The 72,089-nt window shown below is 48.9% G+C and overlaps 1 protein-coding gene and 1 pseudogene across 1 annotated transcript; one reads left to right on the forward strand and one right to left on the reverse strand.

Annotated features, from left to right (window-relative positions):
• Positions 1 to 8,763: 8,763 nt before the first annotated feature.
• Positions 8,764 to 19,666, forward strand: LOC147090656 (C-reactive protein-like). Its single transcript, XM_085977430.1, has 3 exons — positions 8,764 to 8,810; positions 9,170 to 9,236; positions 18,943 to 19,666. Exons 2-3 carry the CDS (start codon positions 9,170 to 9,172, stop codon positions 19,569 to 19,571), a joined length of 696 nt encoding a protein of 231 aa, XP_085833556.1. The 5' UTR covers positions 8,764 to 8,810; the 3' UTR covers positions 19,572 to 19,666.
• A 27,653-nt stretch (positions 19,667 to 47,319) lies between these two features.
• The window catches only part of LOC147090657 (histidine N-acetyltransferase-like), a 29,277-nt pseudogene continuing 4,507 nt past the window's right edge, over positions 47,320 to 72,089 (reverse strand).

Below are 72,089 nucleotides of genomic sequence, written 5' to 3' on the forward strand. Positions count from 1 at the left end.
TCTCAATTGTTGGGCTTTATCCGGATATTTGTCACACAATGTTTGTAAGGCACTGCCCTCGTCACTTGTTGTGTCTAGGGAATTACCCATGGTTCTCTTACACTAAGGGCTCCCTTTCAGGATTCGAGTTACGTTTTTAAAAGTGTCTCGTATATTTCACGGATACCGGCACACAAAACTAAACACCACAATACAATAACTACAATACTTAGACCAAACAAAAACACAGTGAGTCGTCTATATTCATCAAATAGTAATTTTAGCCTCTGTCACCGTCTGGTACAGGTATTCTTAGCCTAATTATTCAAATCGTAAATTTAGCCTCTGTCACCGCCTGGTACAGGTATTCTTAAACTCTAATTATTCAACTTATACGACCCTTATCTTGCACTCCCCGAGTACAAGTTGCTCGAGCTCTAGAGTCCCCGACTCTCTCTTTTTACTTTCTTTCAAGTATTCTTTTTCTCTTTCTCTAAAATCACTACTTATCTACTTTTTAGTCCAATCGGAGCCTGAGCGGACCAAGTGAAATACGAGGCCGGCGCGTTACCCGACTTGGATACTTATTTCCTAAGTTTACACAGTATTCGCCAGATTGACCCAGATCTCGTCGGGACACCACGCAAGAATTAGCGAGTGGCAAAACTTTTATCAGACTTACGGATCAGAGGAAAACCGAGGTGGTAAATTTAAACATACTCACTCCGGGGGCCCATTTCCTCCTCTCACGTCCAAAACTAGTTCGGCTCTTAATTTCGCGAATTCTCGGTGATTGTCCGTTGAGATCCCACTTCTGACACCAAATGTTGAAACGGATTCTTTTGGTCCTCAATCTGGTTCAGTACAAACACTGAGTCGAATACTGGTTGAGTTCAACAGTTTTTATTCCGTCATCCCGGGAGACTTACTCTGATACAGCACAGTCCTGACTCCAGAAGAGTCTGACAGGTTAAACCAGAGCAAGCAATCTTTCATACAGTGTGCCACATTATTATACTTGCATTTGAGAAGACATTAACACATCGTACAGTCTGCACCAATCCCGAGCTGTACACGTATACATTTAATTTGATTTCCTGGCCTGGCAGTATGAAACAAAGAAGTCACATTTCACTGAATGGTTTATAGTTAAGTAAATATGCTGGTAATGGTTTCACGATCACCTAACCATTATGGTAATGCGTTTGCAATCATGGTAATGTGTTTTCTGATCGCCTATTGTCTGTATAACCTCTGCACTCCGCCCTACACTGTTTCCACCAGCAAGGTGTGACATCGTGGGTGCCAGCCATATTAGCAGCCACAGATCAGTTTAGCTTCTTTTATTTTACTTCCTGCTGCCTTCACAGTTTCTTGAGTTAACATGATCATTTCTTACAATATGCAAGTGACTCAGCGATGTCGACATTTCACCACCATTTTATGCTGACAGGATCCTCCATTTTAGATTGACAGGGTCCTTGGCTATGTGAAGCGAGTTGTTACTATTTTTTTGCATTCTATATCCTCACTCACACATTCCCCTGAGGGATACGGAGATTGTATTGAAAACATACACGGGGCAAAGAGTATACCCCATCGGAAAGATAAAGGTCAAGGTGGTCTACAATGGTAAAGAAAGTCAGGAAATGGACTTATATGTGTTACCTGAGGGAGGTCCGCCACTACTGGGATGGGAATGGATCCGGAGAATAAATGTGGACTGGCATTCCTTACAAGCACTAACTGTAGATTCCTGTAAAGAGGACGACGTCAAACCTAAACGACTGTCCAAAATATTGGACGATGCTAAGGAGGTGTTCCAACAGGGACTGGGAACACTGAAAGGAATTACGGCAAACATCAAGGTTGAAGAACATGCAAACCCAAAATTTTTCAAAGCCAGACCGGTACCTTATGCGATACGACCTGCTGTGGAAGCAGAGCTGGAAGGGCTAGAACGTTCAGGAGTACTGTCAAAGGTGGACTGGAGCGAATGGGCCACACCCATTGTTCCCATCATGAAGCGTTCGTTGAGCAACAAGCCGGGGGAACCTGGGAAGGTTCGCATCTGTGGCGATTTCAAGATCACTGTTAATCCGGTTCTTCACACGGTGCAATATCCGCTTCCGCGGATTGAGGATATCTTCGCTTCGCTGTCTGGCGGGAAACACTTCACCAAGATAGACCTGGCGCAGGCGTACCTACAGATGGAAGTTGATGAAGCGTCACGCCAGTATCTCACGATCAACACACATAAGGGCTTATATCGGTATAGTAGACTGGTTTTTGGAGTGGCATCGGCTCCAGCGATTTGGCAAAGGGCCATGGAGCAGGTATTGCAGGGAATTCCAGGCACTCAATGCTACCTGGACGACATTCTGATTACAGGAGATGATGATAAGGAACACCTCGCGAATTTGGAGCAGGTGCTCACCAGATTGAAAGAATATGGACTCAGAGTTAATCGCCAGAAATGTGAGTTCTTTCAGAAGCGAATCTCGTACTGCGGCCACGTCATTGACCAGGAGGGGCTTCATAAGTCACCTGACAAGATCGAAGCTGTTGTGAAAGCTCCCGCTCCGGAAAATGTATCCCAGTTGAGGTCGTTCCTTGGGTTGATTAACTATTACCACAAGTTTCTTCCAAATTTATCCACGGTGTTACACCCGCTGAATGCTCTTTTGCAAATGGGAGTGCCATGGAAGTGGAGCGAGGACTGTAAGCGGGCTTTTCAAAAAAGCAAGGCACTGATCACCTCTAAGGAAGTGTTGGCTCACTTTAACCCAACGCTGCCTATTCGCTTAGCTTGTGATGCTTCTCCATATGGTATCGGGGCAGTGCTCTCACATAAGTTGCCAAATGGCTTGGAAAGGCCAGTCGCGTTCGCATCCAGATCATTGACCTCCGCAGAGCGCAACTATGCTCAGATAGATAGGGAGGCTCTCAGCCTCGTGTGGGGAGTTAAGAAATTTAACCATTACCTGCAAGGCCAAATGTTTACGCTGCTGACAGATCACCAGCCATTGGTTTCCATTTTTAACCCTAAGAAGGGTGTTCTGGTTATGACGGCGCAGAGGCTTCAGAGATGGTCCCTTTTCCTAGGGGCACATCAATATGATATCGAATTCAAAGGTACAAAGCAACATGGTAATGCTGATGGGCTGTCGCGCCTGCCACTACCTACAGCAGAAGAGGCACCGGCAGTTGACCCTGTCGAGATATTTCACTCGACCATCATCGAATGCTTACCAGTCACCAATGCGAGTATTGAGAGAGAGACCCGAAACGACCCGACACTGTCTCGGGTCTACAATTTGACAGTGAAGGGATGGCCAGCACATGGCGAACCACTGTTACCTGCATTCTCAGCCAGACGAGAACAGCTGTCCGTCTGTCAAGGAACATTGATGTATGGAACAAGGGTGATTATTCCTCCTAAATTAAGGGAGAGAGTTCTGAAGGAACTGCATGAAGGTCATCTGGGGGGAGTCAAGATGAAAAGCCTTGCTAGGGCTTATGTGTGGTGGCCAGGTATTGACAAACAAATAGAGGATCTGACTAAAAGCTGCTCAGGGTGCCAAAAAGTTCAAAACGCACCTCCAATTGCACCGCTGCATCCGTGGGAATGGCCTTCAACCCCATGGCAACGTGTGCATATCGACTTTGCAGGTCCATTCATGGATTCCATGTTTTTGATAGCAGTAGACGCACATTCTAAATGGCCAGAAGTGATTAAGATGTCGACCACTACCTCTGAAAAGACGATCGCAGTTCTAAGAACCATATTTGCAAGGAATGGGTTGCCGGAACAAATATGTTCAGACAACGGACCACAGTTCGTGTCAGAAGAATTCCAGAAATTCATGAAAAAGAATGGAGTGAAACACTATACATCTGCCCCATATCATCCGCCTACCAATGGGTTGGCCGAGAGATTTGTACAAACGTTCAAAAAGGCGATAAAGGCCATGAGCGAAGACCATATTCCACTACAACACAAGGTGGACAATTTCCTGATGGCATATCAAAACATCACGCATGCAGTGACAAATCAAAGCCCTGCCATAATGTTCTATAACAGGAGGTTGCGGTCCCGGTTGGATTTGTTAAAACCCAATGTGCGTAGGGAAGTCGAAAACAAGCAATTCCAGCACGTAAATAACAAGGCCACTCGGAGTTTCGAAATAGGACAACCAGTGTTGGCCAGGGACTATAGGAATGATAAATGGCAATCCGGAACAATTCGTGCCCGACAAGGACCTTTGATGTACACGGTAGACGCTGGTGAGAACGTAATACGACGTCATGCTGACCAACTTGTGGAATCGAGAACAAGAGTCGACCCCATGTCTACGGCAGAGACACCAGTTGAAGAAGTTATTGAGCCCGTAGCATCTACCTCAGACTCGAACGTACATGATGATGTTCAATCCATAGGAGATCAAATGGATGAGTCACCCCAGCAACGAGAACCAGAGACCCCTGAAAGGCGTTATCCGGCCCGGATCAGGAGGCCTCCTCAGAGACTGAATCTTTGAACAGTTTTGTGTGAAAGTTGTATATATGTTATCCATGTTATGTTTAAATTGGGGTGTACACTGTTAAGCTAAAAGGGGAGGAATTGTAGTGTATGTAACCTGTACCACCTTAAGAGGATACCTTAAGGTGATGGACTACTTTCTGATGGCTCCTGTACATTGTAGTACCGGTGGTGACCACACCGGTATATAAGCCCTGTGGAGCAAAGTGTATTTCAGTTCAGCCCTGACCCTCAGTTACTAAAGACCTGTTTAAGTATTCTGTAGTCTGTGTCCAGTTATTCAGCATAACTGCATTTGAAAGCACAGACTCAACAGTCATTGTCACATTGCTGTTTGTGGGAACTTGCTGTGCGCAAATTGGTTGCCGCGTTTCCCACATTACAACAGTGATTACACTTCAAAATGTACTTCATTGGCTGTAAAGCTCTTTGGGATGTCCGGTGGTCATGAATGGCGCTGTATAAATGCAAGTCCTTCTTTCTGTTGTCGGTTCTGAACTAGCTCAGCCACTTTCTGATATCTGTGTCCCTTTCTGTGACAAGTCACTCCAGCGTTTCCTTAGCTTCCTGTTCCATGTGCCACTGCGTGCAGGGCCATGGAAGACCATCTCGCTGCTTCCATCCTTGAAGCGTTATCTTCATCAATAATCCAAATGCTCTACTCTGCAATCCTTGTCAGTTGGTCTCTGCAAATCCATTTTAGATGTTGCTGTCAGCAAATCTGAGATTGTTTAAAATCTTTCCGTATAAAGAGACACCTCCAGTGTTCCATCTTTTAGAGCAAGATTCATTGCTGCTTCCAGTCCCCACCGTTAATAGCGGGCGCTTTGGTGTCAATGCAATTTGCCCGTTATATGCGGCAGCCAGTGTAGCCAAGGCGTTTTTGAAAAGCACGTCTTGAATCTTCCTCATCCGACTCTTCACTTCCCGCTCTGTCCAAATGCCCCAGTGATGTTACTCCCACCATGGTAATGATGCAAATGGGGGAGGGAGAGATAGCCGTCTGGTCAGTTTCGCCCTCTGGGTACGTTGGAGAGCTGACCGGGGCTGAAGCGCTCAGCGGTCGAGTCTGCTGCACCACTTGATTGCGAGCAGCACTCAAAAGGAGTTCCAGAAGCCACGGGAGCTGACGGGACTGCCTGAAATGGACTTGATGTCGTGTGGACAGCTGCTTGAGCTGCCTGGAATAGTCGGCGTGCTTATTACGGTTTAAGCAGCGCCTTTGTAACTGACGCCAATGGTAATGGAAAATGGTGGGCGCCAGTTGCCCAATATAGGCAGCTGTCCGAGATAAGTGAAGACATAGAAACATAGAAACATAGAAGATAGGTGCAGGAGTAGGCCATTCGGCCCCTCGAGCCTGTTCCACCATTTAATGAGATCATGGCTGATCATCCAAATTCAGTACCATGCCCCTGCTTTCTCCCCATATCCCTTGATCCCTTTAGCCTTAAGAAATATATCCAACTCCTTCTTGAATATATTTAATGAATTGGCCTCAACTGCCTTCTGTGGTAGAGAATTCCACAGGTTGACCACTCTCTGGGTGAAGAAATTCCTCCTCATCTCTGTCCTGAATGGCTTACCCCTTATCCTTAGACTGTGACCCCTGGTTCTGGACTCCCCCGCCATCGGGAACATCCTTCCTGCATCTAGTCTGTCTAGTCCTGTTAGAATTTTATAAGTTTCAATGAGATCCCCTCTCATTCTTCTAAACTCCAGCGAGTATAAGCTCAATTGATCCAATCTCTCCTCATATGTCATTCCTGCCATGCCAGGTATCAGTCTGGTGAATCTTCGCTGCACTCCCTCCATGGCAAGAACATCCTTCCTCAGATAAGGCGACCAAAGCTGCACACAATACTCAAGGTGTGGTCTCACCAAGGCCCTGTACAACTGCAGCAAGACATCCTTGCATAAGAGATTAGCGTGCAAAACTAAGGCACATGGGATTGGGGGCAAGGTATTGACTTGGATAGAGAACTGGTTGGCGGACAGAAAGCAAAGAGTTGGAATAAACGGGTCGTTTTCCGAGTGGCAGGCAGTGACTAGTGGGGTACTGCAAGGATCGGTCCTAGGACCCCAGCTGTTCACAATATATATTAATGATCTGGACGAGGGAATTGGATGTAATATCTCCAAATTTGCAGACGACACAAAGCTGGGTGGGAGGGTATGCTGTGAGGAGGATGTCGTGAAACTCCAGTACGATTTGGACAGGTTGGGTGATTGGGCAGAAACATGGCAAATGCAGTATAATGTGGATAAATGTGAGGTTATCCACTTTGGTGGCAAAAACAGGAAGGCAGATTATTATTTGAATGGCAATAGATTGGGAGAAGGGTAAGTGCAAAGAGACCTGGGTGTTCTTGTGCACCAGTCGCTGAAGGTAAGCATGCAGGTGCAGCAGGCGGTTAAGAAGGCAAATGGTATGTTGGCCTTCATAGCAAGAGGGTTCGAGTACAAGAACAAGGATGTCTTGCTGCAGTTGTACAGGGCCTTGGTGAGACCGCACCTTGAGTATTGTGTGCAGTTTTGGTCGCCTTACCTGAGGAAGGATGTTCTTGCCATGGAAGGAGTGCAGCGAAGATTCACCAGGCTGATACCTGGGATGGCAGGAATGACGTATGAGGAGAGATTGTGTCGATTGGGCTTATACTCACTGGAGTTTAGAAGATTGAGAGGGGATCTCATCGAAACCTATAAAGTTCTGTCAGGCCTGGACAGACTAGATGCAGGAAGGATGTTTCTGATGGCCAGGGAGTCCAGAACCAGGGGTCATAGTCTAAGGATAAGGGGTAAGCCATTTAGGACTGAAATGAGGAGGAATTTCTTCACCCAGAGAGTGGTGAACCTGTGGAATTCTCTGCCAAAGAGGGCGGTGGAGGCCAGTTCATTAAGTATATTGAAGAAAGAGTTGGATATATTTCTTAAGGCTAAAGGGATCAAGGGTTATGGGGAGAAGGCAGGGACAGGGTACTGAATTTGGATGATCAGCCATAATCTCATTGAATGGCGGAGCAGGCTCGAAGGGCCGAATGGCCTACTCCTGCTCCTATCTTCTATGTTTCTATGCACTCAAACCCTCTCACTATGAAGGCCAAGATACCATTTGCCTTCTTAACCGCCTGCTGCACCTGCATGCTTACCTTCAGTGACTGGTGCACAAGGACACCCAGGTCTCGTTGCACTTCCCCTTCTCCCAATCTATTGCCGTTCAGATAATAATCCGCCTTCCTGTTTTTGCCACCAAAGTGGATAACCTCGCATTTATCCACATTATACTGCATCTGCCATACCTCTGCCCAATCGCCCAACCCCACTGACATTGTCAGTGTGCCACACAAGTGCCAGGCAATGACTATCTCCAACAAGAGAGTCTAACCACCGCCCCTTGACATTCAACGGCATTACCATCGCCGAATCCCCCACCATCAACATTGACCAGAAACTTAACTGCACTCGCCACATAAATACTGTGGCTACAAGAGCAGGCCAGAGGCTGGGAATTCTGCAGCGAGTGTCTCACCTCCTGACTCCCCAAAGCCTTTCCACCATCTACAAGGCACAAGTCAGGAGTGTGATGGACTACTCTCCACTTGCCTGGATGAGTGAAGCTCCAACGACACTCAAGAAGCTCAGCACCATCCAGGACAAAGCAGCCCGCTTGATTGGCACTCCATCCACCACCTTCAACATTCACTCCCTCCACCACCAGCGCACTGTGGCTGCAGTGTGTGCCGTCTACAAGATGCACTGCAGCAACTCACCAAGGCTTCTTCAACAGCACCTCCCAAACCCGCGACCTCTTCCACCTTGAAGGACAAGGGCAGCAGGCACATGGGAACACCACCAGCTCCAAGTTGCCCTCCAAGTCACACACCAGCCCGACTTGGAAATATATCGGCCGTTCCTTCATCGTCGCTGGGTCAAAATCCTGGAACTCCCTCCCTAACAGCACTGTGGGAGTACCTTCACCACACGGACTGCAGCGGCTCAAGAAGGCGGCTCACCACCACCTTCTCAAGGGCAGCTAAGGATGGGCAATAACCAAGGAACAAATTTTTAAAAAGTGTAAATGTTGCGTTCTGTACTAGCTTAAATAAACCTGTTGGGAAAGAGCCTTATCGGCAAGCAAGGAGCAAAGTCATTGTTCAAATATTGTGCAAGGCCAGTCAGGAATATCTATTAATTTCAAAGCCAAGGCTGTTTTCGGAAAATCAGCTGACCATGTTATTAAAAACCGGCTCTATCCCTTTGGAAAACGCACAGCGTGCGAGCTAACGAGGTAAGCTGCAACTTCATGAGTACAGTGCGGTCTAATTCGACTGGCCCCTCATATTTTTCCAGTAGGTTCGTTGAGGTCTTCACACTTTCAGCCAACTGTGAATTTGAGCGCTGGGACGGAGCCCGAACAAAATGATTGCAACAGCTCCGGTGCCGGGACTCGGTCTGCTCCCTGTCTCCTGAAAGGAGGCCGAGTTTCATGGAGATTGCAACTGTGCCCACTGAAACACGTCGCAAGGGCGTGCGGTCTGTTGCCGATGCCTTGCGGCCCGAGCACCCTTGTGAGCTGGTGCTAGACAGCTCCAACAGTTTTGATTTAATGCAGGTATCTAAATGTATTTTGTTCTCTTTCGTGCACAGATGACGGACATGAAGGCCATTATCATCCCAATGGTGCTGACACTGGTTTCCCCTGTGGCGACCACTGGTAAGTAATAGTCTGGACAACCCCATTAGACACCAGAAAGAACGCGCCATGCACAGGACGGCTCAGCCTGTGTCTGGGTTAGCAGGGGGCGGCTTTGATGCCACGCTCCAGGACTAGAGCACGCAAGTCAGGCTGGCCCTCCTGCGCAGCGCTGAGGGAGAGCTGCATTGCCGGAGGTGCACTTTGCTCCCTGCTGCTGCACCAGAGACTGGAGTAACTTCAACTGCGACTACAAGAAAATTGGGTGGGGAGCGCGCACCAATATCCATTGTACTCTGATCCCCATTCCCTGTTCCTGTTCTAATCTGGTCCACTTTTCCCTGTTCCCATTTTACTCTGAGTCCCCTTTCCCTGTTCCCATTTTACTCTGAGTCCCCTTTCCCTGTTCCCAATCTACTCTAATCCTCATTCCCTGTTCCCATTCTATGCTGGTCCCCATTCCCTGTTCCGAATGTACGCAGGTCCCCATTCCCTGTTCCCATTCTACACTGGTCCCCATTCCCTGTTGCCAACCTACTCTAATCCCCATTCCCTGTTCCCATTCTACGCTGGTCCCCATTCCCTGTTCCCATTCTACACTGATCCCCATTCCCTGTTCCCAATCTACTCTAATCCCCATTCCCTGTGCCCATTCTACGCTGGTCCCCATTCCCTGTTCCCAATCTACTCTAATCCCCATTCCCTGTTCCCATTCTATGCTGGTCCCCATTCTACGCTGGTCCCCATTCCCTGTTCCCATTCTACGCTGGTCCCCATTCCCTGTTCCTTTTTTACGCTGGTCCCCATTCCCTGTTCCCATTCTACACTGGTCCACAGTCCCTGTTCCTATTCTACACTGGTCCCCATTCCCTGTCCCCAATCTACTCTAATCCCCATTCCGTGTTCCTATTCTACGCTGGTCCCCATTCCCTGTTCCCAATCTACTCTAATCCCCATTCCCTGTTCCCAATCTACACTGGTCCCCATTTCCTGTTCCTAATTTACTCTAATCCCCATCCCCTGTTCCCAATCTACACTGGTCCCCATTTCCTGTTCCTAATCTACTCTAATCCCCATTCCCTGTTCCCAATCTACACTGGTCCCCATTCCCTGTTCCCAATCTACACAAATCCCCATTCCCTGTTCCCAATCTACTCTAATCCCCATTCCCTGTTCCCATTCTACTCTAATCCCCATTCCCAATCTACGCTGGTCCCCATTCACTGTTCCCATTCTACGCTGGTCCCCATTCCCTGTTCCCATTCTACACTGGTCCCCATTCCCTGTTCCCAATCTACTCTAATCCCCATTCCCTGTTCCCATTCTACGCTGGTCCCCATTACCTGTTCCCATTATACGCTGGTCCCTTTCCCTGTTCCCATTCTACGCTGGTCCCCAGTCCTTGTTCCCATTCTACGCTGGTCCACATTCCCTGTTCCCAAGCTACTCTAATCGCCATTCCTTGTTCCTATTCTACGCTGGTCCCCATTCCCTGTTCCTATTCTACACTGGTCCCTTTCCCTGTTACTATTCAATGCTGGTCCCCATTCCCTGTTCCCATTCTACGTTGGTCCCTTTCCCTGTTCCCAATCTACTCTAATCCCCATTCCCTGTTCCCATTCTACACTCGTCCCCATTCCCTGTTCCCAATCTACTCTAATCCCCATTCCCTGTTCTTATTCTACGCAGGTCCCCATTCCCTGTTCCCACTGTGCGCTGGTCCCTTTCCCTGTTCCCATTCTACGCTGGTCCCTTTCCCTGTTCCCATTCTATGCTGGTCCCTTTCCCTGTTCCCAATCTACTCTAATCCCCATTCCCTGTTCCTAATATATGCTGGTCCTCATTCCCTCTTCCCAATTTACTCTAATGCCCTTTCCCTGTTCCCATGCTACGCTGGTCCCTTTCACTGTTCCTATTCTACGCTGGTCCCTTTCCCTGTTCCCAATCTACTCTAATCACCATTCCCCGTTCCAATTCTACGCTGGTCCCCATTCCCTGTTCATTTCTATGCTGGTCCCTTTCCCTGTTCCCAATCTACTCTAATCACCATTCCCTGCTCCTATTCTACACTGGTCCTCATTCCCTGTTCCCAATCTACTTTAATCCCCATTCCCTGTTCCCATTCAACGTTGGTCCCCATTCCCTGTTCCCATTACACGATGGTCCCCAATCCCTGTTCCCAGTCTACACTGGTCCCCATTCCTTGTTCCCACTCTATGTTGGTCCCCAATCCCTGTTGCCATTCTACGCTGGTCCCCATTCCCTGTTCCCAATCTTCTCTAATCCCCATTCCCTGTTTCCAATCTATTCTAAACTGCATTCCCTTTTCCCATTCTATGCTGGTCCCCATTCCCTGTTCCCATTCTATGCTGGTTCCCATTCCCTGTTCCCAATCTACTCTAATCCCCATTCCCTGTTCGCATTCTATGCTGGTCCCCAATCCCCGTTCCCATTCTACACTGGTCCCCATTCCCTGTTCCCATTCTACACAGGTTCACATTCCGTGTTCCTATTCTACACTGGTCCTCATTCCCTGTTCCCAATCTACTCTAATCCCCATTCCCTGTTCCCATTCTACACAGGTCCCCATTCCCTATTCCCAATCTACTATAATCCCCATTCCGTGTTCCTATTCTACACTGGTCCTCATTCCCTGTTCCCAATCTACTCTAATCCCCATTCCCTGTTCCCATTATACACAGGTCCCCATTCCCTATTCCCAAACTACTCTAATCCCCATTCCCTGTTCCTATTCTACGCTGATCCTCATTCGCTGTATCCAATCTACTCTAATCCCCAATCTCTGTTCCCTTTCTACAACGCCCCCATTTCCTGTTCCCAATCTACTCAAATCCCCATTCCCTGTTGCCATTCTACGCTGGTCCCCATTCCCTGTTCCAAATCTACGCTGGTACCCATTCACTGTTCCCAATCTACTCTAATCCCCATTCCCTGTTCCCATTCTACACTGATCCCCATTCATTGTTCCCAATCTACTCTAATCCCCATTCCCTGTTGCCATTCTATGCTGGTCCCCATTCCCTGTTCCAAATCTACTCTAATCCCCATTTCCTGTTCCCATTCTACTCTAATCCCCATTCCCTGTTCCCAATCTACGCTGGTACCCATTCACTGGTTCCATTTTACACTGGTCCCCATTCCCTGTTCCCATTCTACTCTAATCCCCATTCCCTGTTCCCATTCAACTCTAATCCCCATTCCCTCTTCCCAATCTACGCTGGTACCCATTCACTGGTCCCATTTTACGCTGGTCCCCATTCCCTGTTCCAATTCTACTCTAATCCCCATTCCCTGTTCCCATTCTTCTCTGGTCCCCTTTCCCTGTTCCCATTCTACACAGGTCCCTTTCCCTGTTCCCAATCTGCTCTAATCCCCATTCCCTGTTTGCATTCTATTCTAATCCCCATTCCCTGTTCCCATTCTTCTCTGGTCCCCTTTCCCTATTCCCATTCTACACTGGTCCCTTTCCCTGTTCCCAATCTGCTCTAATCCCCATTCCCTGTTTCCATTCTACTCTAATCCCCATTCCCTGTTCCCAATCTTCTCTAATCCCCATTCCCTGTTCCCAGTCTAATCTGGTCCCCTTTCATGATCCTATTCTACACTGGTCCCTTTCCCTGTTCTTATTCTACACTGGTCCCTTTCCCTGTTCCCATTCTATGCTGATCCCCATTCCCTGTTCCCAATCTACTCTAATCCCTATTCCCTGTTTGCATTCGACACTGGTCCCCATTCCCTGTTCCCAATCTACTCTAATCCCCATTCCCTGTTCCCATTCTACACTGATCCCCATTCATTGTTCCCAATCTACTCTAATCCCCATTCCCTGTTGCCATTCTACGCTGGTCCCCATTCCCTGTTCCAAATCTTCTCTAATCCCCATTCCCTGTTCCCATTCTATGCTGGTCCCCATTATACGCTGGTCCCCATTCCCTGTTCCCATTCTACACTGGTCCCCATTCTTTGTTCCCATTCTATGTTGGTCCCCAATCCCTGTTGCCATTCTACGCTGGTCCCGATTCCCTGTTCCCAATCTTCTCTAATCCCCATTCCCTGTTTCCAATCTATTCTAAACTGCATTCCCTGTTCCCATTCTATGCTGGTCCCCATTCCCTGTTCCCATTCTATGCTGGTTCCCATTCCCTGTTCCCAATCTACTCTAATCCCCATTCCCTGTTTGCATTCTATGCTGGTCCCCAATCCCTGTTCCCATTCTACCCTGGTCTCCATTCCCTGTTCCCATTCTACACTGGTCCCCATTCCCTGTTCCCATTCTACACAGGTCCGCATTCCGTGTTCCTATTCTACACTGGTCCTCATTCCCTGTTCCCAATCTACTCTAATCCCCATTCCCTGTTCCCATTCTACACTGGTCCTCATTCCCTGTTCCCAATCTACTCTAATCCCCATTCCCTGTTCCCATTATACACAGGTCCCCATTCCCTATTCCCAAACTACTCTAATCCGCATTCCCTGTTCCTATTCTACGCTGATCCTCATTCGCTGTATCCAATCTACTCTAATCCCCAATCCCTGTTCCCTTTCTACAACGTCCCCATTTCCTGTTCCCAATCTACTCAAATCCCCATTCCCTGTTGCCATTCTACGTTGGTCCCCATTCCCTGTTCCAAATCTACGCTGGTACCCATTCACTGTTCCCAATCTACTCTAATCCCCATTCCCTGTTCCCATTCTACACTGATCCCCATTCATTGTTCCCATTCTACTCTAATCCCCATTCCCTGTTCCCAATCTACGCTGGTACCCATTCACTGGTTCCATTTTACGCTGGTCCCCATTCCCTGTTCCCATTCTACTCTAATCCCCATTCCCTGTTCCCATTCAACTCTAATCCCCATTCCCTCTTCCCAATCTACGCTGGTACCCATTCACTGTTCCCATTCTTCTCTGGTCCCCTTTCCCTGTTCCCATTCTACACAGGTCCCTTTCCCTGTTCCCAATCTGCTCTAATCCCCATTCCCTGTTCCCATCCTATTCTAATCCCCATTCCCTGTTCCCATTCTTCTCTGGTCCCCTTTCCCTATTCCCATTCTACACTGGTCCCTTTCCCTGTTCCTAATCTGCTCTAATCCCCATTCCCTGTTCCCATTCTACTCTAATCCCCATTCCCTGTTCCCAATCTTCTCTAATCCCCATTCCCTGTTCCCATTCTAATCTGGTCCCCTTTCATGATCCTATTCTACACTGGTCCCTTTCCCTGTTCTTAATCTACACTGGTCCCTTTCCCTGTTCCCATTCTATGCTGATCCCCATTCCCTGTTCCCAATCTACTCTAATCCCTATTCCCTGTTTGCATTCGACACTGGTCCCCATTCCCTGTTCCAAATCTACGCTGGTCCCCATTCCCTGTTCCCAATCTACTCTAATCCCCATTCCCTGTTCCCATTCTACATTGATCCCCATTCATTGTTCCCAATCTACTCTAACCCCCATTCCCTGTTGCCATTCTACGCTGGTCCCCATTCCCTGTTCCAAATCTACTCTAATCCCCATTCCCTGTTCCCATTCTACTCTAATCCCCATTCCCTGTTCCCATTCTAAGCTGGTCCCCATTCACTGTTCCCATTATACGCTGGCCCCCAACCACTGTTACCATTCTACACAGGTCCCATTCCCTGTTCCCATTCAACTCTAATCCCCATTCCCTCTTCCCAATCTACGCTGGTACCCATTCACTGGTCCCATTTTACGCTGGTCCCCATTCCCTGTTCCCATTCTACTCTAATTCCCATTCCCTGTTCCCATTCTTCTCTGGTCCCCTTTCCCTGTTCCCATTCTACACTGGTCCCTTTCCCTGTTCCCAATCTGCTCTAATCCCCATTCCCTGTTCCCATTCTATTCTAATCCCCATTTCCTGTTCCCATTCTTCTCTGGTCCCCTTTCCCTGTTCCCATTCTACACTGGTCCCTTTCCCTGTTCCCAATCTGCTCTAATCCCCATTCCCTGTTCCCATTCTACTCTAATCCCCATTCCCTGTTCCCAATCTTCTCTAATCCCCATTCCCTGTTCCCATTCTAATCTGGTCCCCTTTCCATGATCCTATTCTACACTGGTCCCTTTCCCTGTTCTTATTCTACACTGGTCCCTTTCCCTGTTCCCATTCTATGCTGATCCCCATTCCCTGTTCCCAATCTACTCTAATCCCTATTCCCTGTTCGCATTCGACACTGGTCCCCATTCCTGTTCCCATTCTATGCTGGTCCCCATTCCCTGTTCCGATTCTATGTTGGTCCCTTTCCCTGTTCCCATTCTACACTGGTCTCTTTTCCTGTTCCCATTCTACACTGGTCCCCATTCCCTGTTCCCATTCTATGCTGGTCCCCATTCCCTGTTTCTATTCTACGCTAGTCCCTTTCCCTGTTCCCATTCTACTCTGGTCCCCAGTCCCTCTTCCCATTCTTCGCTGGTCCCCATTCCCTGTTCCCATTCTACTCTAGTCCCTTTCCCTGTTCCCATTCTACCCTGGTCCCTTTCCCTGTTCCCATTCTACGCTGGTCCCCATTCCCTGTTCCCACTCTATACTGGTCCAGACTCCCTGTTCCCTTTCTACGCTGGTCCCCATTCCCTGTTCCCATTCTACGCTGGATGTCAACGGATATACCAGAATGGATTAGGGAAAAATGGGAGGCTTTTGGCAGATACAAAGGACAAAAACAGTGGAAGCCCTAGCGTCATATAGAAAGTGCAGGGGGTTACTTAAAAAAGAAATAAGGGCGTGAAGAAACACTGGCGGCCAAAATAAAGGGAAATCCCAAGGTGTTTTATAAGTATATTAAGGACAAGAGGATAACCAGGGAAAGAGTACGGCCCATTAGGGACCAAAGTGGCAATCTGTGTGTAGAGCTCGAAGATGTAGGTGAGGTTTTAAATGAATATGTTGCACCTGTGTTCACTATGGAGAAGGACGATGTAGGCATAGAAATCAGGCAGGGGGATTGTGATATATTTAAACAAATTAGTATTGAGAGGGAGGAGGTACTAGCAGTTTTAGCGTGCTTAAAAGTGGATAAATCCCCAGGCCCAGACGAGATGTATCCCAGGCTGCTGTGTGAGGCAAGGGACGAGATTGCAGGGGCCCTGACACAAATTTTCAGAACCTCTCTGTCCACAGGGGAGGTGCCAGAGGACTGGAGAACAGCTAACATAGTACCATTGCTCAAGAAGGGTAGTAGGGATAAATCAGGGAATTACAGGCCAGTGAGTCTAACATCAGTGGTAGGGAAATTATTGGAAAAAATTCTGAGGGACAGAATTAGTCTCCACTTGGACAGGCAAGGATTAATCAAGGATAGTCAGCATGGCTTTGTCAGGGGGAGATCATGTCTGACCAATTAGATTGAATTTTTCGAGGGGGTGACTAGGTGTGTGGATGAGTGCAGTTGATATAGTCTACATGGACTTCAGTAAGGCTTTTGACAAAGTCCCACATGGGTGACTGGTCAAGAAGGTAAGAGCCCATGGGATCCAGGTCAATTTGGCACATTGAATCCAAAATTGGCTTAGTGGCAGGAGGCAGAGGGTGATGGTCGAAGGTTGTTTTTGTGACTGGAAGCCTGTGTCCAGTGGTATACCGCAGGGATCGGTGCTGGGTCCCTTGCTGTTTGTAGTGTACATTAATGATTTAGATATGAATGTAGGAGGTATGATCAGTAAGTTCGCAGATGACACAAAAATTGGTGGAGTGGTAAATAGCGAGGAGGGAAGCCTCAGGCTACAGGACGATATAGACGGGATGGTTAGATGGGCAGAACAGTGGCAAATGGAATTTAACCCTGAAAAGTGTGAGGTGATGCATTTTGGGAGGACGAACAAGGCAAGGGAATACACAATGAATGGTAGGACCCTAGGAAGGACAGAGGATCAGAGGGACCTTGGTGTGCATGTACATAGATCCCTGAAGGCAGCAGGACATAGAAACATAGAAGATAGGAGCAGGAGTAGGCCATTCGGCCCCTCTAGCCTGCTCCGCCATTCAATGCGATCATGGCTGATCATCCAAATTCAGTACCCCGTCCCTGCTTTCTCCCCATACCCCTTGATCCCTTTAGCCTTAAGAAATATATCCAACTCCTTCTTGAATATACTTAATTAATTGGCCTCTACTGCCTTCTGTGGTAGAGAATTCCACAGGTTCACCACTCTCTGGGTGAAGAAATTCCTCCTCATTTCTGTCCTAAATGGCTTACCCCTTATCCTTAGACTGTGACCCCTGGTTCTGGACTCCCTGACCGTCGGGAACATCCTTCCTGCATCTAGTCTGCCCAGTCCTGTCGGAATTTTACAAGTTTCAATGAGATCCCCTCTCAGGTATCAGCCTGGTAAATCTTCGCTGAACTCCTTCCATGGCAAGAACATCCTTCCTCAGATAAGCTGACCAAAACTGCACACAATACTCAAGATGTGGTCTCACCAAGGCCCTGTACAACTGCAGCAAGACATCCTTGTTCCTGTACTCAAACCCTCTCGCTATGAAGGCCAACATACCATTTGCCTTCTTAACCACCTGCTGCACCTGCATGCTTACCTTCAGCGACTGGTGCACAAGGGCACCCAGGTCTCGTTGCACTTTCCCTTCTCCCAATCTATTGCCATTCAGATAATAAACTGCCTTCCTGTTTTTGCCACCAAAGTGGATAACCTCACATTTATCCACGTTATATTGCATCTGCCATGCTTCTGCCCAATAACCCAACCTGTCCAAATCATCCTGGAGTTTCTCAGCATCCTCCTCACAGCACACACGCCCACCCAGCTTTGTGTCATCTGCAAACTTGGAGATATTACATCTAGTTCCCTTGTCTAGATCATTAATATATATTGTGAATAGCTGTGGTCCAAGGACCGATCCCTGCGGTACCCCACTAGTCACTGCCTGCCACTCAGAAAAAGACAGGTAGATAAGGTGGTTAAAAAGGCATATGGAATACTTGCCTTCATTAGCCGAGGCATAGAATATAAGGGCAGGGAGGTTATGATGGAGCTGTACAAAACGTTATTTAGGCCACAGCTGGAATACTGTGTGCAGTTCTGGTCACCACACTATAGGAGGGATGTGATTGCATTGGAGAGGGTGTGGTAAACCACTGTTATTGTTATTCACTGTTGTTGTTGTTGCTGCACACTGTTGTACCTATGCATGCCTCAACATGTCTCGGCTGGCTCCACCCACAGGCCCAGGTATAAAGGTGATTGACCTGCAGCCCCCTGCCTTCTTGGAACCCAGTCAACCACGAGAGGCATGCTCTGTTCTTTGCTAATAAAAGCCTTTAGTTACTCTCCTAACTCTCCGTCTTTTATGAGTAATTGATAGCGCATCAGAGGGTGCAGAGGAGATTCACCAGGGTGTTACCTGGGCTGGAGTGCTTCAGCTATGAAGAGAGACTGGGCACGCTGGGGTTGTTTTCCTTAGAGCAGAGAAGGCATATTACCCGACTTAACTGGATTGAGTTTCAGAAACAGTCCCAGCGCTCTCAGGGGGTCCCCGATTCATCGGGTGCAGCCGATGTGAGGCCTGCAGTGCCGGCAGCACCAGCGGGACTGTGCCGTTGATAAGAGGCAGCACCAGAGAGGGGGTCCATTCTATGGCACAGAGCCAGTATACTGGCTGAAAATGAAATCCCTGTGATGGTTTCCAATTCCAGCTTAGGTATGGCAGTTGCGATTTGTTCTTTTATTTCCCCCGCAGGGCTTTGGAATAAAACAGCGATTTTCGCGCAAAGATCCAACGTGAATTACCTGAAGCTGGTCCCCTTGCAGTACCGGTCCCTAGATGCCCTGACACTCTGCATGCGCTTGGCTTCTGAAGACATGAAGCGCGAAGTCATCCTCTTCTCCTACGCCACGCCGGCCACCTCGAATGAAATGCATTTGTGGCAGGAATATGACGGGAGATTTTCCTTCTACCTCCAGAGCAAGGTCGCTTACTTCAAGCTTCCTACGCTGGACGCTCTCATGCGCCATCTCTGCGTGACCTGGGATTCAGCAACAGGACAGACCAGATTCTGGGTAAACGGCAGACCGACATTGAAGAAGTTTGTAGGAAAAGATCATACCATCCCTCAACCAGCTGTAGTGATGATAGGTCAGGACCAAGACAGCCTGGAGGGTAGCTTTGTTGCGAAGCAATCCTTTGTTGGAGCACAAACGGATGTCCACCTGTGGGACTATGTTCTATCTGCTAGTGAAATCAGAGCCATTAGTCAGGGATGTGACTGGTTGGGTGGCAATATCCTCAACTGGGATAGCGGGGAGTACATGATTGGGGGAACAGTGCAATTTGAATCAGCAAGTGATTACCACCAATCTTTGCTGTGACCACAGAGTTCACATAAACAGCCTGTAGGACATGTTCATCCTGAAACACATACTGTCCATCTATCTAGAAGTGTAATAAATTAAAATCTCATGTCTATGCTGCTTTGTGTCAACTTTTTACATCATTACTTCCTTTGCTCACATTTATAATGGGAATTGTCTATGTAAACTTGTCATGCTGTAATGACACCCTCCTGCCAGTGGTGGTGCTATAGCCCCTCAATTTTGCATCTCCCAGCTCCTCAGCCTGTACTGTTGACAAACTTCGAGGCTCCAACCAAATCTACTTCCCTGCTTTCCAAATTGCATCAACATTTATAATGGTATAAATATTATATACACACACATGGGGCCTGGGAGTTAATGTACATAGGTCCCTGACGGTGGCAGGACATACTGAGAGAGTGGTTAACAAAGCATTTAGGATCTTGGGCTTCATAAATAGAGGTATTGAGTACAAAAGTAGAGAAGTTATGCTGAACCTTTATAAAATGCTGGTTAGACCACAACTGGAGTATTGCGTCCAGTTCTGGTCACCACACTTTAGGAAGGATGTGAAGGCCCTTGAGAGGGTGCAGAGGAGATTTACCAGAATGGTTCCGGGGATGGGGGATCTTAGCTACAAGGACAGGTTAGAGAAGCTGGATTTGTTTTCATTGGAGCAAAGGAGGTTGAGGGGTGATTTGATCGAGGTGTACAAGATTATGACGGATTTGGATAGGCTAGACGGGGAAAGATTGTTCCCACTAATTGATGGTACAAGGACTGGTGGACACAGATTTAAGGATTTGGACAAAAGATACAGAGGGGGATGTGAGGAAAACTTTTTTACGCAGCGAGTGGTGAGGACCTGGAACTCGCTGCCGACGGAAGTCGTAGAAGTGGAGACACTCAATGTTTTCAAGGGGAGACTGGATAGAAACTTGAGGGAAATAACTTGCAGAGCCACAGGCATAGAGCGGGGGTAATGGGACTGACTGGATTGCTCTACAGAGAGCCAGCATGGATTCGATGGGCTGAATGGCCTCCTCCTGTGTCATTATTGAGTCTATGACATGGCAACATTTTATAACGGCAAAATTGTATATGTCAATATTAGCTATCACGTGATAATTGGTGCTGTTGCAAGAGGCTGGGGCTGTACGTTCTCCGGCCACTAGGTTACACAGTCGCACTAGTCAGCCGGGTCTGCCTACATTTCTGTTTTTCCACCTTATTTTCTGAGCACCTGGGACTTCCCCCATCCACCTGACCCATATGCAGCCACCTGATCCTGGGCCATGGGCGGCGATCTACCTACTCCCCACCCGCTCTCTCTAGTCTGGTCTCAAGCCTGGCACTTGGTCGACCTGCCCAACCTGTTTTCAATCACTGGAGTGGCAATGGGGCCATCTCATTTCCCCCACGACGCTATTTAATAACCTTGGCTGTGGCGTTCAGTCCACAAGCCTAACTTCTCAGCCTTCTGTGTCCTACATCACAAGCCACAATCCCTGCCATTTGTCCTAAATCTCTTAGATGCAACAGTAAATGTATTCCGCTCATTCTAAACCTTTCAATCACTGGAAAAAGTCTGTTTCTATCTATTTTGTCCCATCCCTAGCCTGACACTCCACTGCAGTGCTGAGGGAGCACTGCACTGTCGGAGGGGCAGTACTGAGGGAGCGCCGCACTGTCGGAAGGGCAGTGCTGAGGGAGCGCTGCACTGTCGGAGGGGCAGTGCTGAGGGAGCGCTGCACTGTCGGAGGGGCGGTGCTGAGGGAGCGCTGCACTGTCGGAGGGGCAGTGCTGAGGCAGCGCTGCACTGCCGGAGGGGCAGTGCTGAGGGAGCGCTGCACTGTCAGAAGGGCAGTGCTGAGGGAGCGCTGCACTGTCGGAGGGGCAGTGCTGAGGGAGCGCTGCACTGTTGGAGGGGCAGTGCTGAGGGAGCGCTGCACAGTCGGAGGGGCAGTACTGAGGGAGCGCTGCACTGTCGGAGGGGCAGTGCTGAGGGAGCACTGCACTGTCAGAGGGGCAGTGCTGAGGGAGCGCTGCACTGTCGGAGGGGCAGTGCTGAGGGAGCACTGCACTGTCAGACGGGCAGTGCTGAGGGAGCGCTGCACTGTCAGAAGGGCAGTGCTGAGGGAGCGCTGCACTGTCGGAGGGGCAGTGCTGAGGGAGCGCTGCACTGTCGGAGGGGCAGTGCTGAGGGAGCGCTGCACTGTCGGAGGGGCAGTACTGAGGGAGCGCTGCACTGTCGGAGGGGCAGTGCTGAGGGAGCGCTGCACTGTCGGAGGGGCAGTGCTGAGGGAGCGCTGCACTGTCGGAGGGGCAGTACTGAGCGAGCGCTGCACTGTCGGAGGGGCAGTGCTGAGGGAGCGCTGCACTGTCGGAGGGGCAGTGCTGAGGCAGCGCTGCACTGCCGGAGGGGCAGTGCTGAGGGAACGCTGCACTGTCGGAGGGGCAGTGCTGAGGCAGCGCTGCACTGCCGGAGGGGCAGTGCTGAGGGAGCGCTGCACTGTCAGAAGGGCAGTGCTGAGGGAGCGCTGCACTGTCGGAGGGGCAGTGCTGAGGGAGCATTCCATGTCGGAGGGGCAGTGCTGAGGGAGCGCCGCACTGTCGGAGGAGCAGTGCTGAGGGAGCGCCGCACTGTCGGAGGGGCAGTGCTGAGGGAGCGCTGCACTGTTGGAGGGGCAGTGCTGAGGGAGCGTTCCATGTCGGAGGGGCAGTGCTGAGGGAGCGCCGCACTGTCGGAGGAGCAGTGCTGAGGGAGCGCCGCACTGTCGGAGGGGCAGTGCTGAGGGAGCGCTGCACTGTTGGAGGGGCAGTGCTGAGGGAGCGCTGCACTGTCGGAGGGGCAGTGCTGAGGGAGCGCTGCACTGTCGGAGGGGCAGTGCTGAGGGAGCGCTGCACTGTCGGAGGGGCAGTACTGAGGGAGCGCCGCACTGTCAGAGTGGCAGTGCTGAGGGAGCGCTGCACTGTCGGAGGGGCAGTAATGAGGGAGCACCGCACTGTTGGAGGGGCAGTACTGAGGGAGCGCTGCACTGTCAGAGGGGCAGTACTGAGGGAGTGCTGCACTGTCGGTGGGGCAGTACTGAGGGAGCGCTGCACTGCCAGACGTGCAGTACTGAGGGAGCGCTGCACTGTTGGAGGGGCAGTACTGAGGGAGCGCTGCACTGTCAGAGGGGCAGTGCTGAGGCAGCGCTGCACTGTCAGAGGGGCAGTACTGAGGGAGCGCTGCACTGTCAGAGGGGCAGTACTGAGGGAGCGCTGCACTGTCGGAGGGGCAGTACTGAGGGAGCGCTGCACTGTCAGAGGGGCAGTGCTGAGGGAGCGCTGCACTGTCAGAGGGGCAGTAATGAGGGAGCACCGCACTGTTGGAGGGGCAGTACTGAGGGAGCGCTGCACTGTCAGAGGGGCAGTACTCAGGGAGCGCTGCACTGTTGGAGGGGCAGTACTGAGGGAGCGCTGCACTGTCAGAGGGGCAGTACTGAGGGAGCGCTGCACTGTTGGAGGGGCAGTACTGAGGGAGCGCTGCACTGTCAGAGGGGCAGTACTGAGGGAGCACCGCACTGTTGGAGGGGCAGTACTGAGGGAGCGCTGCACTGTCAGAGGGGCAGTACTGAGGGAGCGCTGCACTGTCGGAGGGGCAGTACCGAGGAAGCGCCGCACTGTCGGAAGGGTAGTGCTGAGGGAGCGCCGCACTGTCGGATTCACCACTGCTGTGCGACTTTTATATTCAGGGGGCTAAAAGTTCGCGGCCACCACAAGAGTTGCCGGTGTCCTCGGATTAGCGGCCGCTGAAAATGGACGAAGCGGTGGAAGAGAAAAATTCGGTGCTGAGGGGCTAAAGATTTTTAGCCCAGCGCTAACTTGCCTGGTGCTGTTAGTGCAGGCATCATTGGCGAAGTTGGCGTCAAGAAGCGGTGTTCCAGCTTCCAACATCTTCTAGGAGAGAGGCAATAGAGTTCGCTAGGCATTGTGGGAAATTAAAAGGTCAATGCATTAAAAGGGCAATGCCCTCCGAACTAATAAAAATGAATGAAAAAAGTGCAGCTTTCAACCCTTACTGCCTTTAAAAAAAGATGAACATTAAAAAAAGTCCCAAATGGGAGTCTTCAGCTCTTAACCTCAAAGAATGGGAAAAGTGCTTCAGTACTAACACAACTGGCTCAGCAAGCCGGGGAAGGGGCACCGAGGGTCTCACACGCAGCACTCCAGCTTTGTGCAGGGGGTCAACACTGCAAAAGATGTCCTCCACCCATAGAAACATAGAAACATAGAAGATAGGAGCAGGAGTCGGCCATTCGGCCCCTCTAGCCTGCTCCGCCATTCAATGCGATCATGGCTGATCATCCAAGTTCAGTACCCGGTCCCTGCTTTCTCCCCATACCCCTTGATCCCTTTAGCCTCAAGAAATATATCCAACTCCTTCTTGAATATATTTAATAAATTGGCCTCTACTGCCTTCTGTGGTAGAGAATTCCAGAGGTTCACCACTCTCTGGGTGAAGAAATTCCTCCTCATTTCTGTCCTAAAAGGCCTACCCCTTATCCTTAGACTGTGACCCACAGGTGCCAAGAGGCCCTCCAGAAAGAAGGATGTGGGACCACATCACCGAGGCCGTCACTGTCAGCAGTGTCGCCCCCACCACCTGGCTCCAGTGCCCAAAGAAGCTTTTTTAAAATTCATTGATGGGATGTGGGCGTCGCTGGCTGGCTAGGCCTGCATTTAGTGCCCGTCCCTAATTGCCCTTGAGAAGATGGTGGTGAGCCGCCTTCTTGAAGCGCTGCAGTCCATATGGTGTAGGTACACCCACAAGACCTCAGACCACTGGTCAGTGAAAGCATCTTCAAAAGCCGTCTCCTACCAAGTGCACCACTAGCCTCACACACTGCTCAATGCGTGACTCCCTCCCCCCGCCCCAATCACTCACCGACCAACAACCTGTACCAATCACAAGGCACACCTCCCATTCCTAGCCTCACCTCACCCCCTTGGGGAAGACGGTGTTGGCCATTCTTGGCAGGGGCATGGCTGAGCCCTTGGCCAGCAGCGGGGCTGAAAGGATACAAGATGATGGTATCGTCATACGTTATCCTCCTTCTGGCATGGACCTCTTGCTTTCCTGTCCTCCCCCAACTACAACTCCACCCTTGTGCCTTCCTCATTTCACACACTGAAGATATACAGCCTGCCCAGCCAGTGGTTGACCAAAAAGAGGGAGAGGAGCGTGAAGACGATGAAGAAGAAGAAACACTTTCACTCCAGTTGACTCTCCCACCCACCAGCTCCTTGAGGTCGACCAACAAGGCCATTTGCAGATTCCCCCACTGAAAGTCAGCAGCCTTCTACCAGCCATGCTGCAGCCACTGGGGTAGCACTACATGACATCAGTAGGATAGGCACACACAAGACACTCACTAAGAGAATGCATAAGGGAGATGAGTTGATTTCTTGATGTCACATTGGATGGCTAGACGTATAAAATTGCATTTGGAAAGTTTGCTTTGTGGTGGCTTTTATTTCAGCACCGTGGCCAAGAGAACGCTGTGATCATCAGTAACAGAGGGAAGGTAAGGTGTGGGGAACTAATGTTGAAAGGGGAATTGGGGTTGTGGTCACTGGGACCGCAGGCAGATGACTCCATCCCAGATATCCCGGGCTGGATGGAGCTGTCTGGGTTGCATCCTTCCTTCCGCTTCCTCCTCTTCTGGATCTTCCTCTTCCCTCTGCGAGCGGATGCTGTAAATCTGAAATGACAGCATAAAATGCTGGAAATACTCAGCAGGTCAGGCAGCATGTCGACCTGAGACGTGAACTCTGGCCCCCTTCCCTACAAAGTTGATAGACCTTGTTCCCTCCAATACCGAAAGAATCCAGTAAACCGCCCCTTCCCCCAACACCCCCGGTCCTGCTGTACCAGACTCTGGTCCCTCAATGCCCCAACACCTGCTTCCCAGTCCGACTGGACCCCAAGATCCCTCTGCCCTCCCAGATCCTGCCACCCCATCTCACTCGTCTATAGACTGTATTCCCAGGACTCTTTTGGTCCCCAAACTCCTCCCAGTGCTTACAGTCCCTGAGACCTCCTTCCCACTATCCCAAATCCCAGGATTCCTCTTCCAGTGATGCTAGATACCGGAGTCCCTAGAAACATAAGAACATAAGAAATAGGAGCAGGAATAGGCCACTCGGCCCCTCGAGCCTGCTCCGCCATTCAATAAGATCATGGCTGATCTTGGGCTCAAAGCCACTTCCCTGCCCGCTCCCCATAACCCTTCACTCCCTTATCTTGCAAAAATCTGTCTATCTCCACCTTAAATGTATTTAATGGCCCAGCCTCCGCGGCTCTCTGGGGCAGAGAATTCCACAGATTTACGACCCTCTGAGAGAAGAAATTTCTCCTCATCTTAGTTCTAAAAGGGCGACACTTTATTCTGAAACTATGCCCCCGAGTTCTAGATTTCCCCACAAGGGGAAACATATTTTCTGCATCTACCTTGTCGAGCCCCCTCAGAATCTTATATGTTTCAATAAGATCACCTCTCATTCTTCTCAACTCCTATGAGTATAGGCCCAACCTGCTCAACTTTTCCTCACAAGCCAGGGAAGTTCGTAACAAGAACACCGACTATGAGGGCGATATTACAGAAGTGTTACACAAGGATGGGACAGGCAGACTGTTTCCAGTTGTTGAGGGGTGTTGCGGGGTCAAGGTCCAAGATTGATTGGAAGAGATTTAGGCCTAGAAATTCAGTGGCGCCGGAAGTACTGCCCCGGAAGGAGTCGCGAACGCCCGCCGGAAATTCAGTTTCAGCGCCCCAGACGGAAGCGCAGCGCTACTCGAGGCGCCCCGCATCCGTCTTGGGGCGCTGCAACTGAAGTTCGCAGCGCAACGACGGCGCGCTGCGGTACTGCAGGCCTTCCTCCCCTTCTTAAAGGGGAGGGGCCTGCTGCAGCACGATCTGAGATCGCGAGTGCCGGCAAAAGAGCCCGGCACCGAGGAGAAGTGCCGGGCTCTTGGGAGACAGCCGGCACAACACGGGGGCGGGGGGGGGGGGGCGGCTCAGGAGGCCGGGGACGGCTGCGCGAAGAGGTTCTGGCAGGCGGCCAGCAAAAAAAATGGCCGCCCCGCACCTCAGCGCCTCTACTGCCGCAGGTAGGCCCCCCTGAACCGGTCGCAAATTGCGACCGGCGTTACAGCGGGGGTGCACTACCGAATTTCGCGATCGGGGCGGTAGCGGGGCGCTGCGCACACCGATGACGTCATCGGTGGCAACGCAGCGCTACCGGCTGACGCCGCCATTAGTGCCCCGCTAAATTTTGCGGCAGGCGTGGCCAGTGGCGCTAAACCCACTAAGTGCCCTCTTTGGGCGCTAACTGGTGGCGCAGCACACCGAATTTCTAAGCCTTAGAATAGTGGGCAGGAGAAACGTCCTTATACAGAATTGACTTTCAGGGTTAATGGCTGAGGCAGAAACTGTGTCAACATTAAAGATTAGATTGGAGAGGTGGATGAACATTGGAACATTAGGAACAGGAGTCGGCCATTCAGCCCCTCGAGCCTGCTTCAACATTCAATTAGATCATGGCTGATCTGTACCTTCACTGGCGTTCCTGAAACTGTTGGACCCTCCCGGTGCATCCAGACCCTAGCTCCAATCGCAGTACTGGTCAACCCTGGGAGCCCCCTCCAAGAACATGGCTAGACCTCCTCCCATTACTGCCAGACCAGGAAGTCACCCTCAAAATAAGTGTAGACCATGAGACCACTCTCCCATTACTGCCAGGCACTGGGGAGTCTCTCTCCAAGTATTGGTAGCCCCTGAGATCCCTCCCCCAGTACTACCAGACTCTACAGTGTCTCTCTAAGTATTGCTAGACCCTGAGACCACCCCCTCTCCCTCTCGCTCCTGAGGCTTTTGCACATGCAGAAATCTTTTCTCATACCTGACTCTTCAATTAAACACATGGAGCACACACCTTTGTTTGGCCCCCACAAAGGGTTCTGTTCACCTCCCAGCATCCAGACCTGATAAGCTCCCATCCAAGTTCCCCGCCAAGTCACACACCGCCCTGACTTAGCAGTATATCGGCCATTCCTTCATCGCCGCTGGGTCAAAATCCTGGAACTCCCTCCCTAACAGCACTCTGGGAGTACCTTCACCACACGGACTGCAGCGGCTCAAGATGGCGCTCACCACCACCTTCTCAAGGGCAACTAGGGATGGGCAATAAATGCCGGCCTTGCCAGCGATGCACACATCCCATAAACGAATAAAAAATATATTTTTTAAAGCTGATAGGAGTCGAGGGATTAGATATCGAAATCTGCCTGCACCACCTAATCGAAGAGCGTGGGAAGTTGTGCCGAGGATTGTGAAAGACATAGGGAGGGCATACCGCACAGAAGGAGGTCATTTGGCCCATAAGAACATAAGAACATAAGAAATAGGAGCAGGAATAGGCCACTTGGCCCCTCGAGCCTGCTCCACCATTCAATAAGATCATGGCTGATCCTGGGCTAAAAGCCACTTCCCAGCCCGCTCCCCATAACCCTTCACTCCCTTATCTTGCATAAATTTGTCTATCTCCACCTTAATTGTATTTAATGACCTAGCCTCCACGGCTCTCTGGGGCAGAGAATTCCACAGATTACCGACCCTCTGAGAGAAGAAATTCCTCCTCATCTCAGTTCTAAAAGGGGCGACCCTTTATTCTGGGACTGTGCTCCCGAGTTCTAGATTTCCCCATGAGGGGAAACTTCTTCTCTGCAGCTACCCTGTCGAGCCCCCTTAGTATCTTATATGTTTCAATAAGATCACCTCTCATTCTTCTAAACTCCAATGAGTATAGGCCTAACCTGCTCAACCTTTCATCATAAGTCAACCCCCTCATCTCTGGAATTAACCTAGTGAACCTTCTCTGAACTGCCTCCAATGCAAGTATATCCTTCCTTAAATAAGGAGACCAAAACTGTACGCAGTACTCATCGTGCCTGTGCCGGCTCTTTGAAAGAACTATCCACTTCATCCCACTCCCCCCTGCTCTTTCCAACCCGTAGCCCGGCATATTTTTCCTTTTCAATTATTTGTCCAATTCTCTTCTGAAAGTTGTTATTGAATCTGCTTCCACCGCCCTTTCAGGCAGCGCATTTAGGAAATAAAAGATAGACCTGCATTTATGCAGCGCCCTTCATGACTTCAGGACGTCCCGGCGCACTTCACAGCCAATGGAGAATGGGTTTAGAACTACCAAAACTCTCTGGTGAAGAAGGCCCAGCAGCGCCTATATTTCCTAAGGAGGCTGAAGGGATGTAACCTGTCACCCCTGATCCTCTCTAACTTTTACCGCTGCACAATAGAGAGCATCCTGACGAACTGTATCACAGTATGGTATGGCAGCTGTAGCTACTATGACCGGAAAGCCCTGCAGCGGGTAGTCAAAACTGCCCAACGCATTACCGGCACCCGGCTACCGACCATAGAGCACATATACCAGAAACGCTGTTTACGGAGGTCACGGTCCATCATCAAAGATCCTACCCACCCCAGCCACAGTCTGTTCGCCCTCCTGCCATCTGGGAGACGCTACAGATGCATTCGCACCCGAACGACCAGATTTAGGAACAGCTTCTTTCCCAGGGCTGTCATCCTACTGAACTCCACAAATAAACTCTAAAGCCTGCACATCTGCCAATGCACTTTATTAGGGTTATGTTTATGTTAATGTATTACAAGCCAAATGTATGTTGAATGTTTAAATGTCTTAATCTAAATGTACCCTCTCGGGAGCCGCAAGCCTACATTTCGTTGTACTGCACTTGTGCACTAACAATGGCAATAAAAGTTGATTTGATTATTATGATTATGGGTAGTTGCTGTGTCTGTAGGCTGGTCAAAATAGGCGGGGCAGGGCTTTATATGTTACAAAGTTAGCCCATTCTGAGCCTGGCCTGGCCTGGCCCACTCTGCCCCGTGAGCTATGGGTGCAGGCATGCCTCCACATTGGGCACAGCCCCATTTTCACAAGAGCGGCACCCCAGCACAGTCGTTTCCATTCCTTTTATTAAATTGTTGAGAGGTGATAAAAAAAAATTCAGCCCACTGAACAAAGCCACCACTTAACAGGAAGGATGTGATTGCACTGTCGAGGGTACAGAGGCGATTTACGAGGACATTTCCTGGTCTGGGGAATTTTAGCTATGAGGATAGGCTAGGATTGTTTTCTTTGGAATAGAGGAGGCCGAGCGGAGATTTAATTGAGGTTATGAGGGGCCTCAATAAAGTGGATAGTGTTATGTTCATTAATAACTAGACATTCTTATTATGAACACAGCTAGCTTCTAGCTAGTCATTTATTCAGTACACGTTCTCTAGGTACAGTATCTGTAGAGATGCTGCATGTGTGCTCCTGTGTGCAGGCTGCCATCTTGACTGTTGCCTTGTGGGTAGCCTAGCCTCATGGGTAATGTAGTCTTACTATATCTACAGCTGGGTAGTGTAGTCTTATACATACAGCTATATACAGCTCTACGGCTCCACCTAGTGTCCACTATAGAATGACATGTTATTGATCGTTACAGATAGGAAGGACCCATTTCCCTTAGCAGAGAGGTCAATAACCAGGGGGCATAGATTTTAAGTAATTGGTAGAAGGATTAGTGGGGATTTGAGGAGAATTTTTTTCACCCAGAGGGTGGTGGGGGTCTGGAACTCACTGCCTGAAAGGGTGGTAGAGGCAGAGACCCTCAGCACATTTAAAAAGTACTTGGATATGCGCTTGAAGTGCCGTAACCTGCAGGGCTACGGACCAAGAGCTGGAAAGTGGGATGAGGCTGGATCGCTCTTTGTTGGCCGGCACAGACACAGTGGGCCGAATGGCCTGCTTCTGTGCCGTAAATTTTGACGATTCTATGAACGGGCTAGAAATTCGCCTCGGGCGGTGGCGCCAAGCGGGCAGTATCAGATCGGCTGCCTGTTAAACACAGCGCATGATATTCAGTGTTCCATTAACTGCAATGGAACTGACTGTCAGGGGCGGCGCTAACAGGCGGCCAATCCCATACCGCCCGTAGGGCGCCACCGCCCGAGGCGAATTGTAGGATAGGGTGTATCTGTATGATTTAGTAAACATTATTAAGATTCTAAAATCATTTTTGTATAACTATAATATGTCAAATTGTTTGTTACAAGCCTAAAAACCTGCATACAATGGCGAATGGCTGAGAGCAAAGCAGGATGGGAAATTATGCCAACCTGACTGAAACTCGCTCTGTTTTCAATTACTGAAGTAATGAAATGTAATGCTAAGTCAACGGAGACTGTCAGGGACGTGGTATTTGGTAATGTTATGGAAAAGAGATGAGTTAGAGAAGAGAGCTAGGAATTGGAGGCACCCCTCAGTGATACCACTATAACATGGACAGACTGTTTAGACAACATCTTGAGAAATAGTCTTTGAAAAGAGAACATCTAAAGATAAGGGCACTTTGTTATGCACAAAGGGAGACCTAGTGGAATCAACAAGGTCATAAAATGTCATGAGGTGACTGACGAGGAAAGGAGAGACCAGGTGTCAGAGAGCTGATTACTGTCACGTAGGCAAAAGGAAGAGAAAGGGTATAAAGATACAGGTATTGAACACTGAAAGCAGCGCGCACCACATAATCAGAGTTGAAGAAACTTCAGTCAATAGAACACAGCAAGAGAATAAAGAGACCGCGGCACCACAGTCACTCGGAAGGAACACCGACGCTCAAACGAACAAGACTGTGGCTAGCTCCTTGTTAAGTATTACTTCTTTGTACTGGATGTTTAATGCTCAATAAACCTTTTTTACTCATACACAATGGGGTCGATTTTGTGGAACCTGTCGGGAAGAAGGCGGGACTTCCCCTTTCGGGTTTCTGACCTGCCTCCTTCGACGTCCGGCCAATCCGCGCGATTTTAACTTGATTGACCTTGTTGAGCCCGCCCAGCGGGCTCAGCAGGCCAATTAAGGGCCACCCGGCAACAGGTGACGTCACAGACTGAAATTTTATCTGTCAAGAGTTCTTGACAGATGAAATATCAGCGTTTCACAGCTGTTTGAAGATGTCAAACACTGACAGTCTGACTTCTAAGCTGAGTCCTTCTACGCAGACTCAGTTAGAACTCTCAGCAGCACTAAAAGCTGCAGGCTGTCACTTTTCACAGATCGCAGCCGTTCAGCTTTAAGTGCCGGCTGAGTGATGCGCTCCTGACGGCTACAGGAAGAAAGGCTGTGAAGGTAAGTAAAGGTAAGTAAAAGTTCTTTACACAGTTTAGACACACCAAACACACTTACCTTTACACTCATGCACCCATGACTCACCTGAGCAACGACATCGCGACCCCTCCACCTCCTTCAACCCGACGGCCCACCTGCTTAACCTGACGTTGTGTGGAGCCGTCGGGAAATCCACACGAAACCCCTCAAAATGGGGATTAAGCTAAAAACTGCCTGTTAACTACATGTTAACAGGCAGTTAATTGGCACTAATCTCTTCCCGCCTGGTTTCGGTGGGTCCCAGTGCGGGGCGGGTACCCGCCGCCCCTGAAACTTATGTGGGGCGGGGTTTTGGGCGGGATGGTGGCGGGACCCCCAAAGTCGGGATTTTCCCCCACACACGCCTGAAACCCCGCCTGACAGCTTCCCGAAAATCTAGCCCTATATAATATACCTGGACCCAGAGTGGTTTGTGTAGTCACGGACTGTTTTACTGATACACAATATACCTGGACCCAGAGTGGTTTGTGTAGTCACGGACTGTTTTACTGATACACAATATACCTGGACCCAGAGTGGTTTGTGTAGTCACGGACTGTTTTACTGATACACAATATACCTGGACCCAGAGTGGTTTGTGTAGTCACAGACTGTTTTACTGATACACAATATACCTGGACCCAGAGTGGTTTGTGTAGTCACGGACTGTTTAACTGATACACAATATACCTGGACCCAGAGTGGTTTGTGTAGTCACGGACTGTTTTACTGATACACAATACACCTGGACCCAGAGTGGTTTGTGTAGTCACAGACTGTTTTACTGATACACAATATACCTGGACCCAGAGTGGTTTGTGTACTCACGGACTGTTTTACTGATACACAATATACCTGGACCCAGAGTGGTTTGTGTAGTCATGGACTGTTTTATTGATACACAATATACCTGGACCCAGAGTGGTTTGTGTAGTCACAGACACATTATTATAAGAGCTTCGGAAAGCTGCAGAATTTCAACCCCAGCCTCGTAGCCGCTCAGGACACAGTGACCGACATTGTGCATGTAAGAACTGCGCTTCCTCAGCACTGCACTGAGGAGCCTCAGCCTGGGTTATGTGCACAAGTGTCTTGGAGTGGGACTTCAGCCCATGACCCTCTGACTCAGAGCCAAGCGCCAGCGCTGAGTTAAGGCTGATTTCACGGTACTGATACTGGATATCCTTTCAAAAATGGAAATGTTAAAAAGAGGAATATTTCGGTGCTGGACAGGTCACTGATGATCAAGTGAATTTTTGCATCTTGCTACAAAACACTTGAGATTAATTTAAGTCTTTTAACCCCCCTCCTTTCTTTGCCTCTTATCTTGTCTCCATGATCTGTACTTTCACACATTTCACCTCCACATCCTCCTGGGCAGATATTCCTATTCCTGTCCTATAAGTGTACAAGGACACTTCCTGTATCTATATCACTCACCTGGAGATGTGTCTGTCCTGTACAAGGACACTTCCTGTATCTATAACACTCACCTGGAGATGTTTTTGTCCTGTACTAGGACACTTCCTGTATCTATAACACTCAGCTGGAGACGTGTCTTTCATGTACAAGGACACTTCCTGCATCTATAACACTCACCTGGATTTGTGTCTGTCCTGTACAAGGACTCATCCTGTATCTATAACACTCACCTGGAGTTGTGTCTGTCCTGTACAAGGATGGTTCATTCATCTATAACACTCACCTGGAGATGTGTCTGTCCTGTACAAGGACACTTCCTGTATCTATCACACTCACCTGGAGATGAGTCTGTCATGTACAGGGAAACTTCCTGTATCTATAACACTCAGTTGGAGTCGTGTCTGTCCTGTGCAAGGAAACTTCCTGTATCTATAACACTCACCTGGAGATGTGTCAGTCCTGTACAAGGTCACTTCCTGTATCTATAAAACTCACCTGGAGATGTGTCTGTCCTGTACAAGGACATTTCCTGTATCTATATCTCTCACCTGGAGATGTGTCTGCCCTGTACAAAGACACATCCTGTATCTATATCACTCACCTGGAGATGTGTCTGTCCTGCACAAGGACACTTCCTGTATCTATAACACTCAACTGGAGATGTGCCTGTCATGTACAAGGACACTTACTGCATCTATAACACTCACTTGGATTTGTGTCTGTCCTGTACAAGGACGCTTCATGCACCTATAACACTCAACTGGAGATGTGTCTGTCATGTACAGGGAAACATCCTGTATCTATAACACTCACTTGGAGATGTGTCTTTCATGTACAAGGTCACTTCCTGTATCTATAACACTCACCTGGAGATGTTTTTGTCCTGTACTAGGTCACTTCCTGTATCTATAACACTCACCTGGAGATGTTTTTGTCCTTTACTAGGACACTTCCTGTATCTATAACACTCATCTGGAGATGTGTCTGTCCTGTACAAGGACACTTCCTGTATCTATAACACTCACCTGGAGATGTTTTTTCCTTTACGAAGACACTTCCTGTATCGAGAACACTCATCTGGAGATGTGTCTGTCCTGTACAAGGACACTTCCTGTATCTATAACCCTCACCTGGAGATGTTTTTATCCTTTACTAGGACACTTCCTGTATCCATAACACTCACCTGGAGATGTTTATGTCCTGCACTAGGACACATCCTGTATCTATAACACTCACCTGGAGTTGTGTCTTTCCTGTACAAGGAAGCTTCATGCATCTATAACACTCACCTGGATTTGTGTCTGTCCTGTACAAGGACACATCCTGTATCTATAACATTCACCTGGAGTTGTGTCTGTCCTGTACAAGGACGCTTCTTGCATCTATAACACTCACTTGGAAATGTGGCTGTCCTGTACAAGGACACTTCCTGTATCTATAACACTCACCTGGAGTTGTGTCTGTCCTGTACAAGGACGCTTCCTGCATCTATAACACTCACCTGGAGATGTGTCTGTCCTGTACAATGATACTTCCTGTATCTATAGCACTCACCTGGAGATGTGTCTGTCCTGTACAAGGAAACTTCCTGTATCTATAACACTCACCTGGAGATGTGTCTGTCCTGTAAAAGGAGACTTCCTGTATCTATATCACTCACCTGGAGATGTGTTTGTCCTGTAGAAGAACATTTCCTGTATCTATAACACTCACCTGGAGATGTTTCTGTCCTGCACAAGGACACTTCATGTATCTACAACACTCACCTGGAGATGTGTCTGTCCTGTACAAGTGCACTTCCTTCATCTATAACACTCACCTGGAGATGTGTTTGTCCTGTACAATGACAATTCCTGTATCTATAACACTCACCTGGAGATGTCTCTGTCCTGTACAAGGACACTTCCTGTATCTATAACACTGACCTGGGGATGTGTGTGTCCTGTACAAGGACACTTCCTTTATCTATAACACTCTCCTGGAGATGTGTCTCTCCTGTACAAGGACACTTCCTTTCTCTATAACACCCACCTGGAGATGTGTCTGTCCTGTACAAGGAAACTTCCTGTATCTGTAACACTCACCTGGGGATGTGTGTGTCCTGCACAAGGACACTTCCTGTATCTATAACACTCACCTGGGGATGTGTGTGTCCTGCACAAGGACACTTCCTGTATCTATAACACTCACCTGGAGATGTGTTTGTCCTGTACAAGGACACTTCCTGTATCTATAAGACTCACCTGGGGATGTGTTTGTCCTGTACAAGGACACTTCCTATATCTATAACACTCACCTGGAGATGTCTCTGTCCTGTACAAGGACACTTCCTGTATCTATAACACTCACCTGGAGATGTGTCTGTCCTGTACAGGGAAACTTCCTGTATCTATAACACTCAACTGGAGATGTGTTTGTCCTGTACAAGCACACTTCCTGTATCTATAACACTCACCTGGAGATATGTCTGTCCTGTACAAGGACACTTCCTGTATCTATAACACTCACCTGGATTTGTGTCTGTCCTGTACAAGGAAACTTCAAGTCTCTATAACACTCATCTGGAGATGTGTCTGTCCTATACAAGGACACTTCCTGTATCTACAACACTCACTTGGATATGTGTCTGTCCTGTACAAGGACACTTCCTGTATCTACAACACTCACTTGGATATGTGTCTGTCCTGTACAAGGACACTTCCTGTATCTATATCACTCACCTGGAGATGTGTCTGTCCTGCACAAGGACACTTCCTTTATGTATAACACTCACCTGGAGATGTGTCTGTCATGTACAGGGAAACTTCCTGTATCTATAACACTCACTTGGAGATGTTTATGTCCTGTACAAGGACACCTCCTGTACCTATAACACTCACCTGGAGTTGTGTCTGTCCTGTACAAGGACAGTTCCTGTATCTATAACACTCACCTGGAGATGTGTCTGCCATGTACAAGGATTCTTCCTGTATCTATAATGTTGTGTATGTACCTTTTAGGGAATAACTGGTCTCAGACTGCAGTACCGGCAGTGACCACCCCTGTATAATAGGCCCCAGCAGGCTTCTGTAGTTTCAGTTTCCAGGTTGTCTCCATTCAGTAAAGACTTGTTATAATCAACTCCTGCAGTCCGTGTCTCAATTATACACGGACATAATACTGGCGACGAGTAAGAAACAAACTTACCTGCAACTCGGCAGCACCTCAGACGACGTTATTGAAGGTCGAAGCCAGAAGAAAGAAAAAAAATCCAAAGAAACTCGAGAAACGGGCGTCGACCGTGGGCAACCGCCCTCCAAATCATCGAATTGAAAAGTGCAGGAGAGACTGTCGAGAGCCAGGCTTGGTTCTCCAGTCTGTGGTTTCCCAGTTAATCGGGCTGGTGGCAGGTAGTGCACTGATCCTTCCTGGGCTGCGGCGGGCTAGAGCTCAATCGGGTGGCTCTGCAATGGGGCTGGGCAGCGAGTCGGGAAGCAAAGAGAGAGAGAGAGGGTGGAGAACACAGGGCGCGGCCGGTGCTTCGAAGCTGGGCAGTGTTCGGACCTAAGAAGAGGGAGGGAAGTGTCCCAGAGGGTCCGCTCCATGACGGGAATGGTTCTTCAATTAACGGAGCAAATATTGAAGCGCGATAGAAAAATAAAAATACCGCGGAGAGCGGCGTTGGCAGCAGCGATCGGGGAGGCGCGAAGACCATAGGGCGTCGCCATTACAGGATAGTAAAATAAATATAATCGCCAGCAACAGCGTTGGCAGCAGCGGCAGCGGCGGGAAAGCGCGGGAGGCGCCATCTTAACTCGGCGGGGAAGAAGGAAAAGCGCAGGAGGCGCCATTTTGATCCATCGGGGATGAAGGCAAAGCGCAGGAGGCGCCATCTTAGATTTTCAAGATGCCAAAGACTGGCGATATCACTGCCTTCGATAATGCAATAGAAGACTGGACCACATATGTGGAAAGAGTCGAGGTATATTGCGAGGCAAACGAAATAGCCGATGAGAAAAAGGCATCGGTATTGCTAAATTTAATGGGCGCAAGAACGTACGGCCTATTGCGGGACCTGATTACTCCAGCCAAACCGAAGGCGAAGAGTTTTAACGAAATTGTTGCTATCCTACAGGAACACCTAAATCCTACACCGCTGCTGATAGCAGAAAGATTTAAATTCCAGAGGAGAAATCAGCATAAAAATGAGAGCAATGCTGATTACCTTACGGAACTACGCAAGCTATCAAAGCACTGCCAGTTCAGAGCAGGACTGGCAGATACCTTACGGGACAAATTTGTCTGTGGACTCCTGAGTGAAGGAACCCAGAAGAGGTTACTCTCAGAGAAAAAGCTGACGCTAGATAAGGCTTTCAGCGTGGCAGTATCGTACGAAGCAGCAGCAAGGGGAGCTGCGGAAATACAACAAAAGCCACAGGAATATGGCACCCACGAAATGACACGGGGATTTGCAAAATGTTATCGCTGCGGCAGAACAAACCATGACCAGAAGGACTGCTGGTCCAAGGACAAAATATGCAGGCAATGCGGAAAGATGGGACACATTGCATGAGTTTGCAGGTCTGGGAAGAAGACCAACGACAACAAAAAGGCTACTAAGGAACCGTACAGGAAAGTACAAAAGATGACGGACAGTAGTTCCAAAGACCAGATGAGCGATAGTGAATCCTGGAACAAGAGACTAAGCTGTCTCAAACTTCACAACGTAATCGCAAAAGAGGATCACCGAACCATTTGGGTCACCCTCACGATAGCAGGGTCCCAAGTCAAAATGGAATTGGATACCGGATCAGCTCTAACCGTCATGAATCGATGAGACTACGAGCGGCTATTCTCACACATACCCTTGAGAGAGACATCCATTGTCTTGAGGATGTATACGGGGCAAAAAGTATACCCCAGAGGAAAAATAAGGGTGCCTGTCGAATACAATGGCAAGAAAATACGGAAATTGTATCTCTACAATCTGCAAGATGGTGGACCACCGTTATTGGGACGTGAATGGATCAGAAAAATAAGTTTAGACTGGCACTCCATTCAGGCACTGACGGTAGCTGGTAAAAAGGATGACAACGTCACTCCTGGACGATTGTCAACAATCTTAGCTGACGCCAAAGAGGTATTTCAACAAGAACTGGGCACTCTTAAAGGCGTAACCGCCTCGATAAAAATAGAGGAGAATGCAATTCCCAAGTTTTTCAAAGCAAGACCGGTACCATATGCAATTCGCCCAGCCGTCGAGGCAGAGCTGGAGAATCTGGAGAATCTGGAGAATGCAGGCGTGTTATCTAAGGTAGGCTGGAGTGAGTGGGCGACACCCATCGTTCCTGTCATGAAGAAATCGTTAAAAAATAAGTCTGAGGAGCCAAGGAAGGTTCGCATCTGTGGGGACTTCAAGGTGACGGTGAACCCAGTCCTTCACACAGTACAATATCCTCTTCCAAGGATAGAAGATATCTTCGCCTCACTATCTGGAGGAAAGCGTTTTACAAAAATTGACCTAGCACAAGCATATTTGCAGATGGAGGTTGAAGAATCCTCTAGGAAGTATCTCACAATAAACACTCACAAAGGTCTTTACCAGTATAATCGACTGGTATTCGGAGTAGCATCAGCTCCGGCGATATGGCAAAGAGCAATGGAACAAGTCCTGCAAGGGATTCCGGGGACTCAGTGTTACTTGGACGACATCCTAGTGACAGGTGAAGATGACAGTGAACACCTTGCCAACCTAGAGCAGGTGCTCACTAGACTACGTGAACATGGGCTACGAGCCAATCGCCCCAAGTGCGAGTTTTTTAAGAAACAGATATCGTATTGTGGCCACGTGATTGATGAAGAGGGGTTGCATAAGTCCCCTGACAAAATTGAAGCGGTAGTTAAGGCTCCAGCGCCTGAAAATGTGTCGCAACTGAGGTCATTCCTCGGATTGGTGAATTACTACCATAAATTTTTGCCGAATTTGTCCACAATTCTGCATCCACTGAACACCCTACTATGAACGGGAGTAGCATGGAAATGGAGCGATGAATGTAAGCGGGCCTTTCAGAAGAGTAAGGACCTAATCACTTCAAGAGAAGTATTGGCTCACTACAACCCATCACTACTGATAAGACTGGCATGTGATGCGTCTCCCTACGGCATTGGGGCAGTACTGTCACATAAATTCCTTGATGGTTCAGAGAGGCCGATAGCTTTTGCGTCACGCTCGTTAACGTCAGCCGAGCGTAACTATGCCCAGATTGACAGAGAGGCCCTCAGCCTGGTGTGGGGTGTGAAGAAGTTCAATCACTACCTGCACAGTCAGAAATTTACTCTACTAACTGATCATCAACCTCTCGTCTCCATTTTCAACCCTCAGAAGGGCGTACCGATAATGACGGCACAACGGCTACAGAGGTGGTCCCTTTTCCTAGGGGCACACCAATATGACATCGAGTACAAAGGAACTAAACAGCATGGGAATGCTGATGGATTGTCGCGCCTACCGTTGCCGACGGTGGAAGAAGAACTGGCAGTGGATCCAGTGGAGTTATTCCACTCGACTATAGTCGAATGTCTCCCTGTGACGAATGCAAACATAGAAAAGGAAACACGAAATGACCCGACACTCTCCTGGGTCTATGATATAACGGTGAAGGGATGGCCAGCACATGGCGAACCACTACTGCCAGCATTCTCGCCGAGAAGAGAACAGCTGACAGTGTGAAGAGGAACCTTGATGTGTGGATCCAGAGTAGTAATTCCACCCAAATTGAAGGATAGAGTGCTCAATGAGCTTCACGAGGGTCATCTGGGAGGGGTAAAAATGAAGAACTTAGCCAGAGCGTTTGTGTGGTGGCCGGGAATCGATAGAGAAATCGAAGAGATGACCAAGAGCTGTACAGGATGCCAGAAGGTCCAAAACACCCCACCACAAGCCCCTCTACATCCATGGGAGTGGCCCTCATCTCCATGGCAAAGGGTACACATTGATTTTGCTGGTCCCTTTATGGGCTCGATGTTTTTAATTGCGGTGGATGCACATTCAAAGTGGCCAGAGGTAATAAAAATGTCCTCAACCACCACAGAAAAAACTATCACAGTCTTACGAACCATATTCGCCAGGAATGGGCTGCCTGAACAGATTTGCTCTGACAATGGACCACAGTTTGTGTCTGAAGAGTTCCGGAGGTTCTTAAAGAACAATGGTAAAAAGTAATCGGGGTGTGACGTCACCAGGGAGCAGGTAAGTGATTGGTTGGTGAGTATTTCTCTCTTTTCATTACAAGCTTGAATTCTGTGGTGTTAAATTTCTAGGGGCTCTGTTGTGGTGAGGACAGTTGGTAAATAAAGCGCCCTAGAGTATACCTGTAACTGGGGTATTGAATAAATTTTTTAATTAATTAAAGGAGTAAGTCATGGCAGGAGAGCTCAGACCCGTGTTCTGCTCCTCCTGCTCTATGTGGGAAATCAGGGACGCTGCCAGTGTCCCTGGCGACCATGTGTGCGGGAAATGCATCCAGCTGCAGCTACTTGTAGACCGCATTGTGGCGCTCGAGCTGCGGGTGGATGAATTTTGGAGCATACGCGATGCTGAGAGGCTCGTGGATAGCACGTTTAGCGAGTTGTTCACGCCTCAGGGTAGGGCAGCACAGGGGGTGACCATCAGGCGGAGCAACAAAGGCAGGCAGGTAGTGCAGGGAACCCCTGCGGACATCCCCCTTTCAAACAAGTATACCGCTTTGGATACTGTTGAGGGGGATGACTCACCAGGGGAAGGCAGCAGCAGCCAACTTCCTGGCACTGGCGGTGCTCCTGCTGCCCAGGAAGGGGGGAAAAAGAGTGGGAGAGCAATAGTGGTAGGGGATTCTATAGTAAGGGGAACAGATAGGCGTTTCTGTGGCCGTAGACGTGAATCCAGGATGGTTTGTTGCCTCCCTGGTGCCAGGGTCAAGGATGTCACTGAGCGGCTGCAGGGCATTCTGGAGGGGGAGGGTGAACAGCCAGTGGTCGTGGTCCACATTGGTACCAACGACATAGGTAAAAAGAGGGATGAGGTCCTGCAGCAAGAATTTAGGGAGCTAGGTGAAGGATTAAAGAGCAGGACCTCAAGGGTTGTAATCTCTGGATTACTCCCGGTGCCACGTGCTAGTAAGTATAGAAATAGGAAGATAGAACAGATGAATGCGTGGCTAAAGGGATGGTGCAGGGGGGAGGGCTTTAGTTTCCTGGATCACTGGGTCTGCTTCTGGGAAAGGTGGGACTTGTACAAGTCGGACGGTTTACACCTGAACCAGAGGGGAACCAATATCCTTGCGGGGAGGTTTGCTAGCACTGCTGGGGGGGGTTTAAACTAACTTGGCAGGGGGATGGGGTACAGAGTGGAGCTATAGTAGGGGGTGATTTACAGCCAAATACAGAGGGAAAAATAAGTCAGCTGGGAAGGCAAAGCAAATATGTGAAGGCAAAAGAGAATATGGCAGGGCTGGAAGGCATTTATTTTAATTCAAGGAGTCTTGCAAATAAGGTGGATGAACTGAAGTTGTTGTTGAACACATGGGAGTACGATATTGTTGCTATCACGGAGACATGGTTGAGGGAGGGTCAGGACTGGCAGCTCAATATTCCGGGGTATAGAATCTTCAGGCGAGACAGAGGGGGGTGTAAAAGGGGAGGGGGTGTTGCAATATTAATTAAGGAGTCAATTACTGCTGTAAGGAGGGATGATATATTAGCGGGTTCCTCTAATGAGGCCATATGGGTAGAACTTAAAAACAAAAAGGGGGCAAGCACTTTGCTGGGAGTGTACTATAGGCCCCCAAACAGTCAGGGGGAGATAGAGGAACAGATATGCAGGCAAATCTCAGAAAAGTGCGAAAATAATAGGGTAATAATAGTGGGGGATTTCAACTTCCCCAATATAAATTGGGACAGTCAGAGTGTGAAAGGCTTAGAGGGTGCAGAATTCTTAAAGTGCATCCAGGAGAGCTTTTTGAGCCAACATGTAGAAAGTCCTACAAGAGAGGGGGCGGTACTGGACCTAATTCTGGGGAATGTAGCCGGGCAAGTGGTGGAAGTGTCAGTAGGAGAGCATTTTGGCGACAGTGACCACAATTCGGTGAGATTTAAGGTGGTCATGGAAAAAGACAAAGACGGCCCGGAAATAAGGGTTCTAAATTGGGGGAAGGCCGATTTTAATATGATAAGGCAGGATCTGGCCAAATTGGACTGGGAGCAGCTACTTATAGGAAAATCCGCATCAAAGCAGTGGGAGACTTTCAGAAGGGAAATAGAGAGAGTACAACGCCAACATGTTCCTGTAAAGGTCAAGGGTGGGACCAACAAGCAAAGGGAACCTTGGATGACAAGGGATATACAAAAATGCATTAGAAATAAAAGGGGGGCTTTTGGCAGTTACAAAAGACTAAAGACGGAAGAAGCCCTAGAGGAGTATAAAAAATGCAGGGGCATACTTAAAAAAGAAATTAGGAGGGCGAGGAGGGGCCATGAAATAACACTGGCGAGCAAAATAAAGGAAAATCCTAAGATGTTTTATAAGTATATTAAGGGCAAGAGGATAACCAGGGAAAGGGTAGGGCCCATTAGGGACCAAAGTGGCAATCTGTGTGTAGAGCCAGATGATGTAGGCGGGGTTTTAAATGAATTTTTTGCATCTGTGTTCACTATGGAGAAAGACGATGCAGACATAGAAATCGGGCAAGGGGGCTGTGACATACTTGAACATATTAGCATCGAGAGGGAGGAGGTGCTAGCGGTTTTAGCAGGCCAAAAAGTGGATAAATCCCCAGGCCCAGACGAGATGTATCCCAGGCTGCTGTGGGAGGCAAAGGAGGAGATTGCAGGGGCTCTGACACAAATTTTCAGAACCTCTCTGGCCACAGGGGATGTACCAGAGGACTGGAGAACAGCTAACGTAGTACCATTATTCAAGAAGGGTAGCAGGGATAAACCAGGGAATTACAGGCCAGTGAGCCTAACATCTGTGGTAGGGAAATTATTGGAAAAAATTCTGAGGGACAAAATTAGTCTCCACTTGGAGAGGCAAGGATTAATCGGGGATAGTCAGCATGGCTTTGTCAAGGGTAAATCATGTCTGACAAATCTGATTGAATTTTTCGAGGGGGTGACTAGGGGGGTGGATGAGGGAAATGCTGTGGATGTGGTCTACATGGACTTCAGTAAAGCTTTTGACAAAGTCCCGCATAGGAGACTGGTCAAGAAGGTAAGAGCCCATGGGATCCAAGGTGCCTTGGCGCGTTGGATCCTAAACTGGCTGAGTGGCAGGAGGCAGAGGGTGATGGTCGAAGGTTGCTTTTGTGACTGGAAGCCTGTGTCCAGTGGGGTACCTCAGGGATCGGTGCTGGGTCCCTTGTTGTTTGTGATCTACATAAATGATTTGGATGAGAATGTAAAAGGTATGATCAGTAAGTTCGCAGATGACACGAAAATTGGTGGGGTGGTAAATTGTGAGGAGGAAAGCCTCAGGCTACAGGACGATATAAACGGGTTGGTCAGATGGGCGGAAAAGTGGCAAATGGAATTTAACCCTGAAAAGTGCGAGGTGATGCATTTTGGACGGACAAATAAGGCAAGGGAATACACAATGAGTGGTAGGACCCTAGGAAGTACAGAGGGTCAGAGGGACCTTGGTGTACATGTACATAGATCCCTGAAGGCAGCGGAACAGGTAGATAAGGTGGTTAAAAAGGCATATGGGATACTTGCCTTCATTAGCCGAGGCATAGAATATTAGAGCAGGGAGGTTATGATGGAACTGTACAAAACGCTGGTGAGGCCACAGCTGGAGTACTGTGTGCAGTTCTGGTCGCCTCACTATAGGAAGGATGTGATTGCTTTGGAGAGGGTGCAGAGAAGATTCACCAGGATGTTACCTGGGATGGAGCGCCTCAGCTATGAAGAGAGGCTGGACAGGCTGGGGTTGTTTTCCTTGGAGCAAAGAAGGCTGAGGGGGGACCTGATTGAGGTGTACAAAATGATGAGGGGCATAGATAGGGTAGACAAAGAGGAACTTTTCCCCTTAGTAGGGGGGTCAATAACAAGGGGGCATAGATTCAGGGTAAGGGGCAGGAGATTTAGAGGGGATTTGAGGAGGAACTTTTTCACCCAGAGGGTGGTTGGAATGTGGAACTCAATGCCTGAAAGGGTGGTAGAGGCAGGAACCCTCACAACATTCAAGAAGCATTTGGATGAGCACTTGAAATGCCATTGCATACAAGGCTATGGACCAAATGCTGGAAAATGGGATTAGACTGGACAGGGATGGATGGGCGGCGCAGACACGATGGGCCGAAGGGCCTCTTTCTGTGCTGTAAAACTCTATGACTCTATGACTCTAATGGTGTTAAGCATTACACATCCGCCCCATATCACCCAGCCACTAATGGATTGGCCGAGAGGTTTGTTCAAACATTCAAGAAGGCTATCAAGGCAATGTGTAATGAAGATATACCCCTACAACACAAGGTGGATAACTTCTTGTTTGCCTACCGGAATGCGACACATGCAGTTACCAACCAAACTCCAGCCATGATGTTCTTCAATCGAAGACTATGATGCCGCTTGGATTTCGTTAAGCCAAACGTCAGAAGAGATGTGGAGAACATGCAGTTTCAGAATATGAATGAAAGGCCGACCAGGAGTTTTAAGATAGGTCAACCAGTTTTGGCCCGGGACTACCGCACAGAGAAATGGCAGCCAGGAACGATCTGTACACGGCAAGGACCTCTCATGTATACCGTGGACGTTGGAGAGAGCATTGTAAGATGCCATGCTGACCAGATTCTAGAGTCACTGGAAAACGTCAATTCCACACCACGATCTGATACACCTGGCGATGAAACCAAAGTACCAATTGCATCTACCGCAGAATCGGTGATATTGGAAGCAGACGAACCAAACAACGACATTGATCCCGACTCAACCTTGCCAGAAGAACCTGATATCCCAAAGAGGCGTTATCCAGACAGAATCAGGAAGCCTCCTCAAAGACTGAACTTATAATTGCTTAACTTCAACCAATGTATCTAGCAACCGTAATTTTAATTGTAATTAGTTATTATTTAGTTGTTAAATGAATGTTATGTACTGTTTATCTAAAAGGGGAGGAATTGTTGTGTATCTACCTTTAAGGGAATAACTGGTCTCAGACTGCAGTACCGGCAGTGACCACCCCTGTATAAAAGGCCCCAGCAGGCTTCTGTAGTTTCAGTTTCCAGGTTGTCTCCATTCAGTAAAGACTTGTTCTAATCAACTCCTGCAGTCCGTGTCTCAATTATACATGGACATAATATATAACACTCACCTGGAGATGTGTCTGTCATGTACAAGGACACTTCCTGCATCTATGACACTCACCTGGAGTTGTGTCTGTCCTGTACAAGGACACTTCCTATATCTATAAAACTCACCTGGAGATGTGTCTGTCCTGTACAAGGACACTTCCTGCATCTATAACACTCACCTGGAGATGTGTTTGTCCTGTACAAGGACACTTCCTGTATCTATAACACTCACCTGGAGATGTGTCTGTCCTGTTCAAGGACACTTCCTGTATCTATAACACTCACCTGGAGATGTGTTTGTCCTGTACAAGGGCACTTCCTGTATCTATAATACTCACCTGGAGGTGTGACCATCTGTACAAAGACACTTCCTGTATCTATAACACTCACCTGGAGTTGTGTCTGTCCTGTACAAGGACACTTCCTGTATCTATAACACTCACCTGGAGATGTATTTGTCCTATACAAGGACAGTTCCTGTATCCGTAACACTCGCCTGGAGATGTGTCTGTCCTGTACAAGGGCCATTCAATATATATTTAATAACCTGAAACCATGATTTCGTAATTTAAAATTTATTTTATTGAATTAGTGTTGCCAAACTAAAAAGTTCCCTGGCCGTGTATGGTAAATACTAAAATGAAACAGTGAAACAACCCACTGCCAGTACTGCCCAATGAGCTAAACATATTTTTGGCAAAGTCGATGCCGGATTTACACACTTTCACATATTCGGTTTGTGAAGTCTAGTCCAGAGATGATTGGGGGCAAATACGAACATAAGGAATAAGAGCAGACAACTTGGTCCTTCGAGCCTGCTCCGCCATTCAATAAGATCATGGCTGATCTTCTACCTCAACTCCACTTTCCTGCACTATCCCCATATCCCTTGATTCCCTTAATAATCAAAAATCTACCGATCTCTGTCTTGAATATACTCAACGACTGAGCCTCCACAGCCCTCTGGGGTAGAGAATTCCAAAGATTCACCACCCTCTGAGTGAAGAAATTTCTCCTCATCTCAGTCCTAAATGGCTGACCCCTTATTCTGAGACTGTGACCCCTGGTTCTAGAATCCCCAGCCCGGGGAAACATCCTCCCAGCATCTACCCTGTCACGCCCTGTAAGAATTTTGTATGTTTCAATGAGATCGCCTCTCATTCTTCTAAATTGTAAGGAATATCGGCCTCATCACCTCAATCTCCCCTCATGGACCAATCCTCCCCATCCGAGGGACCAGTCTAACGCAAGGCAGACTGTGATGGGTTTAGAGTGCATGTGTGTAAATGCACAGAGTGTGGTAAATAAGGTTGGTGAGCTGCAGGCACAAGTAGCCACACGGGATTACGATATAGTGGCAATAGCGGAGACCTGGCTCAAACAATGGGGAGGAATGCGCACTTAATATTCCTGGCTACAATGCATTCAGGAACGTGAGGGAAGGAAACAAAGGAAGGTGGCGGAGTGGTGGGGGGGGGGGTGGTGGGGGGGTAGCAGTATTAATCAAAAATACTGTTACAGCACTAGAAAGGGATAATGTCCTTGAAGATTCAGAATCTATTCGTTTAGAATTAAGGAAAAATCTAGGAGCTGCTCGGTGTATGCTATCGACCAGCAAATATTGGGAAGGAGATAGAGGAGCAAATTTGCAGGCACATTGCAGAAAGACATAAGAAATTTAGAGCAGACTGCATTGTATTGTGGATGGAGGGACAATGCTTGGTTATAATCTAACATGGGTTTGGGACATATCACCCTCTTATCAAAAACTCGTCCTTCCAGTATTGTTTCCCATTCTGCAGCCCCACTTCTTTGGCACAGAATTCTCACATCTGGTAGGTCAGCGATGGATTTACGGCCAACAGGCAGATTACGTTGCCCTGTAAAAGAGGCAGGCTTTGCAGCTGAGAGAGGAAGACACTTTTCACAGCTGTCAAATCTTCCCCCAAACATGTCTATTCTGAAAACATAGCTTCCCATTGGGCCTGTGTAGGGAGCTGTGCCCAAACTCACAGCGCGTGTGTTCTCCTTTCTATCTGCGATCCAGACATAGGCCCAGTAATTCTGGTCTCCACGGGTGAGTACGCACGGGGTACTCACCCGTAGGCCCAATGGAAGTGCCGGTTTTGTGAATGCACTGCGCATGCGCGGGAAACCGGAACTTCCGTTCCCCTGAAAGAAGGGGTTCAGTGGTCGAATGCGTGCGCCGGAGAGGCAGCGCGTGCGCATCGAGCTTACGTTTTTTTCCAGGTTTTCCCAGGAGGGTAAGTCTCCAGGAGTTACACCTTTAAAAAGCAGGCGCAAGGCCTGCTTTTAACAAGGTAAATGGTGAATTAATTAAAATTAAAACATTTTTCCCACAGGTTTATTATTTTTAAATACTTTAAAGAAAGGTAAGTTTAGTTTTAGCCCCGTTAGAAAATGTAATTAATTTTTTCAAAATTTTAAATTATTGTTTAAAATTGTTATTTCATGTAATTTGTAGTTATTTTAAAAATGTGATTTAAAAAAAAAATTATTTGAAGTTTTAGTGATGTTTTGGGGCTTATAGTATTTATAGGTTTGACAGCTCTTCCTGTCAAACTTATGAATGAAGCATTCCCTGCTACCATTGGCTCTCCATGGCCCACGTGATCCCAGGGGACGCATCGAACTAACTGCGCCCCCGGGATACGCAAGCACTGCGCGCCGGCAGTTGGAGCAGGCCCAGGATCGGAATCCCACGGCGGCCCACAGCTCAACGGCTGGTGCGCTAGGTAAGTGCAGGTCGGGGGCTCGCACCCGCGGGAAGCCCCCGACCCGAATTTCTGGGCCAATATCTCGCTTCAGTCAAATATCCAGGTTACTCACCAGTGGGTTGAATGCTGCTCCACTTTGACTGATTCTCCCACCCGGCAACACTGTGTCAATCACGGTTCTGTTCAGGAATATCGACCTCACATCGTCGGGTTGGAGGGAAATCGGTTCCCAATATTCAGCCCCACTTTTCTTCATGTTACTGATCGCCTCGTTCATCAAAGTGGGGACATTTATTGATGGAATGTGAAGGGAAATCAAGAACTGCAAACAAAAGCTATCAGGGAAAGGGTTGGTGATGATTAAATATTGTTCTTCACTGGTAAGATGTTTAATGGGAAACAGACTAACAGCATCTCTCACTGCCTCCTTCCTGTGAGATTTATCTTTGATAGGAATAGGAGGAGGCCATTCAGCCCCTCGAGCCTGTTCCACCATTCAATTAGATCATAGCTGATCTGTATCCCAACTCCATTTACCCGCCTCGGTACCATATCTCTTGATCCCCTTACCTAACAAAACTCTAGCAATCTCAGTTTTGAAAATTTCAATTGGCCACCCAGCCTCAACAGTTTTTTGGGGGGAGAGAGTTCCAGATTTCCACTCCCCTTCATGGGAAGAAATGCTTCTTGACATTATCCTGAACAGCCTGGGTCTATTTCTAAGGTTATGCCCCCTTACAAGGCAATGTAATCTGTCTAATGCCTGGACTCCCCCACCAGGGGAAACAGTTTCCTCTCCATCAACCCTATCAAACCCTTTAATCATCTTAAACACCTCGATTAGATTATCCTTTAACCTTCTCTACTCAAGGGAATACAAGGCTAGTATTCTGATGAATCTGTGCTGCATGCACCTCAAGGCCAGTATATACTTCCTGTGGTGCGGTGTCCAGAACTGAACTCTCCCCGGTGTCATCTTGTTTTTTTTATTCGTTCCTGAGATGTGGGCATCACTGGCAAGGCCAGCATTTATTGCCCATCCCTAGTTGCCCTTGAGAAGGTGGTGGTGAGCCGCCTTCTTGAACCGCTGCAGTCCGTGTGGTGAAGGTACTCCCACAGTGCTGTTAGGGCATTCTTTTTCGTAGCGGTTTGTTACAACTGAGTGACTCGCTCGGCCATTTCAGAGGGCAGTTAAGAGTCAACCACGTTGCTGTGGGTCTGGAGTCACATATAGGCCAGACCGGGTAAGGACAGCAGATTTCCTTCCCTAAAGGACATTAGTAAACTAGATGGGTTTTTACCACAATTTCATGGTTACCATTTCTAATACTAGTAATTATTCCAGATTATTTAATTAATTGAAATTAAATTCCCCAGCTGCTGTGGTGGGATTTGAACTCATGTCGCTTAGATCATTAGTCCAGGTCTCTGGATTACTAGCCCAGTGACATTACCACTACACTACCGTTCCCCTGAAGCTGCTTACCCGCTGGTGTCATCTTAATGAATCTCTCCTGCGCCCACTTCAAAGCCTTGAAATCCTTACTCAAATAGGGTGCACGAAACTGGACACGATATTCTAACTGGCCTAACCAATGATTTGTACAGGTTTAGCATCAACTTTTAGTTTTTGTGCTCTATGCCCTTATATATAAAACCTAGGATACCATTTTTTTTTTACGGCTTTATCAACTTGTCCTCCTACTTGATTTTTATTTGTATCTGAATCTCTAAGTTTCTCTGCTTTTTAACTCTATTTAAAGTTTTATCATTTAATGCTCATACCCTCTCCTGATTCTGCCTCTAAAATGTATCATTTCCCTGTATTAAATTCCTGCCCAATCTATTAACCTATGTTATGAGGTCGCAGTGGGGGGGAAATTCGTGTGGTTTGTGCCACACGTTAGCGCCACAAGACGGCGCTAAAATGCCGTTGATAGCTTTAATGACAGCTGATGCCAGTTCCCATGCCACATGGTGTTGCCAATAGCACTGCCGGTAAACTCGATCATCAGGGAGCTCACCATCATGGAGATCGTGACGTCAGTGAGTGTGCACCGCTCACTGGACGTTTGATCTCCCAACTTCGTTATAACCAGTTCCCTTAATGGCAGCGCAGAACAACAACAGGGAGAGCTGGCATCCACCAGCAGGAAGCAGGCTGCAGCAGCGATGTTTAAAGGTACGAGAACCATGAGGAGGGAGGACGAATTTCACGTGCAGCCTGGACGATTTTCAGCTGGCGCTACTTAACCATTTTTTAGTCTAAACAATGCCCATTTCTTGGCTATAACGAATTTCTAGCCCAGTGTTCTTCACAGTTAGCCAAGATCTCTAGTTCTGTGTCAATTAGCAAATTCTACAGCTATCTGCTTTGTCCCTTTCTCCCTTCAGCGTTGCTGCTTTAGCAACCCTCCAGTCCTCTGGCACAACTTCCATATCCCAGGATGTTTGGAAGATTGCGGTTAGAGTCTCTGTGTGTTGCTCCCTGACTGCCCTCAGCATCCTAGGGTGTTGCCAGGGCCTGGTACCTTGACTACTTTGACTTCCGTCACCTTCTTATCTATCATAATCCAACCTAATTTCTTCCTTCTCCTCCTCTTTTACCAATTTCCACCTCCACAATCTTCTGTGAAAACTGGGGCAAACTGCTCATTTAGCATCTCTGCCATTCTTTCATCCTCCATAACCTTTCTTTGTCCCTTTCTCTAACTATTCCTTTCTCTGTGTAAGAAACAGCTATTAGATTCATAGATGAAGTTTGGCTCTTAGAACAGAAATTAAAATGCAGTCAGGAACAAATGGGGGACGTGTCAGCAAGGTCAATTAACAAACGCTGCCTCCGCAAGATCCTGCAAATCCATTGGCAGGATAGGCGCACCAACGTCAGTGTTCTCGCTCAGGCCAACATCCCCAGCATCGAAGCTTTGACCACGCTCGATCAGCTCCGATGGACGGGTCACATTATCTGCATGCCCGATACGAGACTCCCAAAACAAGCGCTCTACTCGGAGCTCCGGCACGGCAAGAGAGCCCCAGGTGGGCAGAGGAAACGCTTCAAGGACACCCTCAAAGCTTCCTTGAAAAAGTGTAACATCCCAACTGACACCTGGGAATCCCCGGCCCAAGACTGCACAAAGTGGAGGAGAAGCATCCGGGGAGGCGCCTCACGCCTCGAGTCTCTTCGCCGGGAGCAAGTGTGTGGTGAACCTGTGGAATTCTCTACCACAGAAGGCAGTAGAGGCCAATTCATTAAATATATTCCAGAAGGAGTTGGATATATTTCTTAAGGCTAAAGGGATCAAGGGATATGGGGAGAAAGCAGGGACAGGGTACTGAATTTGAATGATCAGCCATGATCTCATTGAATGGCGGAGCAGGCTCGAGGGGCCGAATGGCCTACTCCTGCTCCTATCTTCTATGTTTCTATGTTTCAAGCGGAAGGCAAGTGCAGGCAGCGCAAGGAGCGCACGTCAACCCAAGCACCCCACCCACCCGCCCCTTCAACCACTGTCTGCCCCACCTGTGACAGAGACTGTCGGTCCCGCATTGGACTCATCAGTCACCTGAGAACTCATTTTTAATGTGGAAGCAAGTCATCCTCGGTTCCGAGGGACTGCCCAAGAAGAAGAAGAATTAACAAACAGCAAAATGATAAGAAGGTCGTAAAATGCAAGAAAACACGGGAGGGTAGTACTAGCTAGGCAATAAGGAGCCACAAAGCCATAAAATGTCCTTGAAGAAACATGACAAAACATTCCTCAGAAAGATAAGAGAAAAGGCCTCTGCAGCCATGCAGAAAGAAGCAGTGAGGGATGTTTTCCCGCATCACACTTGGGATATAGATGAGTATTGGTGATTGACATTAGATAGATCACGGCCCACCGAAATAACTATCAATATAGTGGTCTGAGAGCAGAAGTCAGACAGCGAGGGGCGAAGGCTTCTTCGAGGTGGAAATCAATGCTGGCTCAGGCCTAATACCTTGACTAATTTCAGCCTCTGAGGTGGCTCAATGCTGGCTCAGGCCTAACACCTCCAACAGCCAGGGGGATGAATCAACAGAGGTGACTGCTGTTGCTGACTGCAGAGACTTGCTGACCCAAGACCTCCACGCTGCCTCATCAGGCATCCAACCAACCGTCCGTCCGGTCATGGCGTTCCGCTTCGGGAGTTGTAGATCGCTTTCTACTGTCACGGGTTGTATGTCTATTATACTCAGCTTAAACCATATGTAATATCTGATTATGCTTTAAAACTGTAGGGGGGAAAAATTCAGTTGGTTTGCGCCTCCCGTTAGCACCTTAAGAGGGCGCTAATGGGATGCAAAGCAACTAGCGCCCGGGCACGGCGATGTTTGCGCTGCTCGCGAAATTAACTAGACATTTTGCGGTGGCGCTAAACACAACCGCTACGATCTCCTGCGCCGGCAGATCGTGACGTCAGTCGAGTGCGCAATGCCCCGTTAGCACCCTGGACTGGATATTGAGTGGCGCCCCCTGCCTTACCGCCTGCCACTAGCAACGACAGGTTGAGGGGAGCGTTTTGCAGTCAGGAAGGGACTGGGGGAGCGCTATTTAAAGGCGGCCGCTTCCTGCCTTTTTTTGTCGGTGACATTTTTGCACCACGCATTCTGAGAGAGAGAGAGAGACTTCTGGAGAGATTCAACGCTGTGTGAAGGAGTTTTGGGGACTGAGCAGCACTTTGCAGGTTCATTTTGATTTGCCCTTCCTTGTATCGATTTAGAAGAGACTGTGGGGGCTGCACTCTGAGCTCTTTCCCTGGGCCTCTCCATTGTTCTTTCCAGCAGATTTGATGTACAGGTCTCTCCAGGCCGAGATTCAAGGTTGCAATGAACAGGATGTAGATGGAGAGCAAGATCGACCCTCCCCTTTAAGATAAAAACAGAAAAATGCTGGAGAAACTCAGCAGGTCAAGCAGCATCTGTGAAGAGAGAAACAGAGTTAACGTTTCAGGTCGATGACCTTTCGTCAGAACTCCCCTTTAAGAACTGGCCGGAGCCAGTGTGCCTGTGTTCCATTGCTGACTGACATCACATGAGCTTCGTCAGCGCTCTGAGTTAGTGCCTCGCTCCTCGGCCTTTGCGCCTTAAGACTGATGTGAAGCGTCTGATTTAGCGCGCCAATCACCTCCAGGGGCGATAAAAGCCAAGTTTGTCGTCGGAGGCAATAATTAGCGCCAGGCGCTAAACTTTGCGCACGGCCGCTAATGGCACCCCAAATGGGGCGATACTGAATTTTCCCCCCTAGCTCTTTAATAAAAGCCTTGCAACTTCTAAAACCCTTTTGGATAATCTGTGTGTGGCCTGTGATCCTAATCTTACATCTGTACTTATTCAATCATTTATCACGTCCCTTTGTCACCTGTTATATTCTTAGCTTTTCTAATCTTTTTTTGCCTCCCCTCTGTATTATCCACACTCTGCTTGAATTTATTTTGTGTCATTAGACCCAAATTTGTCGTGTCCCTCTCAGGATAAGGGGTCGGCCATTTAGGACTGAGATGAGGAGGAATTTCTTCACTCGGAGGGCGGTGAATCTTTGGAATTCTCTACCCCAGAGGGCTGTGGAGGCTCAGCCGTTGAGTATATTCAAGACAGAGATCGATAGATTTTTGAATATTATGGGAATCAAGGGATATGGGGATAGTGCAGGAAAGTGGAGATGAGTTAGAAGATCAGCCATGATCTTATTGAATGGCGGAGCAGGCTCGAGGGGCCGAATGGCCGACTCCTGCTCCTATTTCTCGTTCTTGTATTTTTAAGTCTCGTTTTACTTTTATGTTCTCTGCTCATCCAAGGAACTTCAGCTTTTGCTGCATCCCCTTTTACTTTTTGTGGGAATGAGAGGGGATCTCATTGAAATGTATAAAATTCTGACAGGGCTAGACAGACTGGATGCAAGGAGGATGTTTCCCCTGGCTGGGGGGTGTAGAATGAGGGATCACAGTCTCAGGATATGGGGTAGGACATTTGGGACTGAGATGAGGAGAAATTTCTTCACTCAGAGGGTGGTGAACCTGTGGAATTCTCTACCACAGAAGGCTGTGGAGGCCAAGTCACTGTATATATTTAAGAAGGAGATCGATAGATTTCTGGACAAAAAAGGCATCAAGGGGTACGGGGAGAGAGCAGGAATATGGTATTGAGATAAAGAATCAGCCATGATCCTATTGAATGGCGGAGCAGGCTCGAAGGGCCGAATGGTCTATGTGATGAAATATTCCATTCATCACTCATCAGTATTTCTCTGCCTGTGACTGTGGTTGGTTTCAGTTTCATTTCCATTGTATTGTACTGTGTGTAGGGCTCCGCCCATACCTGGCTCCTATGTAAGCTGGCCCAGCCTGCAGCACATCCAGTACGGCAGACCTCTGGATGGAAGATACATTCTCCTCTGTGTGTTACCTTCTAAGTCAATAAAAGCCTTGTTTTGTTTCGCTAACATCGAGTCTCGGATTTATTGAGGCACATCAATTTTATTGACTTAATTTTCAACACAATGGATCAACTCTTGAAACCCGAACGTTTGGATTTGGACCAGCATGCTTCGGACGCATCGGCACGCTTCGGACACTGGTTTATGTGTATGGAATTCTTCCTGGACAATTCCGCAGCCGTCAAAGACGCTACGGACGCTGCGAGTATGAAACTCGGAATTCTGCGGAAGTGGGTAAGCCACCGGGTTTACCCCCTCATCCAAGACGCTGACACGTACCCGGCCGCCTGCGACATCTTAAAGGTGCATTACCAGCAGCCTACGAATGAGGTGTATGCTAGGCATCTGCTCGCTACTCGCGCACAGCGACCTGGGGAATCGGTGGAGGAGTTCCTAGGCACCCTGAAAACGCTTGGCAAAGACTGCAAGTGCCAAGATGTAAAAGCCGCAGTGTACACTGACGAGCTTGTTCGTGATGCCTTTATCACAGGCCTCAGCTCCACTTACATCCGGCAGAGACTGCTGGAAAAAACGGGATTGGACCTGAAACAGGCTGCGGACACAGCACGATCCCTGGATGTGGCCCAGAGAAACTCGGACGCCTACTCTTCAGCCCGCGCCGTCCACGCCGCCACGTGTGCACCAAGGGCGCCGCCATCTTGGAAGGCATCTTCCACGCCCGGCAGCCCGACACCGTCGGGGCCCCGCTCTCCCCCCAGAAGCCTTACGACAGCCGCGACGCGTCGGGGACCCAACTGCTACTTCTGCGGGCAGCCGAAGCACACCAGAAGCCTGTGCCCGGCGAAAGGCACCACCTGCTTTAAGTGCGGTAAGAAGGGGCACTTCGGGAAGGTGTGCAGAGGGAACCCTGCCGGAAAACCCGCCACCGCCGCGTGTGCGCCGTGGGAGCGGCCATCTTGGACGCCATCTTGCCCGACCTCGTGGGGTCCGCCATCTTGTGAGCAGACAGCGTGGACGCCATCTTGTCTCGATCAGGGCCCTACAGTGGCATCGGTCACAGTGGACCAGACCAGGCCGCACCCGCTATCCAAATCAATGGTGGACATCGAGGTAAACGGGTGCAGGGTTAAATGTTTTATTGACAGTGGAAGCACGGGGAGTTTTATCCACCCTGAACTGGTACAACAACTCTCCCTAAAGGTGGTCCCTACTCGGGGTACCATCTCTATGGCTGATAAAACCCAGACATCGACCATTATGGGTTACTGCACGGTACAATTGTCCGTTAACGGAACTGTATACGATAATTTTAAAGTATTAATCATGAAGAATCTATGTGCGAGCGTGGTCTTGGGCCTGGATTTCCAGTGCTACCACCAAAGCATCACGCTCAATTACGGTGGGTCCCAGCCGCCCCTCACAGTGTGCGGTCTGGCTACCCTGAAGGTAAAGCCGCCTTTGCTATTCGCGAACCTTACCCCTAACTGCCGGCCAATAGCGACCAAAAGCAGGAGGTACAGCTGGGAGGACAGGCGGTTTATCGCGACCGAGGTAGACAGGCTCCTGAAAGAGCGCATTGTTGAACGCAGCAATAGCCCGTGGCGCACCCAAGTGGTGGTGGTAAGGGGTAGCGAGAAGAAACGGATGGTGATCGACTATAGCCAAACGATCAACAGGTACACCCAACTAGACGCCTACCCGCTACCCCGCATATCAGAAATGGTGAACCAAATCGCCCAATACCGGGTGTTCTCCACCATCGACCTCAAGTCAGCGTACCACCAGCTCCCTATCAGACCAGAGGACCACCCGTACACCGCCTTCGAGGTGAACGGACGCCTCTACCAATTCCTCAGAGTCCCCTTTGGGGTGACGAATGGGGTCTCGGTCTTCCAGAGGGAGATGGACCGCATGGTCGATGACCACCACTTGCAGGCAACCTTCCCCTACCTCGACAACGTCACCATCTGCGGTCACAACCAGCAGGATCACGACTCGAACCTTGAGAGGTTCCTGAAAACCGCACAAAAACTCAACCTCACTTACAACGAGGACAAGTGCGTTTTCAACACCACGCGCCTCTGCATACTAGGCAGCGTGGTGGAGAATGGGGAAATCGGACCAGACCCCGACCGATTGCGCCCCCTACGGGACTGCCCCTGCCCAACACTCCCAAAGCCCTGAAAAGGTGCCTGGGGTTATTTTCTTATTATTCCCAATGGGTCCCCAACTACTCCGACAAAGCCCGCCCCCTCTTGAAAGCATCCTCTTTTCCGCTCTCTGCTGAGGCCCATGCCACCTTCAAAAGCATTAAGCAGGATATTGAGCGGGCCACGCTACAGGCAGTGGACGAGAACACTCCCTTTCAAGTGGAAAGTGATGCGTCTGACTTTGCCTTGGCGGCCACCCTCAACCAGGCGGGGCGGCCCGTAGCTTTCTTCTCGAGGACCCTCCAAGGGCCCGAGATCAGACACTCCTCCGTAGAAAAGGAGGCCCAAGCCATCGTGGAGGCAGTGCGCCACTGGCGCCACTACCTAGCCGGCAAACGCTTCACCCTACTTACCGACCAGCGGTCGGTAGCGTTTATGTTCAATAATAAACAGAGGGGGAAGATTAAAAATGATAAGATTCTTAGGTGGCGGATCGAGCTCTCCACCTTCGATTATGGCATCATTTACCGGCCAGGGGCCCTTAACGAATCCCCCGACGCCCTCTCACGAGGGATGTGTGCCAGCGCCACCGGGGATCGGCTACAGACCCTCCACAATGACCTCTGCCACCCAGGGGTCACGCGGCTGTTCCACTTCATAAAGTCCCGCAACTTACCCTACTCAATTGAGGAAGTTCGGTCCCTGACCAGGAACTGTCGCACTTGCGCTGAGTGCAAGCCTCGGTTCTACCGCCCAGATAGAGCCCACTTAATCAAAGCTACACGGCCCTTTGAGCGGCTCAGCTTAGATTTCAAGGGCCCCCTCCCGTCCGTCAACCGCAATGTTTACTTCCTGAACATTGTGGACGAATACTCTCGTTTCCCATTCGCCTTCCCCTGCCCAGGCATGACCAGCACCACGGTCATTAAATGCCTCAACAGCCTGTTCTGCCTGTTCGGTATGCCGAGCTACATCCATACGGATAGGGGGGCGTCCTTCATGAGTGAAGAGCTACGCCAGTACATGCTGTCCAGGGGGATCGCCACGAGCCGTACCGCTAGCTACAACCCCCGGGGTAACGGTCAAGTGGAGCGAGAGAACGGGACAGTATGGAAAGCAGTCACTCTAGCTCTAAGGACCAAAGGCCTCCCTATCTCCCGCTGGCAAGAAGTCCTCCCAGATGTGCTCCATTCGATACGGTCGCTATTGTGTACTGCCACTAATGCCACGCCTCACGAGCGAATGTTTGTCTTTCCCCGGAAATCCACCTCAGGCGTATCCATGCCGTCATGGCTCTCCACCCCAGGTCCGGTATTCGTGCGAAGGCATGTGAGGGGCCACAAGATGGACCCTCTCGTGGAGTCAGTGCACCTACTCCACGCCAACCCCCAATACGCGTATGTCCGGCACGCTGACGGAAGGGAGGACACCGTGTCCATAAAAGACGTCGCCCCAGCCGGTAACGACAACAACCACGACAACAGCAGCAACAACGACCACAGCAACTCTTACCCACCCACTACTCTTTCATCACCCCCGGAAGAACATCGACCAACGCTACCCCCACCAACTACCCCTTCAACAACCCTGGCGGCACCCCCGGCAGAGACCCAGGAGGCCACCGGGGACACCCAGCTGACACCCGCGGCACCACAACAGCCACGTCGGTCGCAGAGGACTATCAAACCCCCGAACAGACTAAATCTATAGAAGGGGTGAATGTGATGAAATATTCCATTCATCACTCATCAGTATTTCTCTGCCTGTGACTGTGGTTGGTTTCAGTTTCATTTCCATTGTATTGTACTGTGTGTAGGGCTCCGCCCATACCTGGCTCCTATGTAAGCTGGCCCAGCCTGCAGCACATCCAGTACGGCAGACCTCTGGATGGAAGATACATTCTCCTCTGTGTGTTACCTTCTAAGTCAATAAAAGCCTTGTTTTGTTTCGCTAACATCGAGTCTCGGATTTATTGAGGCACATCAGTCTACTCCTGCTTCTATTTTTTCTATGTTTCTATGCCTAGTCTGAACTATGATCATTTCCCTATTTGAACATATCTCGTTGTTCCTCTACTATCTGGGCGAGTTTACAGTTTCATGTCATTGAAATTTTCTTTCTTTAAAGGCAAGTACTTCCAACTTTGACTATCCCCTCCTTTCAGTCTTTATATTATACCTTTACAATGTTACGGTCAATGTTTCCTCGATGTTTCCCAACCATTACGTAACCTCCTTGCCCCCTCTTGATTTTACGTGAACTGTTTAGCTGCATCAGATCAGTTAAAACTCGCCGTACCTGCTTGTTTATCACACGGAATCTCCTGGAGTACGGTGAGCCTGCTAGAAACTCTGCTCCGTCACCGCCGGGTACCTCTGTCTGACCAAATCACAGGCCTGTCTGTACACCAATCTCAGGTATCCTTTGCACCTTTCTGATGTAACTATTCTTAACGCTTCCATGAGGGCTGTCTGCCCATCATCCACAATATGGACGGACAACAGAGCTATCTGGAAATAAAGACGTTTTAATGCTTTCAGTGCAGATCTATAAATAAAGAGAGATTGCTCACTTGTCCCAGCCATTTTAAATTGTCTACAACAATAACTGGCATTTATATAGCGCCTTTAACATAGTAAAACGTCCCAAGGTGCTTCACAGGAGCGATTATCAAACAAAATTTGACACCGAGCCACATGAGGGGATATTAGGACAGGTGACCAAAAGCTTGGACAAAGAGGTAGATTTTAAGGAGTGTCTTAAAGGAGGAAAGAGAGGTAGTGAGGCGGACAGGTTTAGGCAGGGAATTCCAGAGATTAGGGCCCAGACAACAGAAGGCACGGCCACCAATGGTGGAGCGATTATAAGCAGGGATGCTCAAGAGGCCAGAATTAGAGGAACCTAGAGATCTCGGAAGGTTGTGGGGCTGGAGGAGATTACCGAGATAGGGAGGTGCGAGGGCCATGGAGGGATTTGAAAACAAGGCTGAGAATTTTAAAATCGAGGCGCTGCTTAACCGGGAACCAATGTAGGTCAGCGAGCACAGGGGTGATGGGCGAACGGGACTTGGTGCGGGTTAGGGCACGGGCAGCCGAGTTTTGGGTGACGTCAAGTTTATGGAGCGATGGAGCTGTTGTATCCAATTATCGCTGTGTGTCTGGTGATGGTCTTTTGCCTAACATCTCAGAGCAGAGAGACAGTATTGAATTAGGGTCATTTTGTCGAAGTCACTGTGATTGGAAGGTGAGCGTGGGTAAGTGATGTTTTGGCGTGGTTGAGTTGGATACATGTGGAATTTGAACTGCCATTTTCAAATGAGCAGAAAGCAGCATCATGAATGAATGGCGTCAAATTTTTTGTCTTAAAATACTCCTGTGCAGCGCCGTGGGACGTTTTACGACGTTAAAGGCGCCACATAAACACAAGTTGTTGTTGTTGTTGAATGGAAGGTAAATGCAAGCAGGGGGCCCGTTTCTTTGCTGAGCTGGTGATTGTTTTCTGCACCACCAGTCAGGTGGGGGGGCAGGGGTTTGGAGGAGATGACTCTCGTCGGAACATGGGAGATGGAAAGTGAGACTTGCCTTAGAAATACTTGCCATAGACGGTGTGCAACAAAGGTTCACTAGACTGATTCCTGGAATGGGGAGATTAAGAACACAAGAACAAAAGAAGTAAGAGCAGGAATGGACCATTCGGCCCCTCGAGCCTGCTCCGCCATTCAATAAGATCATGGCTGATCATCGGCCCTCAACTCCACTTACCCGCCCAATCTCCATATCCCTTGATTCCCCTCGAGTCCAAACATCTCTCTATCTCAGCCTTGAATATACTCAAAGACTCAGCATTCACAGCCCTCTGGGGTAGAGAATTCCAAAGATTCACAACCCTCTGAGTGAAGAAATTCCTCCTCATCTCGGTCTTAAATGGCCGACCCCTTATCCTGAGACTATGCCCCCTAGTTCTAGACTCTCCAGCCAGGGGAAACAACCTCTCAGCATCTACTGGGATAGTCAAAGTGTGAAAGGCTCAGAGGGTGTAGAATTCTTAAAGTGCATCCAGGAGAGCTTTTTGAGCCAGCATGTAGAAAGTCCTACAAGAGAGGGGGCGGTACTGGACCTAATTCTAGGGAATGTGGCCGGCCAAGTGGAAGAAGTGCTAGTAGGTGAGCACTTTGGTGACAGTGACCATAATATGGTAAGATTTAAGGTGGTCATGGAAAAGGACAGGGATGGGCCGGAAATAAAGGTTCTAAATTGGGGGAAGGCCGATTTTAACAGGATAAGGCAGGACCTGGCCAAAATGGACTGGGATCAGCTACTTGTAGGAAAATCCGCATCGGAGCAATGGGAGGCTTTCAGAAGGGAGATTGAGATCATACAATGGCAACATGTTCCCGTAAAGGCCAAGGGTGGTTCCAAAAACCACAGGGAACCTTGGATGTCAGGGGATATACGAGAATGGATTAGGAAAAAAAGGAGGGCTTTTGGCAGATACAAAAGGCTAAAGACGGAGGAAGCCCTAGAGGAGTACAAAAAGTGCAGGGGGATACTTAAAAAAGAAATTAGGAGATCAAGGAGGGGCCATGAAATAACACTGGCGAGCAAAATAAAGGAAAATCCTAAGATGTTTTATAAGTATATTAAGGGTAAGAGGATAACTAGGGAAAAAATAGGGCCCATTAGGGACAAAAGTGGCAATCTGTGTGTGGAGCCGGAAGATGTAGGAGGGGTTCTAAATGAATTTTTTGCATCTGTTTTCACTATGGAGGAGGACGATGTAGACATAGAAATAGGGCGGGGGGACTGTGATATGCTCGAACATATTAACATCGAGAGGGAGGAGGTATTGGCGGTTTTAGCAGGCCTAAAAATGGATAAATCCCCAGGCCCGGATGAAATGTATCCCAGGCTGCTGTGTGAGGCAAAGGAAGAGATTGCGGGGGCTCTAACACATATATTCAGGACCTCTCTGGCCACAGGGGATGTGCCAGAGGACTGGAGAACCGCTAATGTAGTACCATTATTCAAGAAGGGAAGTAGGGAAAAACCGGGGAACTACAGGCCAGTGAGCCTAACATCAGTGGTAGGGAAATTATTGGAAAAAATTCTGAGGGACAAAATTAGTCTCCACTTGGAGAGACAAGGATTAATCAGGGATAGTCAACATGGCTTTGTCAAGGGAAGATCATGTCTGACTAATTTGATTGAATTTTTTGAGGGGGTGACTAGGTGTGTGGATGAGGATAACGCAGTGGATGTGGTATACATGGATTTCAGTAAGGCCTTCGATAAAGTCCCGCACAGGAGACTGGTCAAGAAGGTAAGAGCCCATGGAATCCAGGGTGCCTTGGCACATTGGATACAAAACTGGCTTAGTGGCAGAAGGCAGAGGGTGATGGTCGAAGGTTGTTTTTGTGACTGGAAGCCTGTGGCCAGTGGGGTGCCACAGGGATCGGTGCTGGGTCCCTTGCTGTTTGTGGTCTACATTAATGACTTGGGTATGAATGTAAAAGGTATGATCAGTAAGTTCGCGGATGATACAAAAATTGGTAGGGTGGTAAATAGCGAGGAGGGTAGCCTCAGTCTGCAGGACGATATAGATGGGTTGGTCAGATGGGCGGAACAGTGGCAAATGGAATTTAACCCGGAAAAGTGCGAGGTGATGCACTTTGGGGGGACTAACAAGGCAAGGGAATACACAATGAATGGTAAGACCCTAGGCAAGACGAAGGGGCAGAGGGATCTGGGTGTGCAAGTACACAGATCCCTGAAGGCGGACGAACAGGTGGATAAGGTGGCAAAAAAGGCATATGGGATACTTGCCTTCATTAGCCGAGGCATAGAATATAAGAGCAAGGAGGTTATGATGGAGCTGTATAAAACACTGGTTAGGCCACAGCTGGAATACTGTGTGCAGTTCTGGTCGCCACACTACAGGAAGGATGTGATCGCTTTGGAGAGGGTGCAGAGGAGATTCACCAGGATGTTACCAGGGCTGGAGCGCTTCAGCTATGAAGAAAGACTGGGCAGATTGGGTTTGTTTTCCTTGGAGCAGAGGAGGCTGAGGGGGGACATGACTGAGGTGTACAAAATTATGAGGGGCATAGATAGGATGGATACTGAGGAGCTTTTTCCCTTAGTAGAAGGGTCAATAACTAGGGGGCATAGATTCAAGGTAAAGGGCGGGAGGTTTAGAGGGGATTTGAGAAAGAACTTTTTCACCCAGAGGGTGGTTGGAGTCTGGAACTCACTGCCTGAAAGGGTTGTGGAGGCAGGAACCCTCACAACATTTAAGAAGCATTTGGATGAGCACTTGAAATGCCATAACATACAAGGCTACGGACCAAATGCTGGAATATGGGATTAGATTAGACAGGGCTTGATGGCCGGCACGGACATGATGGGCCGAAGGGCCTCTATCCGTGCTGTATTACTCTATGACTCTATGACTCTATGGCCTAGAAATTGAGTTGACGCCGCGCCAGGGCTTTAGCGCCGGAAATTTAGCGCCGGCGCTAATTCCCTTGCGCGCGCCAAAAATTCAGTAGCGCCGCGCCCAGACGGCTGCCGGCGCTACTGGCGGGCGTGAGTGCCTCCCAATGGGCGCTGAGTGCCGCATTGCGGCGCTAATCCGGCGCTGCGGCACCCGATGCGGTGCGGCAGGCTGGGGAAGTGCAGGCCTCCTCCTCCCGTTAAGGAGGCGCTGCCTTCACCCGATCGCTGGCCGTTTGATTTTTTCAAAAATGAGCCCGGCACCTCGGACAAGTGCCGGGCTTGCAGGCCAGACGCATCTGTTCCGCGGGGGGGGGGTGGAGGAGTCCGGGGAGGGAGGTGCGGGCAGGCGGCCGGCGGGAAAGCGGCCGGCCGCCGCGCGACCTTAATGCGCCGGCGCTAACTTGTGTAAGACTCGGTTGCCAGAGTCTTAGTTGCGGCTGCCACGGGCGAGGCGGCCGCAACTGAATTTCGGCATTCGGGCGCGTTGCCACGGCAACCGGGACGCTGCGCACACCAATGACGTCATCGGTGCCGGCGCAGCGCAACCGGCTAACGCCAATGGCAGCGCCGAAGTGAATTTCAGAAACGGCTATCATTGCGGCGCTAGGCCCTCTAGCGCCGCAAAATGGGCGCTAACCCTACTGAATTTTCAGCCCTATGACCCTGTCAATGCCCTTCAGAATCTTGTATGTGTCAATGAGATCACCTCTCATTCTTCTGAACTCCAGAGAGTATCGGCCCATTCTACTCAATCTCTCATCATAGGACAGCCCTCTCATCCCAGGAATCAATCTGGTGAACCTTCGTTGCACCGCCTCCAAGGCAAGTATATCCTTCCTTAGATAAGGAGACCAGAACTGTGCACAGTACTCCAGGTTTGGTCTCACCAAGGCCCCGTACAATTGTAACAAGACCTCCTCACTCTTAAACTCCAACCCCCTTGCAATAAAGGCCAATTGTCCAATTGTCTTATGAAGTGAGATCGAGTAGACTAGGCCGATATTCTCTAGAGTTTAAAAGAATGAGAGGCAATCTCATTGAAACCTATAAATTTCTTACAGGGCTTGACAGGGTAGATGCAGGGAGGATGTTTCCCCTGGCTGGGGAGCCTAGAACCAATGGTCACAGTCTCAGAATAACAGATTTTTTATTATTAAATTTATAAAGAGAATTCTGGGTGCCACACTTTAGGAAGGACGTGAAGGCATTGGAGAGGGTACAGAAGAGATTGACTAGAATGGTTCCAGGGATGAGGGATTACAGTTACATGGATAGACTGGAGAAGCTGGGCTTGTTCTCCTTGGAGCAGAGAAGGCTAAGAAGAGATTTGACGGAGGTGTTTAAAATCATGAAGGGTTTAGACAGAGTAAATAAAGAGAAACTGTTTCCAATAGCTGAAGGGTCGATAACCAAGGGCACAGATTTAAGGTGATTGGCAAAGGAACAAGAGGCGATAGGGTGAAAAACTTTTTTACGCAACGTGTGGTTAGGATTTGGAACGCACTGCCTGATAGGGTGCTGGAAACAGATTCAATAGTGGCCTTCAAAAGGGAATTGGATAAATACTTGAAGGAGAAAAAATTGCAGGGATATGGGGAAAGAGCGGGGGAGTGGGACTAACTGGATTGCTCTTCGAAAGAGCCGGCGCAGACTCGATGGGCCGAATGGCCTCTTTCTGTTTTGTGCTATTCTATGATTCTAATATTTTAACAATTCTAAGAGTTAACTGTCGTCCGAGAGAAGTGGAACCCACCACTCGGCTGTTCCGTCTGGCCAAAATGACCATCTGGTTTCTCGCTTGGAGCCAGTAATGTCGGTGCTTCCCACGTAACCTGTCTCATTGATGTAAATTGACTGAACCTGTTCAAAGTCCTCTTCCGTAGCCAGACAAAAAGTCCAGCTCCGACTGAGACGGCCCCGGCTGTGCTTTTGGCCTTTTCTGTCGGCCACGGAAATAAAAAGCAGATTATTATTAGAACGGAATATTCGGTGAGTTGCATTTCTTGACGTGTGTCCAGCATACGGTCAGTCTGAGTGTCAGGAGCAGCCTGCGTACAACTGTTTGTTGTTTATTCATTCGCAGGCAGCGTCGCTGGCAATGCCAGCATTTATTGCCCATCCCTAATTGCCCTTCAGCCGCCTTCTTGACAACTGAGTGGCTTGCTAGGCCATTTCAGAGGGCAGTTAAGAGTCAACCACATTGCTGTGGGTCTGGAGTCACATATCGGCCAGACCGGCTATGAATGGCAGATTTCCTTCCCTAAAGGACATTAGTGAACCAGATGGGTTTTTACAGCCATCCACAACAAGAGTTCTGACGGAGGGTTATTGACCTGAAACGTTAACTCTGTTTCTCTCTGCACAGATGCTGCCTGACCTGCTGAGTGTTCCCAGCATTTTCTGTTTTTATTTCAGATTTCCAGCATCCACAGTATTTTTCTTTTGTTTTTACAACAATCTCATAGTTTCATCATCACTATTACTGATACTAGCCTTTCATTCCAAGAAGCTCGACACCATCCAGGACAAAGCAGTCCCGCTTGATTGGCACCCCATCCACCACCTTAAACATTCACTCCCTCCACCACCGGCACACCGTGGCTGCAGTGTGTACCATCTACAAGATGCACTGCAGCAACTCGCCAAGGCTTCTTCGGCAGCACCTCCCAAACCCGCGACCTCCACCACCTAGAAGGACAAGGGCAGCAGGTGCATGGGAACACGACCACCCCCAAGTTCCCCTCCAAGTCACACACCATCCTGACTTAGAAGTATATTGCCGATCCTTCATCGTCGCTGGGTCAAAATCCTGGACCTCCCTCCCTAACAGCACTGTGGGAGCACCTTCAGTCGACAGACTGCAGCGGTTCAAGGCGGCGGCTCACCACCACCTTCTCAAGGGCAACTAGGGACGGGCAATAAATGCTGGCCTTGCCAGTGATGCCCACATCCCAGGGACGAATATAAAAAATGTTTTTATGGACTGTCTCTGCTATTGTTTACCTTTTACTGGTTTCGTAGACTGGCCTATGTACTTCCTGTCTTGACTAATCCAAAGCACTCCTGGCTGGCCTCCCACATTCTACCCTACATAAACTTGAGGTCATGTAAAACTCAGCTGCCCGTGTCCTAACTCGGACTATGTCCCGTTCACCCATCAACCCCTGTGCTCGCTGACCTACACTGGCTCCCGGTTAAGCAATGCCTCGATTTCAAAATTCTCATCCTTGTGTTCAAATCCCTCCATGGCCCTCGCCTCCTCCCTATCTCTGTAATCTCCTTCAGCCCCACAACCCCCCCGAGATATCTGCGCTCCTCCAATTCTCCCCTCTTGAGCATCCCTGATTATAATCGCTCCACCATTGGCGGCCATGCCTTCAGTTGCCTCGGCCCATAGCTCTGGAATTCCCTCCCTAAACCTCTCCACCTCTTACCTCTCTTTAAGACATTCCTTAAACCCCTTGGCCTAGAAATTCAGTGGGCTGCGCCACCAGTTTGCGCCCAAAGAGGCCACTCAGTGGCTTTTGCGCCACTGGCCACACCTACCGCGATATTTAGCGGGGCGCTAATGGCGGCGTTAGCCTGTAGCGCTGCGCCGCCACCGATGACGTCATCGGTGTGCGCAGCGCCCCGCTCCCACCCCAATGACCATATTTGGTCGCGCCCGCCTCTTCAGCGCCGGCCGCAAATAGCGACCGGTACACAGGGGCCTACCTGTGGCGGTAGTGGTGCTAGTTAAGGTGGAGGTGCGGCCGGCCGCTTTTTCGGCAGCCGCCTGCCAGCACCTCCGTCCCCGGCCTCCTACACCCCCCCCCCCGCCCCGCGGCATTGCCGGCTGTTTCCCGAGAGCCCGGCACTTCTCCTTGGTGCCGGGCTCATTTGCCGGCACTCGCGAGCGGGGATCGCGCTGTTGCAGGCACCTCCCCCTTAACAGTGGGAGGAAGGCCTGCAGTACCGCAGCATGTGGCGCTGCGGCCCTTAGCGCGCCGATATTCAGTTTCAGAGCCCCAAGTGGGGCGCGGGAAGCCTCGATTAGCGGCCCGCTTCCATTTGGGGCGCAGAAACTGACTATCCGGATGGCGCAAGTGGCTCCGCGCGCAGCGGTAATTCCGGCACCCAGGCGAGCTTGGCGCCCCAAACTGAATTTTTAGCCCTATCTCTTTGACCAAGCTTTTGGTCACCTGTCCTAATATCCCCCTATGTGGCTCGGTGCCAAATTTTATTTGATAATCGCTCCTGTGAAGTGCCTCAGGATGTTTTACTGTGTTAAAGGCACCATATAAGCACAGGTTGTTGTTATTGTTGTCACTCAGACGGAACAAGCCCAGATTATTTATGCTTGATAGTTCATATCTGGGCCAATAGATGGCAGTTGAGTCAACAAGCGTTATGAAAGTCGTCTCATGCAACTTAACCCTCTTGTAGGGCATCTCCTCACTCGGGGCCAGTCCATGAATCGTCTTCCCGGTGCGCTCAGACAAGTGCGGATCCCAAAACGCTCCCGTTCCCTGGAGGCAGGAGGGTTTGGAGTTGAGATGAGTGGAAGGTCGGAGCATGGAGACAAATTGGAGACGAAAATATTTTTTTTCAGCGATGTTGATTGAGAGATAAATCTTGCCCAGGAGAACTCGCCTGCTCTTTAAATAGTGGCCACGGGATCTTTTACGTCCGCCTGAGAGGGCAGACGGGGCTTCGCTTTAACGTCGCACCCGAAAGACGGCCCCTCCCTCGGTACGGCACAGAAAGGTCACCCTAGATTATGTGCTCAAGTATCTAGAGTGGAACTTGAACCATGACCTTCTAATACAGCGGGGAGAGGTTAACATCTAGGCCAAAAAAAATCTCAAATCTCTTTTATACAAATAATGCAAAATGTCGTTAAACCGGCTGTGAATATAGTGTCACTGAACCATTGCATTTTCAATATTCTAAGTAGTTTTGTACTGCATTGATCAAAGGATGAGCAAAATGAACGCAACAATATTATACTGTAAAATTACATTATACATGTAGCCTGGCGAAATGGAGCAGCACAGGACACGAACTTTCGTTTTTTGGGGTTCTTTATTCTGTATTAATAACTTGGGTCTAGGTTTAGGATGAAATTGTAAATACATAAAACACAGTCGACAAAATACGGCAGTGGCTTGCTGCAAAACAGAACATGAGGCAAACCACAGGTGAAGGCAGTTAATTAACTAACAATCATTATACAAAACAAAACATATCATACCATACATTCGTATGTCCCGTTATCACTTGTCACCTCTTACAAGCAAACAGAAAGTATTAAACTCGTTCGAAACGTAGCCCCAAGGACTCAACAACAATTTTAACAAAGGTTAACACCAGCACATGGTGGGACAATCTACAAGCATCCCCGTGATATCGAGTGATTTGGGAAACAATATCACTTTAAAACTATGTCTGGCTGCACTAAATGCTGTTTTAGTTGTACTTTACGCAGACTAAGTTCATTTCAAAAGTCATATTCACCCCAACTCTCCTCAGAGCACACCCCCCACGCTGCATCTAGAAAATGGAGGCTGTGAAGGGGAGGTTCCTTTGGCATCACATGGCCTTACCCATAACCCTTTTCTCCTTTTTTCAAATTCTAAAGGGGAAAATGAACCGCGCCATCTAGTGGACTTAAATATTCACTGCATTTTCCCACTTGGCTACATTCTCCCCTGCTTTAAAGTCAACGTCCTCGGTGACTTAGCACCCATTTTTCACTTCTTTTACAGCTTCTCGAAAAAATGCAGTACCCAGACTCGATAAAACATGAGAGAACACCTCAGGACTGAGTGAGACTGCATTACAGGCTGACTGAGGCAAATGGTATGGGTTAGGGTTTACCCCAGCATTGGCTCTTTTAGTTCTGCGAGGAGCCGGAATGGGTACCTCAACCTCAGTCCCACACTCAGAAGGATCTGAATGCTCTGGCTCAGAAACAGCCTCTGATTCCTGTACATCTTGGGCGTTACCAACAGGATCATTGTTTACTTTTTCCTCCTGAGTTAACTCTGGATAGGTGACTTCCTCTACCACAACAAACTCAGTATCAGAGGGCTCTGGCAACGATTCTGTCAAAAGAGTGACAGGGGGTACGGTGACAGGGGACTTGGTTCTCGTCCGCCTAGGCTCAGGGACAGGGGTAACACATGGCCTAAGATTAACTCTATGGACCCTTTTTCAAGGACCGCCCTCTACAGGCTCAACTGCATGTGTAGTACCCTGTACCTCCACCACTCTGTACACAGTAAGACCCCAAGCATCCTGAATTTTGTTCCTACCCAAAGGCCTGTGTCGTAAGTATACCAACTGACCCACCTCAATGGTTGGACAGTACACTTGGTCTTTGTTAAGTTCAATTCTTTGAGCTGATTTCTTTTCAGTGTACTCTCTTGCCCTTGCATGTGCCTCCTTCAAACGCTCTTGGTGGACAACCAACCACTCATGTTTCTTGTCTAACACTTGCTCCTGACCTAATAAAGCATCTACAGGAAGGTGTGGATGAACCCCGAAAAGCAGATAGTACGGTGAGTAGCCAGTCGTAGCATGGGGTGTTACATTGTAGGCATACACCAACTCAGATAAGTGCTCAGGCCAGCGGCGCTTCTTTTCTGGAGGCAGTGTACGCAAAAGATCATGTAAAGATCTGTTGAATCTCTCACATTGAGCATTTCCTTCTGGGTGGTGTGGGGTAGTGCGGGTTTTCTTTACACCATAAAGCTTACACAGCTCGGCAATGATTTCACTCTCAAAATTTCGACCTCTGTCTGAATGCAATCTTTCTGGGACCCCATACTTCATGAACCACTCTTTGAGAAGGACTTTTGCCGTGGTATCAGCCTTTTGGTCCCGAGTAGGGAAGGCTTGTGTGAATTTAGTGAAAACATCGGTCACCACTAACACATTCTCACGACCATCGGAGGCCGGTTCCAGCATGGTGAAATCTACAGCAACTACTTCAAGGGGCCGGGAGGCTAGAAATGATTTCATAGGGGCATGTATCTTGGGGTGGGGCATTTTTGTCAAAACACACCTCTCGCATTTCTTGACCCACTGTTCCACATCCCCATACATCCCAACCCAAAAACATCTCTGTCTCAAAAGGTTCTGTGTGCGCTCTATTCCCTGATGGCCCATACGATCATGCACACCTTCAAGCACGACTTCTTTCAAACAAGAGGGCAGTAGTAGCTGGTGACACTCACCAACATGGACATCCTCGATTACACGGTACAACAAACCATCTTGCTCACAAATACGAGGCCACTGCTTTAACGTGGATAATACTAGCTTGGATAACTGCGACCTCTCCTTGTAAGTTGGCCTTCGCTGCTCACCCCAAAACTTCCTAAACACGCTGAGGGTGGGGTCTGTGTCTTGAAACTTACGTAGTTCCTCTTTAGAGTAACCGGGAAGTGTTGGTGTGTTACCCTGCAACTCACTACGCTCAGTACTTTCTTCTGCATCCGAAACACGGATCTGTCTGACTTTACAGCACTTGACTCCTGCTGTCCCTAAGTCTGGTCCTAGAGCTGTTCCCTTGTGAGTGACATTACATATGGCCACACAACCATCATAGTCTGCATCCCCACTGTCTGATTCGGGCTCCCCTGCTAACGGCTGCCTAGAGAGGGCATCTGCTGCTGCATTACAGCGGCCTGGGCGGTACTTGACGTCAAAGTCAAAAACAGCTAACTGAGCCACCCATCTTTGCTCAACAGCACCTAACTTAGCTGTAGAAAGGTGACACAGGGGGTTGTTATCTGTTATGACAGTGAACTTGGAACCTAGAAGGTAACCTCGAAATTTCTCTGAAACAGCCCATTTGAGGGCGAGGAGCTCTAGTTTCATACTGCTGTAGTTTCTGTCATTTCTTTCAGCATTACGGAGCCTCCTACTGGTATATGCTATCACTCTCTTCCTATCTCCCTGCTGCTGGTGGAGGATGGCACCTAATCCTAGGTTACTGGCATCCGTCTCTACAATAAAAGGCTGAGTGAAATCTGCGTAACCTAACACTGGAGCACTGATCAGCTTTTCTTTCAGCTGTTCGAAAGCAGCTTGGCACGCAGCTGTCCATGAACCTTCAAACAACCGTTTTGCTTTTGCTGGGCTGTCTTCCCTAAGGCATGCATTGACTACGTCATGGAGAGGGCCAGCTCGTTTAGAAAAATCCTCAATGAACCTCCTGTAATAACTACAGAAACCAAGAAATGACCTCAGATCTTTGACTGTACTGGGGACCGGCCACTTCTTTACGGCGGCAATTTTCTCTGGATCTGTCCCTATACCCTCCCCTGAAATTTGATGCCCAAGGAACCTGACTTCCTGCTGCAGGAAGTGACACTTTTCAAGCTTTACTTTCAACCCTGTCTCTTTCAGTCGTCTTAGAGCTGTCTCAAGCCTCTCTAAATGGTCCGGGAAGGTCTGAGAGAACACAAGGATGTCATCTAAATACACTAATAGGATGTGGAACACTAAGTTGCTCATAGTCGCTTGCATAAGTCGTTGAAAAGTTGCAGGTCCATTACAGACACCAAAAGGCATTCTGAGGTACTCAAAAAGGCCAAAAGGAGTTGTAAAAGCAGTCTTAGGCCTGTCACTTTCACGAACAGCAACCTGGTGGTACCCACTTGCAAGATCAATGGTCGAGAAGAACTTTGCACCATGAAGGGCATCAAAACTCTCGTCAATGCGGGGCAAAG

Source organism: Somniosus microcephalus, unplaced genomic scaffold (genome assembly GCF_052327205.1).
Source record: "Somniosus microcephalus isolate GS21.2 unplaced genomic scaffold, FLI_Smic_1.0 unresolved_chr4, whole genome shotgun sequence".
In the NCBI taxonomy this organism is placed as follows: Eukaryota; Metazoa; Chordata; class Chondrichthyes; order Squaliformes; family Somniosidae; genus Somniosus; species Somniosus microcephalus.

Coding starts and splice junctions, on each gene's coding strand:
- LOC147090656 (XM_085977430.1), top strand. CDS start 9,170: ATGACGGACATGAAGGCCATTATCATCCCAATGGTGCTGACACTGGTT. Junction 9,237..18,942: donor TTCCCCTGTGGCGACCACTG/GTAAGTAATAGT, acceptor TTTCCCCCGCAG/GGCTTTGGAATAAAACAGCG.